We start from the raw sequence: 55,588 nt of genomic DNA on the forward strand, positions 1-55,588 counted from the left end.
AAGCAAGAAAGCCGAAAGAGAAAGACAAAGCGGACCCAGACAAATCTAAATTTGTCTGTCCTTATGACCTCCAAGCTGCCCTTTCGACGTCCAAGGACGATGTATCGGTATTTTATTACCGATCGAAATTATGGACATATAATTTAACTAATTTAACTATCTACGATCTTAAAAGTAATGAATGTATTTGCAACGTGTGGCACGAGTGCGAAGAGAAACGAGGAGCCATCGAGATCGAGACGTTAGTGTGTGAATATATTGAAAAAGAAGCTAACTGGAAAAAAGAACAAGATATGTCTTCTAGACCGACAATTGCGGAAGTCAGTAGAAAAACAAATACATATTAATGGTGTACATGCCTCTGTGTCTTCAACAATATAAAAACGATTGAGCATAAATATTTGATTAAGGGGCATACCCAAAATGAGGGAATAACGCACACTCGGTTATTGAAAAAGAAATTAGAAGAAGTTTAAAATCTGGCAGCATTTATGTCCCTTCTCAGTATTTTTAAATTATGAGAACACCAAAGAAAAGCACTGCATACTTTGAGGTCAACGAAATGAGCGCTCAGGATTTTATTGACTTCAAAGCTCTTGAAAATGAGCTTGGTGACAATTTTAAGAGAAACGAAAAAAATGAGAATTTACTATTTTTTGATATCAAAGTTGTAAAGTTTTCACAAGACAACCCCTTCAAATTTTTGTACAAAACATCCTACCTCGCTGATGACTTTGAAGAACTTCTTCTTCTTAGTCGTTAACCTGATGCAGGTATCGTGATATCATGAAGCTATTAACTAAATTTCCCAATGTTCCTTCACGTTTTTCTATCTTCTGCCATTCTAGCACATTCTGACAATGGAGCGCCAATGGTAGCAACAATATGGTCCGTGTATCGTGTGGGAGATCTACCTCTATTTCTTTTGCCTTCTACTTTTCCCTGGATGGTAAGTTTTTCAAGACCATTTCTTCGAAGGACATGTCCAAAATAGCTTATTATTTGTTCTGATATTTGTGTTCTTAGTCTTTTCTTTATGTTTAGCTGGTCCAGTATGGATTCATTTGGTCTTCGGGCCACCCATGGTATTCTCAGCATTCGTCTCCAGCAGTACATCTCAAATACATCTATGTTCTTTTTGTCTTTCTCAGTAAGGGTCCAGCATTCCGATGCATAAGTAAAAACTGGAAAAACTAGACTTCTTACTAGTCTTATTTTTGTATCGGTAGTTATTTCATGGCTTTTCCAAATTTTTGTTAATTTTGCCATAGCGCTTTTTGCAATTGCTGACCGCCGCTTTATTTCTTCAGTACAGCCACCTTTGTTGGTTATTAATGAGCCCAGGTACACAAATTTATCTACAACAGCGATATTGTTTATCATGACCAGATGATTTTGATTGTTGTTAGCTCTGTCAATTATCATGATTCTCGTTTTATCTCTGTTTATTTTAAGACCCATCGTTAAGCTTACGTCTTCTATCCGTTGTAGCAGGTAAATCAATTCAGCTTCAGAACTAGCGAGGATAGTAGTATCATCTGCATATCTCAAGTTGCAAATCTTCTTCCCGCCAATGGTGATGCCACCGTTCCAGCCCTCAGTAGCTTTCCGCATTATCCATTCACCATAGATGTTAAATAGAATTGGGCTTAGTATGCAGCCTTGTCTCACGCCCTTTGTGACCCTGAAACTATCGGTTAGTTCCCCATTTATTCTAACTCTGGCATAATTGTTATTGTACAGGCTTTTAATTAGCAGTATCAGATGATTGGGGACTCCCATTTCAGACAAAACCTGCCACATTTTACTCCAGTTGACCAAATCGAAAGCTTTACTATAATCTATGAAGCACAAATATGTTGTGATGTTAAATTCTCTGGATTTTTCTACAATCTGCCGTACGTTTAAAATTTGTTCTCTAGTACCACGTCCGGGAACGAAACCTGCTTGTTCCTCCGCAATGTTAGGTAGTAAAAAGGGCTTTATCCTCTCGAGGATTATGTGTAAGAGTATCTTACTGCAATGCGCAATTAGAGCAATTGTTCGATAGTTACTACATAAATCTTTCGCTTCCTTTTTATGTATGGGAATATATAGTGATTGTGTCCAGTCCTCAGGCCATTTACCTGTCTCCCACACTCTTTGACAAATTTGATGTATTATATCCACTCCAACGTCATCTAGGGCCCAAATCATTTCAATAGGTATGTTATCTGGACCGGCAGCTTTCTGACTTTTTTGCCTCATAATTGCTGCTTTAACTTCACTTTTGAGTACCTCAGGTTCCGTCACCAAACTGGCATCTTCTTGTTGTGATGGGGCGTCTGTGCTTTCCTCCATCATCAGTCGTCCACAGTATTCTTTCCATCTGTGTAAAATATCTTTTTTAGAAGTGAGTAGAGTTCCGTTATCATCTTTGATAGCAAGGTAGTTTGGTGTAAAGGAAATTTAAAAACCAACTCCAAAAAAAATACAAGATCATCTGCAATTATTTTGTCTGTACAGGAAAGGAAAGAGAAAATTAAAAATTGGACCGTAATGTAAAGAAAGCGTACAATGCGCCCATTCCCATAGCTCCAAATAAAAAAGAAAGAATGTCCACCAAGTACATCTCATGTACTTGGTGGACAATAACTACGTTAAAAGAACCTACTACGAATTTTATAATAGTCTAAGGGTATAAGACAAAATTTGTGATGATTTTCAAGACTGCATCGCTATTTTTAGAAATGTGTTATTTTTGTACCTTACGTTTTTATTTAAATTACACGTTACAAACGACTAAAGTTACTTGTTAAAAGGTATAAAAAAATTTTGTGTTGCCATTTTTTAGAACATAACTGTCGTTTTTGTTCCTCAATTTATATTCATAATAGTTTTTCTGTCTTGTTTATTTGTTTACTTTTATCAAAAATAAATTCATTTTTTAAAAATATCGTTAATTTGATCTCGCTTTATTACATCATTCAATGACAGAAATGACTACTATTATTTGATCGATGCGCGTGATAACTTAAAAATAAAATAGAATCGTCTTCTTCTTCTGGTTCCTATCCGTTTCGGATGTTGGAAATCATATTGGTAATCATGACCTTGCTCGCTGCGGCTCGAAACAGCTCCGTTGAGGTTTTCTTAAACCATGTTCTTAAATTCCGCAGCCATGATATTCTCCTTCTACCGGGTCTTCGCTTACCTTTGACTTTACCTTGCAATATAGACTGCATCAGGGAGTAACGGTGCTGATTTCTCATGAATCGTCTTAGAAACACGATAATATTCCAAAAACAAAATAAATTCATTCAGAGAATACTGTAACAACTACGAAATTTGAAACAAATCTGTAAAATTTTATCATTTTTGATTAAAAGACAATTAACTAATATTCATTAGCAAACCAAGAGAAGAATAATTGACAGTTTAAAATAAAATTTCGGTTAAAAATCAATAACAGTAACTATTATACACCTTAACTAGAAAAAAAAAACTCTTTAACCTTCAATTGTCTAAAAACTACTTTTTGGAGATTTTACGTTATTCCGCGAAGTGTGCGATATATTGTCATAATAGTCAAAGACTGCGCGACTCGCTTTGGTGCCCTTTGAGGCTCTATTCACTAAACGCGACAGTCGCGTCGTCGGACTTGAACGTGTTAATATTAAATATTATAATCATAAATCAATAATCAATGAATTTTATAATAATCCTTGTGTTGTAGTATTTTTGAATAATGTTAATATTCTTCCCGATCTATACTATTATATTTCTAATAGGCAAAATGAGCATTTATATCCGATATTAATATTTTAGTAGCGATCGCTTTAAAAATCTCGTTGGCCCCACCAAATAGGCCTCAAGGGCCCGTAATTTTTTAGCCGATTCACTGCACGCGAACGATAGTAACATCGTACTAATTAGGAACTAGGTAATAAATAGCATCATAATATAAAACAACCACCCACAAAGCGTTTCGTGAATTGCCTCTTAAGCTGTTAAAGCAAAATAATTCTTTGTCCGCGGCTAGCCGAGGGATAGAGATAGAAGAGTTAATTAAGGGAATTATTCTGACAGGAAGTTTATTAAGGTAGTGTCGAAGACAACTTATTTCTTCCCCCGGAAAAAGTGGGGTAACCATTTCGGTTTGATTTAATACAATAATAAAACCAACTATTTAATAAAATATTTTAGTTTTTACCAAAAATTTTGGCTATTTTAATATAACAAAAACAATAGCATTAGTAAGTATAGTTAATTTCCATCTATCCATTTTTTCATTTTTTTAGATCTTTTCATAGCTCTATTGTTTATTTTTTTGTATTGTAATATTTTTCTTTTACCATACCTTTTAAATCCTATTAACTATTTTGATATCTTTCTTTTGTTCATTCTGTTTAACCGTCCAAAACAAAAACTGGAATAGTGGACACAACTTCTCAAATAAAAAATAAAAAGATTAGTACGAAAAAAATATTGATAATGCTTATTTAACCATTAAGTTATTCTGCATATAATACAACAACCTCTTAGTTGTCGACAACTAAGTCGTTATTTGAAATTTCTAATGAAAGTAATATAAGAAATAAAAATAATATAATAAAAACAAATATAAGGAACTTTGGTTTAATAATTTACAAATTATTTTTGAAATTTTTTATAATTTATTTACAAAAAATATATTTGATTTTCTGTACTATATCTAAAACTGGTCATTATTTCTGCCATACGAGCTAGTGTGTTTGGTTACGGTAGTTTTAATGATACGAGAACTTCCAGTATGCACTGCTTCGCCAGAGTCTTCTTCGTCAAAAACTTGTTGTCCTGTTTGTACTGGTTTTCTTACATATTTTGTGGCTTGAACGATTCTAGATCCTCCTCCGTTCACTTCTTCAGAATCTTCGTAAACTGTTTGACCGGTTTGATGTTGGCCAATAGGGTATACAGTAAGTGATGGTTGTCTGCGTACAGTAACTGTTTCTTGGACGTAACCTGAAACATCCTGGTGGGGTTTTTGAGCTACAACTTGTTGGCCAGATCCATAGCGGCCACTGGTGTGTGTGGTTTGTACTACTTTAACGCGACGCCCACTGCTATGTCCCCCAACAACTTCATCAGAGTCTTCGTAAACTGCTTGACCAGTTTCGTGCTGGCCACTAGTGTACACAGTGCGTGATGGTTGTCTGCGTACAGTTTCTACCGTTTCCTCGACGTAAGTATCCTGGTGAGGTTTTTGGGCGACAACATGTTGACCAGATCCGTAGCGGCCACTGGTGTGTGTGCTTTCGACTACTTCGACATTATGCCCACTGTTGTGGCCAGATCCTACGGTTGAAGCATGTCCATCACCATGTCCGCCATATCCAGTAGTTTCTACTACTTCCCGATGTACACTAACTCTGTCGTGACCATTACTACGTCCACCAAAAACATTTTCAACAGCACCGTGAACATCATCATGATGTCCGTGGCTAGTTTCTACAACTTGGTGAACATTATGAGTATCATGAAGACCACCATAACCGTGACCAGTTTCGACAACATGAGTATCATGAAGCCCACCGTAACCGTGACCGGTTTCTACAACTTGATGAACATCATGAGCACCATGAAGTCCACCATAACCGTGACCAGTTTCGACAACATGAGCATCATGAAGCCCACCATAACCGTGACTAGTTTCGACAACATGAGTATCATGATGTCCACCATAACCATGACCAGTTTCAACAACATGAGTATCATGATGTCCACCATAACCATGACCAGTTTCAACAATCTGATGAACATCGTCGTGGTGCGAACCGTACCCATCGTGGTGTCCACCTCCATATGAAACTACATGTTCAACATCTTTGTGATGGCCTCCGTATCCGCCTCCTCCGTGACTGTAGTCTCCATGACCATAGCCTCCGCTATTAAAACCTCCATGACTATAGCCTCCACCGCCATGTGCATACACAGTGGCGATAATAATTGAGAGACACACCTGAAAAAAAGTTTAACAAATGATTAGATACCATTTTCATACCAATTTAAAGATGTTTTGTTTATTTACTAACGGATTAAGTAAGTAATTACTAGTTTTCCAAAGAAAAATTTGTGTTTGGAAAAAATATATTTTTCTTGTTATTTTAGCCTTGGTTTAGAACCTTTAGCACAAGAATCTAGTTTTTGCATTGTTCTTCATTAATGGTTATTTATTATTAGGGTAAATTAATTTTTGTCTTTTGCGGTTCTTAGAAATGATTTTACAAACTACTACCGAATATCCAACGGTAAGGCAAATTATAAGGAGTTACTTAATTGTGGTTAAATCTTTGTAAATGGGTTTTTTCAAAAAATCCTTAAAAGGGCTACATAAAATAACAAGAATGTTTTCGGAATAATATTTCCATCATCAGGTTAAAAATGCAGGTTAACATGCCTGAGCCACCAAAATATTAGGGTAAAACCCTTTAAAATACATAAAGTTAAAAAAGATTGTACATAATGTTGTTATTAATATTTGATGTTTAATATTTAATTAAATTTTACTTTAGGTAACATACACCCATGCCTTAGGTGAGTTCCAGCGTCCGGAGAGTAAACCTCTTCAAACGGACTTCAGCTGGTAACTAGTTACGGACGCTGGAACTCACTTAAGGCATGGGTGTATGTTACCTAAAGTAAAATTTAATTAAATATTAAACATCAAATATTAATAACAACATTATGTACAATCTTTGTTAACCTTATGTATTTTAAAGGGTTTTTACCCTAATATTTTGGTGGCTCAGGCATGTTAACCTGCATTTTTAACCTGATGATGGAATTATTATTCCAAAAACATTCGTGTTATTTGATGTAGCCCTTTTAAGGGTTTTTTAAATATACCCATTTACAAAGATTTAACCTCTTTTTTGTGATACGTGGTATACAGCCAGCTGCAGGAATTATTTTCCTTGTGGATTTCACTTAATTGTGTTTGGAAGTTGATTTATTGTAGCATTTTAATATCATTTACTATTTCTATTGCCGGCAGAAGACATCTACCACTTACTGATCAACGACTTTTAGACTGATGGGTTCGTAAGTGGAAGGGCACTCTTATGTCCTAGGGTTAAGAAATCGGCCTGAAAGCGAAGGAACCAATCCACTAAAAAACCAGAGGAACTATTGCCTTTAAGGCCCTTAGACAACACCTAGTATGACTATCATACCACTGGACCTTCCAAGTCGTAATCAAGCAAAACCCCAATGCCATAAAAAACGCCAAGGCAATAATAAACAAGAAAAATAATAAACTTGGTACGTAAAAACGTACGTTAAAACGTGAAGATCATGCATGAGGCTGGCTAAATCTACAAGCCTTTAAAGAAATTAACATGCCCAGCATAGACGTCAGGGGTATTTGCAAAATATGCGCTAGATTGTCACCGGTATTCGTCCAGCGCCTGTCGATATCTGTAAGAATACTACTAATAAAAATCGATTAATTGCCAATAAAAATATAAGTGATGTATAGGCACCCATAGCGGATAAACAGACGAAGAAATAGAAGCACTCTATTATTACTTAACTAACATTGTAAAGAAAATAAAAACAAACGAAATACCATTAGTCTTAGGTGATTTAAACACCTATTTCAACACCTACTTCAGACTAACATAGAGAAGACTGTGTACATCGCGATCAGCTCAAGATAAACATATCGTTTAAAATCAGATCGATTACACCTTAATTAACAAAAGGTTCAGAAATTAAGTAACATCAGTAAAAACATACCTTAGGTCGGACATTCAGTCGGATCACAACCCACTTGTCGCCAATATTGATCGTAGACTTAAAAAAAATGCGAATACCAAAATCCATGAAATACAAGTTAAAACAGCCATCGACGAAAAACGAGAAATACAAAAATATCCAAAAGACAATATGCCTGGATTAAAAACATTAAACAACTGTTAGAAAAGAAAGAGTAGAGCAATACCTGAGCCAAAAAGGAACAGAGAAGAAAAAAGTTTTTGGATAAATAATAACTAACTACGACGGATAGGAGAAGGAAAGGGCATTGTAGGATATTAGAATATTATCAAGGAAATAAAAAAGGCAATTAGAGAAATTAAAAATATGTGGATGAAAGAACAATTTAAAGAAATCAAATACTGGACCGCAAACGTGCTGTGTTTAACCTCTACGAAAGTCAAGGAGGCAAAAGGTATATAATCCAAAAAAATTCGCAAATGTAACCAACGTTTAGCAGAGTATAGTAAGTGATGTAAAGCAAACATAAGTAATTGGAAAGTGTTATATAACAGTAACAATTGAAGACAACAGAAATAACACCACCGTGCAGAAAACAAAAGGGCATACTGGACCATCAATCATCGAAATAAAAGTAGAAGACGGAATAAAGAATATCAAGGAGGAAAAGGCTGTGGGACCACATGATTTTTATGCCATGTTCTTGAAGATATAATAGTTTTATTGACACACAATCCAAAATGATTAGCTTCACTGAAATTTGTCAAGATATAATTCTTTTGACTGACGCTTTATTTGAAAAACTACAGTTTTTGCGGCAAATACACAAAAAATACACTCTTCGCCGTGTTTTTTGGAATTGTACTCTTCGTTAGCACTAGCTAAATAGGAAGTTTAGTAAAATGAGGAAGTCAGTTAGCTTAACATCCTGCCTATATTGACATAAGCATCAATGTATTGCTTGAAACACAAATATTTCCTGATACTTGAAGGACATTAAGGTTGGTAATGCTTCTCAAGAGTGAGAAGAAGTATCGTCCCATCTGCTGCGAAGACAAACATTCGGATTCTGGAAACAGAAGAACACAATGTAATCGAGGCATTGCAAAATATGATCTTCTGCTCTTTGATGTTAGAAATGCATTCAACACTCAGCAGTGAAAAGTGATAATGCGGGCATTGGAGGGGAGGTCATCAATTGCGAATATGGAGAAGGTGATCCTTCCCCATTATTGGCAAATATCTTGGAGTAACAGATACTTACTGATATGCAGGTGGTAGCCCGAAAGGCAGCGAATAGTGCAGTTGTGCTGGGGAGGGTGATCCCTAACATTGGGGGATACAAATAAGAAAGAAGGAGGTGTTGTACAGTCAATCATCCTTTACGAGTAGCTGCTCATACTGCTACTGTTGCGAGTAGCATGCGTCTACAGGATTCTATCTGTGCATGTATTAGTAGTAGAAAGGAGATATCTCTATGAGAGAAGAGACCAGTTTGACAGCAGCCCTAAAAAAAGAAGAAAGATAAAGAAAAATAGAAAAATGGCAAGAAGAATGAAACAATACAAAAGATGTTGCCCAGTGGACTAAGATGCTGATCTCGAGATTAAGGGATTGAGTGGACTGTAGTCACAGACGACTGGATTACTTCTTGACAGAAGTGCTCACAGGACATGAGTGTTTTAGGGCATAGGTTTATTAAAACAGATACAGAAAAATGCCTATGCTATGAGTACACCGGCACTGTTACACAATGCTTGAGTGTAGTAGATAGACAATGAAGAAAAACAGAATGTATAGGGAAGAATGTAAGTTGTCGGGAAATAAGTAAGGATGAATGAAATAGTGTTCACAATTACATCCCTGCGGTCGTTAAGAAGAAAAAAGAAGAAGAGAAACATCAGCCGAACCAACGATAGATATAAGATCTAGATAAGCAAAGGGAGTATTCTGAAAGTGTCATCAGTCTTACAGTGGCCATCTAACTTTTGAAGTACGGTACGTGCGATAGTTAACTGCGCACAAGTAGGAGAAGGAGGTTTTAGTTGGTAGGCAGGATAACAGAAAGGCATTGGTTTTTAAAGTACCTGCTTCAAACCGATGCTTTTAAAAATGGGCTAGGATGTACTCCTTTACCCTGAATGCAATACACGCCAGCTTTCTGGGGATAGGTTAACGAGGTACGGTTTTCAGAAATTTCTACCCTCAGAAAAGAAAAAATAGTATAAAAAGAAAGCAAGTTAGCCCAACATAAAAAGTTACCTAACAGCTGTAGAGATAATAGAAGTAAAAGTATGACTAAAATTCAACAATTTAGACAAGCATCCAAGCCGCATTGTGCAAGAAATAGTGCAAAAATATAACTATTATAGATAATACCAAAAAAGATCTAATCACGACAAACTGCTTGGTAATAAAGTTGTTCAACAACATCTCTTCCTTTCCTTTACATTTGCCTTAAATTGGTACAACAAAAATTAGCCCCATAAAAACACAATACCCCAAAACAAAATCATAAAGATAAACCAATATTCACCGCCACATCCGCCACAAAAAAATACAAAATCCTAACGTTCACAATGGGCGAAGATTCGACACTGAAATATAAACATCATAAAGACATACCATTAAAAATATTTCATAACAGTAATCCATCCACGGTAAAAAGTAAAACGATAAAGGGATTGTGGCGTCCAAAAAGCATTATTACTAGGAGCATAGGTAACAACTCTTTTCAAAATAAGTCATTGGCGTCCCCATGTTATTCTCTATATTCTCTATACTCCTTCCAATGATAATAAAAAAAAACAAAAAGTTAACAAAATGGCTATTATTCAGTGGAACATTCAATGCGTATTTACACATGAAGAAATGCTACAGATTTTAATTAAAGAAACACATCCACAAGTTATCTGCTTACAAGAGACAAATTTCACAAAAAATAAAAAATACTCATTAAAACAATATGAGGCCTACCATAAAATTCTTAAACCAACCAATACTATGCCAATACTATGCCAAATCAAAATTGATATATAAGAACTTTACAATAAGAATAAAAGGATAGAATTTGTTTGGATTTTATCTCATGTAGGCAAAATAGGTAATGAAAATGCTGATCGGGAAGCTAAAGAAGCCTGCAATACGAATAGACCAGAGAAAGAGCTCCTAGAAATTCCTCATTCCGACATTCAAAACACCATCAAAGAATTTTCAATGAGAATATGGCTCGAAAGATGGAAAAAACTTAACGACAACAAACAATGGATAACGCCACAAAAACGACGAGATCAAGTTATACAACACCGCTTGAAAATAGGACATACCAGGTTAACCCACCAGTACCTAATGAAGAAAGAACAATAAAAACTGTGCTATGTTTGTGATATTTTTTTGACAATCGAACACACTATTGTTAGTTGCTCACTCTATCACCTGTAAGGACTTCAAAGTGATTTACCAAGTGATCTGAGAAGTGCTCTGAACTATCGTAAATGTGATAAAGTGACTAAGTTTCTAAACTAAATTGTACAATTGTACAATTATAATATAAAAATAGACTTGAGTTCTCAATTGTAATTAGTTGTTACAACCAAACATCTGATTTTATGTACAACTCTTCCCCGCCAATAACCTTTCAATGGTTGACGCGGTTTACAAAAAAAAAGTAATTTTCTAATTTGAAATAAAGTAAGTACCGCTAGACGCACGAGAGACGCTATCAAATAGAAATGTTTTTATCTATTTTAATTAAACATATGTACGTATATAAATATATAATCAGAATAACAAATATGTACTTACTAATAACTTCATGTCTTCACCTTCTCATTCAACCTTTTTCACGAATTGCAGTTCCACTTCGTAAAAATGGGATTTTATATAAGACACTAAGGTTATCAAGGCCAACACGTACTCTTCTTATATGATTGTTTATTCAGGGACTATAGAAAAATACTTTTAATCTTACTTTTACTTTTAAAAACTATTTGGCAATCGACCAGGGGGTCAATGTTAGGTTAAAATTTGGATGATACGAGACTTAAATCTTAAAAAAACGTAATAATTCGTAGATTTCTTATTTAAATCGAGGTTTATGTATTCTTACATATAATACAACTGATAAGGAAATGTTTTTATATTAAAAAATTTCTATTTTTATTAGTAAAAAGTTTTCTATCAAAAGGAATCTTGCTTCATTTATTAGTTGTTAATCAATCTCAAGTTTGCACTCTACTGGCTTCATTTATATTGCTATTGCTGTTTTCTCTTATTTTGTAAATAATTTTATAACGGATCTTTTACGGAAAACTGCTTTACCTGGAAAACATAAGTAGGAACATTTATACAATACATTTAGAGGTGAGCTTTCTTGGACGTTTTTGGTTAAGTTAATGGTGTTAATTTAACCTAGCCTAGAGGAATTTTATAGATTTCTAGACTAAACTTTATCGTTTATTCATTTTCGACAAGTTGATTAAAAGTTTACGATAGCTACTGCCTTGCCTTCCTTATTTCTACGTATTTCTAAAACAAGTGTAAATGGAGGATCAGTTCTTCTCTCCATGGCATCGATGAAATGTTTCATTTTATATAGTAGTTTAAGTTTTCCTTCTATGTTGTCCGTTTCGTTGTGATCAGTTAGACTCTCTCGTATATAATTTTGTATTTTATCTTTCAAATCATCAATATACTGCCCTCTCAAGCACATAAAAACAAATGAATTCTCGAACTGCGAAACATCCTTTTTTGTCTCTAGATTGAAGAACCCACAGGTACTTCAGGTACTTAATATTAATGACCTCAAACAGGTGAACCTACATATTGGCCAATTGGTTAATGTTAGGTTAAATTTGAAAGATACAAGACATTAATTTTTCAAAAATGTAATATTTCGTGGATTTCTTATCTAAATTGAGGTTAATGTATTCTTACATACAATATGACTGATAAACAAATGTTTAAACAAAATTTTTTTAACTTTATCAGTAAAAAGTTTTCTTAAATCAAATGGATTTTTGCTGCATTTATTACTTGTTTGTGATTCTCAGGTTTGCACCTTACCTTCTCCATGTATATTATTGCTATTGCTCTGTTTTCTTCTGTGTAACTAAGTGCATGTCTCTCCTTGTGTACCATCTTTTATTGTTCATGAGTCTCCTGCGTATTTTCAGACTTATTTTTAGTCTTTGTTGTTTCGTTTTTAGCTCGACCATTAGAATATCAACTTTAAGACGAAATCTAACCTTTAAATGGAATTCGACAGTTTTTTGCTCTTTTGTAAATAATTTTATTGCGGATCTTCTTAGGAAAACTGCTTTAACTGGAAACATAAGTAGCAAAATGTATGCAATACTTTTAGATGTGAGCTTTTCTTAGATGTTTTTGGTTATATTATTGTTGATAGTTTAAGCTAACCTTAAGGAATTTTTTAGCCCTAATATCGAGTCATTTTATTCTTTTTCATCGCTTCATTTTCGACATGTTAAATGGAAGTTTACAGTAGCTTTTGCTCCATTTTTTTTCTCGTCATAGGTCTCTATTAACTGTGTCAAAGCAAACAGGGGATCCATTGTCTTCCTTCCTAGCATAACTACAATCTGTTCTTCCTCAATCGATGTCTCCTTTTTTAATCTTTTCTTAACCGTTCTTTCCCACATTTGAATTGTATGTGACATTATTTATATCCCTATATTTCCAATTGTCCCCTTTATCTTAAAACATTGATACCCTGACGCTCTCCCTCCATGCATTGGGCCTGAGCTTTTCCTCGTATATCCTACTCATCATTTGCCGCAACAAATCACCCTTTCCTCTATTGGAGTCTCCAAAAGAAGAAAAGAATTTGTCTTTTATTAGAAAGCAAACTATTTGTGTATATAGTAAATCTTAAACCCGTCTATGGACCTATTAACTGTGGGTATCTCTAAACAAATCCAATATTGAAATCCTGCAGAGGCTCCAACAGAATATCTTTAAGCAGATTGCTACTATATCCTCAACGAAGTGACACATCGCGATTTCTCAGTGATTGTTGGGTCCGAAGAAATAAAAAGTCTAGTGCTAGGCATTTAAAGCGGACAAGGATATAAAAATGAAAACCCTTAGAAGATACAAATCCATGTACTAGCCGAATAGATTGTATCTTGTATTATCAAATTTGATTATTTTTAAAACAGGACAGATTACAAATCGTTACTTGAAAAATTAATAAACAAAAAATAGTTTTACCATTTTCATTCTCCATACATCTCATGTCATTATATCTTAATATTTATTTACCGAACTTTTTTAATTTAAGTTGAATTGTGCCGACGAAAAGAGATTTCTGGTGTGACCTTTTTAGATCCTAGAGATGTTTTCACTGCCAGCATAGAATTTATAAATCTCTTGTTAATCGTAATAAAATTTATTTGATTTACAATAATGTGTTCGCATCTATCTTGTGGCGATTTCCAAGTATCTATTTTTTTAAACGGAAAATCAATATGAACGTTGTTATTTACTTATTTTTAGTTTTAAGTGCCTCATTATGATGATTATGTTAGTCTTGGAAATATTTTTTAAGCTTTGTCTTTATCATTGTAGACCTTTTTTTTATTATAAATTAGAGTTTGATAGGTGTGAGAGCGACACAACAAAATAGATGTCACCGATATTTTTGTTTTTAAACATTTTATTACTATCTTATTTACAACATTATGTAATTAGACAAATATTTATCTTCTTTTCCATTCTAGTTCAACTAAATTCTCAATACATTACTGTTATAAATGAACTTATTTAGCTGGATATCTAGGTGGATATCTAACTGTTTCCAGAAGAGTAGGCTTGATTAACTGAATTGGACCTGGAACTCTAGATGTATCAATAGGAGCAGGCTTAGTCTCTGGTACAACAAGTTCAAGTTTATGAACCACTATGGTACCATCTGGTTTCTTGACCTCGATAAAAGTTCCAGGGCGTCGAATCTCAATAATAGGACCATCAGGGCGACGAAGCTCGACAGTACCGTCAGGACGCTTAATGTAGATAACAGCTCCTGGGCGAAGAATAAGGATTTTTCCGTCTGGTCGGTGTAGTTCGATGGTACCATCGGGACGACGGATTTCTATAATGATGCCAACACGACGGACGGTTGGGTTGGTGGGTACTGGCTTGCCATTGACGTCAACGGTGTCGATGTATTGTCTCACCAACACAGGGTTGGTGCCGACCCATTTGCGTACCAAGACGTATTGACGACCTTTTTCATCGCTAAAAAAATGATTTGCTTATAAATACTTGTAAAATTTGGTATTGCATATACTATTCCATATGTTATTGCATATATATTATATTATTTTCTCCCAACGAACGGGAGGAGCTAAAGAACTTTTGACCACCATTAAAAGAAGAAAGACAGCATATTTAGGAACATACTTAAAAATAATAAGTACGAGTTGTTGTATCTGATTGTGAAGGGTAAAAACAAAGGAAAGAGGCGTCCTGGTAGACGACAAATATCCTGGCTGAAAAAAATTTGTATGACTGGACCGGATGAAACACACAGACGCTTTTGAGAAAAGCAAAACGTAGCCACGAATTTGGAATGGTTATAGCCAGTCTTCATTATTGGAGTCGGCACTAGAAGAAGACAAAAAAACGTCACAAGTTTGTCTCTAAATAAGTAGACCACCTCATTATTACGAACAGCTTTCACACAAGGATACTTTTCTCTTGTCGTTTCTTTATTACCAAAGATCGTAATTTGGTTAAATATTCTTTACAAATTTGCTCCACTGGTCTCTATCTTCAGCTGGTCCAAGAGTTTAGCAGAATTAGTAAACCGTTGAATTCTGAATTTGCTTGTACCATCTGGCTGGAGATCGCGCGGTCTCTAATAAGTACAATATAGATTATGTACATATATGTACATATAAGCACAAATAAGTACCAACTATCCGTATCTCTCGTTTTCCTAGACTACGTAAAGGCATATTATCGAGATGTGGGCCATAGAACGGGCTATGGCCCACTAATTGTGGAATAAATTTGTGATATAGGCAACGAATACATACACAACGCAATTGTTGCATATGGATTAGTTATAATAATACAACTATATGAGTATACAAATACCATCTTAATTAAAAACTACAAATTGGTCAACATATGGCATCAACGTTAATGGGAACAACTTAAACCACCTCAGATTCTCTGACGATGTCGTAATTATGGCGAGCTTATTCGATAAATTACAAATTATGATTTAGGAACTCGCTGACACCTTCCAATACGTCGGCCTAAAAACGAATATAACAAAAACAAAAACAATGACAAACACAGACGATCCCAGACGTAAAACTATAAATTGCAATGAGATAGAACAACTCCAGGATAATATGTACTTAGACCAAATTCTGAAACTTGACAAAGAGAAGCAATAGAAATACATGGAGGAGTACGACAGAAATGCATATTGTCACCGCTGCTATTTAATGTTTATAGTGAAAGCATCTGCCAGGAAACCCTTTTGCAAGCAAACGAAGGAATAATAATCAATCGAGACGTTGTAAATAATATTCGATACGCAGACGACACTGTACTAGTCGCAAGAACAGTAGAAGAATTACAACGATTACTTACAAATATAAATATTGCCTGCAACAATTATGACATCAAGTATCAATATCAAAAAAACCAAGTATATGGTCTTCAGTAAGAACATGGCACAATCAGCACATATAAGTATAAACAGCATTCAAATTGAAAAAGTATCAAGTTACAAATACTTGGGTACTTCAATAAACAAAACTGGAGACCAAAACAATGACGTATCGAAATTGCTAGTAACACTTTCATCAAGATGAGAAAATTCTTCTGCAACAGAGATTTGAGCATTCCTCTCCGACTAAGAATGCTAAGGGGCTACGTATTTAACACGCTATTATATAGAGTAGAGGTCTGGACTCTCAAGCAGAACAATATAAAAAATATTGAAAGTTTCGAGATGTGGTGCTACCGTCAAATGCTGAAGATATGTTGGGTTGAAAGAGTTACAAACTTTGAAGTAATGCGAAGGATAGAAAAAGACCCAGAAATTTTGTCAACGATTAAACGAAGAAAACTCAAATATTTATGTCACCTTATGAAAGGACATAAATACGCATTACTTCAAAATATAATGCAAGGAAAAATAGAAGGAAAACGGAATCCAGGCCGTAGAAGAATGTCATGGTTGCGTAATTTGAGAGAATGGTTTGGCTGTACCATTAATGAACTCTTTAGTTCAGCTGTAAACAAGGTCAGGATAGCCTTGATGATTTTCAATCTCCGATAGGAGTGGTACAAGAAGAAGAAGGGTAGGATAAAAAAAGTCTAGGATATCACAACAAAAATTGCCAATCGCAGATAGAGCTTTGCAGATCACACTGCTACACAAAAAGACCTACGTTGGACTGCCACAATACAACATTGTAGAACTTACAAAGGTAGACGACCAAGACGAAGACCACAGATGAGATGGGTAGGTAATATTAAAAGATGGAAGCAATAGGAAACATTGCTTAGGCTAGAGATTGATGAAAGAAGTTGGGAAAGGCCTATGTCCAAAAGAGGACAATAGAAGACTAAGAAGAAGAAGATGTTGCAGAATAAGTGTGATTTTGTAACAAAAGAAAAAATAAAAAAAAACACTATCGAGAATGAAAGTTTTACATCACTTGCTCTTGTAGGTATACCTTAAATTCATGGCGGATGTAGTATTAGAAAACTTAACCATGATTTGTAGTAAATGTTTGGATGGCCAAGATATTCCATTCGAATGGAAAACTGCTTACATCAGTTCCATACACAAAAAAGGCAATAAACTGTACTTTTTAAACTACAAAGGACTAAGTGGTATAGCTTTCGCTGGTAAAGCATGTTTAAGTTCATGTTTATAGTTTGTTTCATATGAAACACTTAATGGAAAAATCAGTTACGTATGAAAGTCAACTGCATTTAATATTCATAGACTTCAAGAGATCCTAACGACCAGGTTGTGGTAGCAAAAGATATTCAAGACGTCACATATATGGTTCGGAAGCTAGTGGAAGAATATATTAAGCGAAGTGTAATAATAAATACAGACAAAACGAAATACAAAATTCTACTCACGAAAGATTAAAGTTACAAAAAGGATATACTTAACAAAAATAGACAGATGTAGAGTCAGAATAAGTCAATTATGACGTAAAAACATTGCAGAATAAACAAAAAACTATTGTTTACAACACCGGTGGAAAGTACGGTTAAATATAGCTTAGAAGGGTGGACAATAAGTAATCATCATCATTGGCTTTTACAACTCTTCGTGAGTTTTTGCCGCGTTTACTATTGCCTTCCATTGATTCCGATCCTGTGCTATTATTTCCCATGGCCTTACTTCCAACTTCTCCAGGTCTTCCCTGACTGCGTCTTTCCACCTTTTTCTAGGCCTTCCTGTCGATCTTCTACCATCTGGTCTTTCCCAAAACACATTGCTAATCAGTCTGTCGTCATCACTCCGTACCACGTGGCCTGCCCATCTTAATCTATTGGCTTTTATGTATCTTACGATGTTTCCTTTCCCGAAAAGAGTCTCTATTTCATTGTTGTATCTGCTCCTCCATTCATTTGTCACGCTGTCCCTGCAAGGACCATATATAATTCGCAGGATTTTGCGTTCCCATACTAATAGCTTATTGATTTCTTTCTTTCTCAATGTCCATGTTTCACTTCCATATGTCACTGCTGGTCGTATTATGGTTTTGTACATTAGGATTTTGGCACGCCTTGAGAGAAGCTTTGACTTCATTAGATGTTGAATGGCAAAGAATGATTTATTCCCCGCCAGTATTCGTATTTCAACCTCCCGTTCTCCTGTGTTTTCACTGGTAATTGTTGCTCCTAGGTATTTGAATTCTTTGACCACCTCAAAATTATGATCGTTTATGGTAATGTTTTGTCTTATTCGCTGTCGTTCCTTTTTTGATACGACCATGTATTTAGTTTTTTCTTCGTTTATTTTCAGGCCTACGCTTAGTGTTGCTTCTTCAAAGTTCGATACTATATCCTTAACTTCCAGTGTTGTCTGTGCTACTGCATCTACATCATCTGCAAATGCGAGAACAATCTTTGCTCCTCTGGCAGTTATGTCTGGTTTGACTCTGGTATAGATTTTTCGCATTGCATATTCCAATGCTAGGTTAAATAGTAATGGGGACAGCGGGGCTCCCTGTCTGAGTCCGGTGCTTATGCCGAAAGCCTTTGAAGTTTTGCCTCCTATTCTAATTTGTGCAAAGGAATTGTTGACACACATTCGCGCAATCATGGTCAGCTTCTTTGGTACGCCTAACTCCATCATTGCACTCCACAGTTTTAAGCGATCTATGGAATCATATGCTTGTTTGAAATCTATGAAGATCTGGTGTACTTCTTTATTATATTCCCAATACTTTTCTAGCATTTGTCTGATAGTAAATATTTGGTCGATTGTTGATCTTCCAGGCCTAAAGCCGCATTGGTAATCGCCAATAATTTCCTCTGTATATGGCAGTAATCGTTTTAGTACAACTGAAGCTAATATCTTATATGTAGTAACGATTAGTGAGATTCCCCTGTAGTTGCCACATGTATCCTTTCTGCCTTTTTTATGTATTGGCACGATAATACAGCCACTCCATTCTTTTGGCATTATTTCTTGTTCCCAGGCTTCTTTCATTAATTGGTGTATTTTAGTTCTAAGTTCATGCCCTCCTTTTTTAATCAGTTCTGCATCAATATTGTCTAGTCCCGGGGATTTGTCATTTTTTAGGGTTTCTATCGCCGTGATAATTTCTTCCAGGCTTGGCGGGGGTACTTCTATCTCGGCCGTTTGGTACTCACAATTTGCTTTATTTCCATCCGCGTCTACCTGGACATTTAGAAGACTTTCAAAGTATTCAGCCCATCTTTCGATTATTTTATTTTCAGCTGTAATCATTGGCTTATTTTTATCTCTCACAAAGTAAGAGCATGCAAAACCGAATTAATGCAGTAGAAAATAATTTTTGGCGAAGATGATTAAGACTCACACTACGTGACCATGTAAGAACGGAAAGAATTAAAGAATCAATGAACGTAGAAACAACGTACGGCCACTGAAGACAAATGAAGCGTGAGGGGTTGGCAATTAGAGCCTGGAGATGGACTTAACTTAAGTAGAAGAAGTAAAAGAGAAAGACCAAAGAAGTCTTGGGAAATAGAAAGAAAGAAGTAGACAATAATTAGTGATGATACTGAAATCAAGAAGTAACAAATGCAGAAATTCAAAAGAAATAAAAAAGTCACAATCACTTGCAAAATAAGATTAAGGAAAAAAAAACATACAGGGAAACTCAAAACGCATTTACAAGAATATTGGGATAAACATAGCAATCATAGAAAAAGTTTATTCGCCAAATTGGAAATGATTTATGAAATAAAGACGAAATTTAGCTTAAAAAATAATAAAACAAATGAACAGGGTACCAAAAGATACCACTTACTTAAACATCATTAACAAATAATAAATGTGGCAACACTATGAAGCTGAAGAGAAAATACATGACAATATTTATTTGGTGTAGAAAAAAGCAATTTATTTAAAATTATTGCAGTAAACTCCTGCAACATAAAAGAGAAACAAAAGAAAGCCTACAAAACAATAAAAATAAAAGACGAAAAGGGAAAAACAAAAAAATCAAGAGCTAAAAATAAACACATAAAATATTGGCATAGAATAAAGCTTCTCTTGCATAATAATTAGACCAATATTTATTATACGTAGAAAAAAAATGATAATGACTAAAAAAGATATAAAGACTTACGAATAGTGGGAACAAATCATGTAAAACAAACAATGTAAAACTAAATGACTGGGCCATACCTAGCGAGCAGGAGATGAAGCTGTGATATACTTAATGATAGAATGCAATCCAGACGATGGGACAAAAGGGAGAAGACCAAGATCAAACTGGCTGCAAGAAATTGAAGAAGACGTAATAAACGCAGGAGTAAGATAATTGCAGGGGCAGGGTAAAAATAAAGAGATGAATAAATGAAGAGAGATCGTTAAGAAGATGACACAACCAAAGGAACTGATCCTCAAGAAATAGAACCAAAAGGGGGTATGGAAGAAGAATTTATGAGGACTTGTTAGGGAATTTATAAAAATTAGCATACCATCAAAGAATAAAAAAGCAGTGATAATATATCAAATAATTAAGAAACCTCTAAATTACAGAAGTCTACACTTCAGTGCTACACAAAACTAGTAGGAAGGAAGAAGAAGAACAAAAAAGGGAAGAAAAACACAAAAATGATGTTGTGCAGCAGCTAAAAAAGTTTTACAATCAAATAAAAGATTTCAATAAAAAATTCAAGTTAATTAGGCTCACTTACATTGAAACAGTTCTGTATTTATCCATAACCTTATCCCCATCATAAATATCACCATGCACTTTCACCTTCTGCCCCAACACGTCTCCGTCAACATTGGCGTGGTATCCGACCACGTCACCCCCAACACCAGCTGCTGCGTCAATACCAATTTCATTTTTGCCCAATTTGGCTCTAGCATCAGCTTCGATCGTTATTATGTTTCCAATTCCAAGATCCTTTGCTACTTTGTGGACTATGAGCGAGCCTATCAGGGTACCTCCGATGATTTCTGATACTGTGGCGTAGGACAAGGCTACGATAGCTGATAGAACAGACAAAACCTAAAACATTTAAATAGAAAACAGTTTTAAAATGGTAATACTTTTCTGCACCATTCAGTAGTGTTATTCTAAAACTAAATGATCATGGAGATCGAAATCCAAGATCTGACAGAGGAGGACAATCAAATTTAGATGACAGGGTCTCTCAAGTCATACAAACAAATAAGAATAACTCGATAGCTTTGAAAATTGGAACATGGAACTTAGGAAGTTTATACCAATCTGGCAAATTAGATAACGCTATGTCGGAAATGTTCAGAACAAAGATTCCCATACTGGCGCTTAGCGATATTCAAGGGCCTGAATCAGGAAAATGTAAAACCAGAAATGGAGTAATGTATTATTCCGGTATCAACAACTCCAGTCACAAGCAGTAACTTTTGTAACTTTGTTCCTTACTCTGATCGAGTATTGATGCCGTCCCTTAACTCTCATTTAAAACGTAAAATAAATATAATCCAAGTATATGAACCCACTGCAGACAAGGATAAAGACACCAAAGAGAACTTCTGTAAACAAATTGGCAATATCTTAAAGCTGACTAAAAGACATAATATAAATATTATATTGTTAGATTTAAACGCTAAAGTGGGCCAAGGAGAAGTGGAGAATTGTGTAAGGAGATATAGACTCGGAGAGAGGAATGAACGTGGCGATCATCTGGTTGATTTCTGTATTAATGAGAAACTCACAATTGCAAATGCCTTGATCAAACTTTCTAAACGTCTATTATACACGTAGAGGTCACCAGCTGATAATAACAACAAGATAGTCAAAGATCAAATAGATTTTATTACCGTTAACAAAAGATATAGAAATTCTATTACTATTTTATATTACATATTTCTATCACTTTGAGAAAAAACAAAACCTTTTATAACAGTAGAAATTCTTGAATTTATGAAAGAACAAATACAACATAAAGCAGAAGACCTGAATCAATACAAAAAAATTCAGCACATCAGAAAAAAAACTTCGAGAGGCAAAAGAGAGGTGGCTCTTCGACATATGCAAGGAAATAAAATATCTCGATAAAAAGTATGATAGTTTTAATTTACACAAAAAAAAAAATCAAAGAAATGACAGGGTCTAGAAAAATCACAAGGACGAATATCCTTAAAAAAGATAAATGAGATATTATTACTGATATGAAGAAAATATTGTGTCACTGGACCAATTATATTGAAATGCTATTTATTGATGAAAGAGAAGAACTATCATTAGAAACCAGAGGATACGGACCACCAATATTACGGAAAGAAGTCATCTATGCCAACACAATCGCAAAAGAGGGCAAAGCTACCGGACCAGATGATGTGCCCATCGAATTATTAAAACTCATTGATGAAGATATTATTAATGTAATGGTTGAACTCTTGAATCCAATATATTAGACTGCCACAATCCCGAGACAATGACTGCCATCGACCTTTGTGGCAATACCCAAAAACTCAAGTGCAATATCCTGCTCAGATCACAAAACAATAGCTTTAATGAGTCACACAGTTAAAACATTTTTGAAAATAATATACAGCAGAATTGTTTAAACTCTTTAATATGAAATTAGTGACACATAATTTGGCTTTACAAATGGTATGGACACAAGAGATGCTTTGTTCGACTTTAATGTGCTGGCCCAGAGATGCATGGATATGAATCTGGACATACTTATATTTTGTAGATTTTGAAAAGGCATTTGATAAGGTTTAACATAAAAAGCTTGTAGATATATTAAAAAGGAAAATTATATCTAATCTATATTGATATCAAACTGCCAAGGTAAAAGTTGACAACTAGAACACCCAAGCTATCAAAATACAGAGAGGAGTCCGCCGTGGTTGCGTGCTGTCACCACTACTCTTTAATGTCTACAGTAAAGCGGTATTTACAGAAGCTTTCTCAGATTTAATAGAAGATATATTTATAAATGGAGAAGTTTTGAATAACTTGCGTTTTGCAGACGATACAGTAATAATGACGAATAACAACAATGATTTACAGAACGTAATGCAACGACTTAATAAATGCTGACATGAATACGGACTAAGGATGAATTTGAAAAAAACTAAATGCATGATCCAATTAATTGTCGAAGATACTATAATTGAGAGTATGGATACCTACAAATACTTAGGAACATGGATAACATCAAATGTAGACTAAACCAAAGAAATTAAGACACGTATTCAAATAGCACGTGCATAATTCGTTAAACTTACAAAGTTTCTTTGTTGTCGGAATATAAGGTTAGGACTACGTCTAAGAATGCTTCGGTGTTACGTATTTACTACTCTTCTTTGTGGCTTGGAAACATGGATATTAAAACAAATGCATCTAAGTAAGTTGGCCGCCTTTGTATTTTGGTGTTTCAGAAGATTCCTACGAATATCATGGACTCAAATAATGTCAAACACGGAAGTTACTAGAAGAATAGGAAATAAAGCTAAAATAATATTGACTATCAAAAGAAGAGAACTTGAGTACTAAGGCCATGGTATGAGAGGCAAAGATACTCCTTATTTCAGTTTATTATGCAAGGCAAAATTCGAGTAAGAATATTGTGGCTTAAGAACTTGAGGGAATAGTTTGAATGCAGTATCCGCATAGCTATGATGATTTTCATCCTTCGATAAAAGATGGAACTTAAAGAAGAAGACCAATTACCATAAAGACGTTGGACGTAAGTACGACAGCTACTTTTATTGCACAAGAAAAGAGACAAACACAAACTCGAAAATTACAGACCAATAAGCTTGTTCCCACATCCGCACAAACTACTTACCAAAATAAATATTAACAGTCTATCAAATAAGTTCGTTAGTACCCATCTTAGTTAAATGAGCGGGATTTCGCAAATGGTATTGTACTATAGAGCACCTCCGGATAATACGAATACTTATCGAAAAGTGTAACAAATACAATGAATTTCTCCATTTGTAGTTTGGGGATTACAATAAGCCATTCGACTCCATAGAACTCTGGACCGTATTGGAAGGAATGAATATGACAAAGATTGGTTCAAGATATACAATACTTCTAAAATACAGATACGATAAATTGATTCCAGATATACAATATTTCTAAAATAAATTGTACGATATTGCAACTATGCAAATAAACGTAGTAGAAGGTCTTACAATAAGCAAAATAAGAATGGAAAGATGACTTAGACATGGAGACACTATTTTTCAAAAATGACTCTTGCATTAGAAGATGTGTTCAAGAAGTTAAATTAAAATTAAAATCGATGGCAGATTCTTAAGTCATCTCAGATTTGCCGATGATATAGTAGTCATAAGTAACAATACAAAGGAGCTACTATACATGCTTTCTGCTTAATTAACGAAGTTTTGAAGTTGAAACCAGAATCGAAAAAATTTAGTTTAAAAATGAATTTAAATAAAACGAAAGTAATGTTAAATGAACATATCAGAATCCACTTCTACTAGATGGAAGTATGATCTAAAATGTCGAGAAACCTAGATCATACGAACAATCTAGCCAAACAGAATCAAACCGCAGAGATAACTAGAAAAATCCTAATGACTTGAGCAGCAGTAGGAAGACTTGAAGATGTTAAAAAACAAAACAATAATAATATATTGAAAGAAAACAGTTTTATTTTACCAGTTATAATATATAAAATAGAGACGGTGATGCTAACAGAGTTATCAGCCAATAGATTTAGAACAACACAGATGGCTATCGAACTAGCTATGTTAGAAGTTTCTCTGAGAGAACATATACGAAATAAGGACGTGCAAAGCATGATGAAGGTGAAAGATGTAAGTGGAAAAATTGATTGCGCAAATTAAATGGACCTGGGTAGCACACGTGACACGACAAAACAACGAAATATGGACGAAAAACATTATATATAAGAGACCACGCGAGCAGTCATAGTAGAGGAAGACCACAAAAACAACAGCTAGACGACATTAAAGCAAAAGTAGGGAAAAACTGGCGCCAAATAGCACAAAACAGAGAAGAGTAGGAAATTCATTGAGAGGTCTTTGTACAGCGGTGGATGTAAACAGGCTGAAGAAGAAGAAGAAAATAGAAAATTAAACATAAAAACTAATATCATTAAGGTAATTAAAGAACTGGGAGCAAACACTAAAAAATGTACGCATAGTAAATGAAAAGAAGATAAAAAATATATGCAGGTAAAAGACTGCAAACTGCAAAAAAAAAGAAGAAATCTAAGAGCAAAAGAAAACATTTAAGAAGCTTATGTTTAAGAAATCATTGTAAATGGACACAAAGTACTATTAAAACCAGAAATTTGCGTAACATTTAACATCAACCAACAGAGAAATGAAAGATGTACAAAACAAGGCAGGATAGCCATCTCAAATATATTAAAATAAAAAGTGATAAACAAAAGTGAAGAAAAACTTAAGATCACAAAAGAAAATAATGAGAACATCTAAAACCATATGGAGAAAGACAATTAAAAAATAAAAAAAGCTACTATAAAAAACGGTTAGTAACGAAAATATGCCTGAAAGATTAAGATGCATAGGACACATTATCAGTATCGATTCGTTTTATAAATAAGACCGACGAACGAGATGATCAAAACAGTTTCGAGATGAAAACCAATCCAACTAAACACCGAGGAAAACCAAAAACAAATATTATATGGATAAACATAAACCAATTAAATCTACGTAAAATCTATAGAGGTGTAATAGCGAAGATGATTATACCAAAGTTGATCCATCAGAAAAAAAACTAACAAGTAGAATAATAGAATTTAAAATCGATCTGCATATGAAACAACGGTAGCTCATGAGCAACAGATTGACTGGAACGAGAGAGAGAGAGAGAGAGAGGGAGAGAGAGAGTATTTTATTTAAAATAACTGCAAAATATAAAAAAAACTTACCAGTACCAGTCTCATGTTGATATTTGTATATGTTCAATTTTTTGTTACATTTATATCAACATAACCTTTTTTGATTCTAAAAATATCTTAAAAAGTTTTTATGTGTGCTGATAAACTATATCCGGCTTAAGATTATTCGTGTGGGGGCAAAATTTGGAGATATTTTGCGTTTATCTTTTTTTTTTTTTGCAAAATATATGATTTTGTTGTTATAAAGAAGTATATTTACCAAAGACTTTACAACAATTTTCTACTAATTAAGAAAATAAAAAAATAAGCCATATATGGCTTCCTATGCAATAAACCTAAAATGTACAAAAATAGAAAGGTCCAAATATGGCTTTTTATGCACTTAAACTAGTTATTGTTTTTAGAATTAAAATTCTACGAAACAATTTCTATCTTTGTTTAAACATAAAAATACGTTAGATTTAGTACATCTAACAAAAGTTCTAAATTTACAGTCATTAGAGCACAACAATCTTGTATCGTTCCAATGGGGGGGAAAGTGGCCAATGGGTCTATACGAACTTCATTGCTTGGATAATCTTGACCCAAAGTAAGCTTGACGCTTTTTGGACTTGGGAGTTTCTGCTTTAGTTATGAAATTACTTGGTGAATTAACATTTGATAATGGTCGACCCCTTTTCTTTGACAAACTATTTTTGTCCAATAGTGGCATATAATTTACACTCTTTTGTTGCCACAGGATCCGTGCATTCGCAATGCACATGTCCAACAGGTGAAAAATATTTTCTTGTACCATTTTTTTGAACGTAACTGAATCCTATAGAGCTCTAGCATGGAATCCAATAGATCAACTCTTTCCATATGCTTGTTATAACCATATATTGATTTAGGACAAGAAATTTTTCGATGTTCTTTGGCTTGTCAAAAATAACGCTCTCTGGAAGTAATAGCAGAACTATTTAAGTATGTAGAGAGCATGGTAACAACAAACACAAGAGATTTCTACTCCACCTATAACAGCAGTTTTCTCTACCATAGTAGTTCGACCATGTTTTTTAACTCTCTTGTGTAGGCATTTGGTAGTTTGCTACTCTGTTAATTCTAGCTGTCCCTAAGGGCAGCAAACCATTTTGTGAAAGATAAACTTGTAGGTTAGGGCTGTTGAACCAATTATCAAAACATACTTTATGATTTTTGTGCCGTGGGATTGTACTAGTTAGTTTTGTAACTATATTTTCACTTGCTCCAAGATCTGGTGCACCATCAGGTATAACATTACTTTGCTTTCCAGCAAATATATTAAAATCGTAGCTGAATCCTGAAACTCCACTAAGTACCAAATTTTGGAATCCCCTTTCTTGGGTTTCTTAGGATTGTATTGTTTTAGAATGTGTCTTGTTTTAGTAGGTATAATTTGTTTGTCAATGGAGAGATACTCTTCTTTAGGAACTAATAATAATTGTTTATGTATATTCTCTACAAAGGTCTTATTTTAAAAAGTTAATCGTGATCGGGTAAACCAGCTTGTATAAACTTATTGTTGTGTTCGCTGCCGCTGAGCTAACAGTACACAAGCTTAAATGTAAAAAGTTCTATGCATCACTAAAAGTGACCACGCAGTGTGTCAGTAAACCTGAAGAAAATGTTGGCATCTGCATAGATTTTATAGCCAACATATCTCTACCTTGTATTCATGTCCAAGATACCTATTACCTTAGACAGCTTACTATAAATGTCTTTAGTGTGCAAAATCTCGCTACACGGGAATGTACAATTTTTATCTATCATGAAGGTGAAGGGAGTAAAGGCTCAAACGAAGTTTGTACTATGTTAAATTGGTACATAAACAACAAAATTTGCAGTTGTGTAAAAAACCTTTATCTGTTTGTCGACAACTGCGTAGGGCAAAATAAAAATAGTACTGTGATTCGCATGGTGATGTACTTGTGTGAGATAAAAAAGTTTAATGAAGTCAAACTAACCTTTCCTGTTAGGGGCCACTCTTTTATGCCAAATGACAGAGATTTTGGCATCGTCAGAAGAAAATTAAAGCAAGAAGAACGATGTTATACTATTAATGAGGTTGAAGAGCTTAAAATAAAATCATCAAAAATTGTCGGCAAATTTTCTGTTATTAAAATGACTGCTGATGATTTCATTGACTTCAGTTCATGGTGGCCCCAGTTTTATAAGAAAACCTGCCTAAGTGATGATTCGTATGGCAAAAATGTCCCAAGAAACCAAAAAAGGGCTTTTGTCATATTACAATACAGAGAAATCACTTTTTCATCAAAGAATCCTAACACAGTTTAATGTAAGATGAACATCGGCGGCTTTATAATGGATGAATTCAAACTACGGAATGCAGTAGAGCCAATTCAGGCTCCTACTAGAAGAGCATAACAACAAGAAAATGGAAGACATGAAGAAAATATTGGTATACATCCCGGACGAAAAAATAAATTTTTGAAATCCAATTTTGTCATGGCTAATTACACCGGCATTTACAGAAGAAAACTAAAAACTTGAACTGAAATTTACTTCAAAGTTTTAATTTATGATTTAATTGCTTTATTTCATGTATAGCACATTGTTTTATTTCGTTAAGATTAATTCTCATAAAATATTCTGTTTGTATATTGATTGTTTTCCTTAGAACTTTTTAAAGTTTCTTGTTTACGACACAAAGGGAACATGTCCTTAACACAAAAAAATTCTCTACCCTCTCCTCTTGAAATATTTAAATATTTTATAAGTATGTAGTAGTCCAGAATGCCCAATCACATAAACCTTAAATGCAAAAAAATTAATACCAGTAGCGTGTTTGAGTTTACCAAGTTTTTTGTCTCTCCTGAAAAATTGGCAAAACTGGACTTGTTGCCTTTCTGCAGTTAGCGATTCAGGTGTACTGCAAGCTCGTCGTGACACAATCTCTATATGTATTTGTTATTTTACGTCTTATTGCAGTTATTTTCCATATTGTTTCTTTTTTTTTTTTACTGATCCTTTCTACAAAAACGAACTTAATAATACTAGAATATTGTCAGCTCGAGGAATTTTTGTGCAACATTTTATATAGTTAGATAGGAAGGATATTAGCTATTTTTGCTTGGTTATTTTTTATTTTATTTAAAAAAAAAAAGACCAAAAACGCAAATTTTATTTTTTAATATTATTTATTCTAACAAATACTTTTGTTAAAAAAATTCTATTTCTTAACAATTATTGCATTTTATGCATTTAATCTGTTTGAGATCTTTAATAAAGTTAAGTATTCTATACTCTACTTCTTCCAATACCCTCTTCTCAATGACCCCGTCCTCCTCCTCGTCCGCGTCCATGCCCAATGCCATTATTGCCATGACCTTTTGCGAATGATTGTTTACGATTCTCTACACCTTCAATAATACCTTGGCCTTCTTGTTGACCAGAACTGTGACCGGAAAAGGATTTTGTGATTTTGGAATGACTTCCATAACCAATGCCATTATTTTCATGACCTTTTACGAAAGATTGATCATGATTACCCACATTTTGTTCTTTAACACGTCTTGTTACAGTTTTTTGAATTACCTTGGAACCGCTTCCATAACCAATTCCATTATTTCCATGACCATTTAATATAGACTGTTCAAGATCACCAACCTTACTTGAACCGGCGCTGCTTATTTTAGTTATTGTTTGAGTCTTTGTCGAACTGCTTCCATATCCAAGTCCATTATTCTCTTGACCTCTTAGGACTGATTGTTCTAGTTCACCAACATTTTGTCCACCGTGACCTCCAAGGTGTTTGGTTACAGTTTTTTGAATTACCTTAGAACCACTTCCATAACCAATTCCATTATTTCCATGACCATTAATTATAGACTGTTCAAGATCACCAACCTGACTTGAACTGGTGCTGCTTGTTTTAAATACTGTTTGAGTCTTTGTCGAACTGCTTCCATAACCAAGTCCATTATTCTCATGACCTCTTAGGACTGATTGTTCTAGTTCACCAACATTTTGTCCACCGTGACCTCCAAGGTGTTTGGTTACAGTTTTTTGAATTACCTTAGAACCACTTCCATAACCAATTCCATTATTTCCATGACCATTAATTATAGACTGTTCAAGATCACCAACCTGACTTGAACTGGTGCTGCTTGTTTTAGTTACTGTTTGAGTCTTTGTCGAACTGCTTCCATAACCAAGTCCATTATTCTCATGACCTCTTAGGACTGATTGTTCTAGTTCACCAACATTTTGTCCACCGTGACCTCCAAGGTGTTTGGTTACAGTTTTTTGAATTACCTTGGAACCGCTTCCATAACCAATTCCATTATTTCCATGACCATTTAATATAGACTGTTCAAGATCACCAACCTTACTTGAACCGGCGCTGCTTATTTTAGTTATTGTTTGAGTCTTTGTCGAACTGCTTCCATATCCAAATCCATTATTCTCATGACCTCTTAGAATTGATTGTTCTAGTTCACCAACATTTTGTCCACCGTGACCTCCAAGGTGTTTGGTTACAGTTTTTTGAATAACCTTGGAACCGCTTCCATAACCAATTCCATTATTTCCATGACCATTTAATATAGACTGTTCAAGATCACCAACCTGGCTTGAACTGGTGCTGCTTGTTTTAGTTATTGTTTGAGTCTTTGTCGAACTGCTTCCAAAACCAAGTCCATTATTCTTATGATCTTTTAGGACTGATTGTTCTAGTTCACCAACATTTTGTCCACCATGACCTCCAAGGTGTTTGGTTACAGTTCTTTCAATTACCTTGGAACCGCTTCCATAACCAATTCCATTATTTCCATGACCATTTACTATAGACTGTTCAAGATCACCAACCTGGCTTGAACTGGTGCTACTTGTTTTAGTTATTGTTTGAGTCTTTGTCGAACTGCTTCCATAACCAAGTCCATTATTCTCATGACCTCTTAGGACTGATTGTTATAGGTTACCAACATTTTGTCCACCGTGACCTCCAAGGTGTTTGGTTACAGTTTTTTGAATTACCTTGGAACCGCTTCCATAACCAATTCCATTATTTCCATGACCATTTACTATAGACTGGTCAAGATCACCAACCTTACTTGAACCGGCGCTGCTTATTTTAGTTATTGTTTGAGTCTTTGTCGAACTGCTTCCATAACCAAGTCCATTATTCTCATGACCTCTTAGGACTGATTGTTCTAGTTCACCAACATTTTGTCCATTGCGACCTCCAAGGTGTTTGGTTACAGTTTTTTGAACTACCTTGGTACCGCTTCCATAACCAATTCCATTATTTCCATGACCATTTAAGATAGACTGTTCAAGATCAGCAACCTGGCCTGAACTAGAGGTAATTGATTTAGTTATTGTTTGGGTCTTTGTGGATTTGCTTCCATAACCAAGTCCATTATTCTCTTTACCACTTAAGAGTAATTGCTCAACATTACCAACATTTTTTCCACCGTGACCTCCAAGGTGTTTAGTTACAGTGGTTTGAATTACCTTGGAACCACTTCCATAACCAATTCCATTATTTCCATTACCATTTAAGATAGATCGTTCAAGATCACCAGGCTGGTTTGAAGTGGTGCTGCTTGTTTTAGTTACTGTTTGAGTCTTTGTCGAACTGCTTCCATAACCAAGTCCATTATTTTCATGACCACTTAAGACTGATTGATCTAGTCCACCAACATTTTGTCCACCGTGACCTCCAAGGTGTTTGGTTACAGTGGTTTGAATTAGCTTGGAACCGCTTCCATAACCAATTCCATTATTTCCATGACCATTTAAGATAGACTGTTCAAGATCAGCAACTTGGCCTGAACTAGAGGTAATTGTTTTAGTTATTGTTTGGGTGTTTGTGGAACTGCTTCCATAACCAAGTCCATTATTCTTATGATCTTTTAGGACTGATTGTTCTAGTTCTCCAACATTTTGTCCACCATGACCTCCAAGGTGTTTGGTTACAGTTCTTTCAATTACCTTGGAACCGCTTCCATAACCAATTCCATTATTTCCATGACCATTTAAGATAGACTGTTCAAGATCAGCAACCTGGCCTGAACTAGAGGTAATTGATTTAGTTATTGTTTGGGTCTTTGTGGATTTGCTTCCATAACCAAGTCCATTATTCTCTTTACCACTTAATAGTAATTGCTCCTCATTACCAACATTTTTTCCACCGTGACCTCCAAGGTGTTTGGTTACAGTGGTTTGAATTACCTTGGAACCACTTCCATAACCAATTCCATTATTTTCATTACCATTTAAGATAGACTGTTCAAGATCACCAGCCTGGTTTGAAGTGGTGCTGCTTGTTTTAGTTATTTTTTGAGTCTTTGTCGAACTGCTTCCATAACCAAGTCCATTATTTTCATGACCACTTAAGACTGATTGTTCTAGTCCACCAACATTTTGTCCACCGTGACCTCCAAGGTGTTTGGTTACAGTTTTTTGAACTACCTTGGAACCGCTTCCATAACCAATTCCATTATTTCCATGACCATTTAAGATAGACTGTTCAAGATCAGCAACCTGGCCTGAACTAGAGGTAATTGATTTAGTTATTGTTTGGGTCTTTGTGGATTTGCTTCCATAACCAAGTCCATTATTCTCTTTACCACTTAATAGTAATTGCTCAACATTACCAACATTTTTTCCACCGTGACCTCCAAGGTGTTTGGTTACAGTGGTTTGAATTACCTTGGAACCACTTCCATAACCAATTCCATTATTTCCATTACCATTTAAGATAGATCGTTCAAGATCACCAGGCTGGTTTGAAGTGGTGCTGCTTGTTTTAGTTACTGTTTGAGTCTTTGTCGAACTGCTTCCATAACCAAGTCCATTATTTTCATGACCACTTAAGACTGATTGTTCTAGTCCACCAACATTTTGTCCACCGTGACCTCCAAGGTGTTTGGTTACAGTGGTTTGAATTAGCTTGGAACCGCTTCCATAACCAATTCCATTATTTCCATGACCATTTAAGATAGACTGTTCAAGATCAGCAACTTGGCCTGAACTAGAGGTAATTGTTTTAGTTATTGTTTGGGTCTTTGTGGAACTGCTTCCATGGCCAAGTCCATTATTGTCTTTACTTAAGATTAATTGTTCAACATTAGCAACATTTTTTCCACCATGACCTTCAAGGTGTTTTGTTACAGTTCTTTGAATTACTTTGGAGTCGCTACCATAATCAATTCCATTAATTTCATGACTATTTATTACAGACTGTCCAAGATCCCCAACATGGTCTAAACCGGTATTGCTTGTTTTAGTTACAGTTGTTTGTATCACTCTTGAACCTTTATCTAATCCAAATATATCCAAATTATCTGTTCCATGAATTAATGTGCTTGGAACATCGGAGCTGGAAGAACTGGTTTTGATAATTGTAGTTTTTGTGGAACTGCTACCATAACCATGTCCATTATTTTCATGACCACTTAAGACTAACTGCTTAATATCACCATTATTTTTTCCTCCAAGATGAGTGGTAATAGTTCTGTGAATTACTTTTGACCCATCTCCAATGCCACTGTCGTTGTCAACTATATTCTCTTTAGCTTCTTGACCTGAACTAGAACTACTGGTCTTAGTTATGGTTGTCTTGATAACTTCTGAAGCGCTACCTAAACCCAATATATCAACACGATCTGTCCCATAAACTAGTTTCCTCGGAACATCGGCATTAGAAGAACTAGTCTCGGTAGTTATAGTTTTTGTGGAGCTACCACCGTAACCAGGTACCTTATTTCCATGACCACTTAGGAAAGATTGTTCAAGATCGCCAACATGACCTGACCCAGAGTTGCTCGTTTTTGTTATGGTTGTTTTAACAATCTTTGAGCCACCTAGTGTACTTAATACATCAACATCATCTTTTCCGTTAATAATCTTGTTTCCCACACCAAAACCTTTATCTGTCAGCAATGACTGACCATTAGAGCTAGAAGAACTGGTTTTGGTGATCACAGTTTTTGTGGAGCTACCACCGTAACCAAGTACATTATCTCCATGACCACTGAGGACAGATTGTTCAAGGTCCCCAACATGACCTAAACCAGAGTTACTTGTTTTAGTTATGGTTGTTTTGATAACCTTTGAGCCACCTAGTGTATTTAATATATCAACATCATCTTTTCCGTTAATAAGTTTGTTGCCCACACCAAACCCTTTATCTGTCAGCAATGAATGACCATTAGAGCTAGAAGAACTAGTTTTGGTGATCACAGTTTTTGTGGAGCTACCACCGTAACCAGGTACCTTATCTCCATGACCACTTAAGACAGATTGTTCAAGATCGCCAACATGACCAGAACCAGAGTTGCTTGTTTTAATTATGGTTGTTTTGATAACCTTTGAGCCACCTAGTGTACTTAATACATCAACATTATCTTCTCCTTTAATAAGTTTGCTGCCCAAACCAAAATCTTTATTCGTCAGCAATGACTGACCATTAGAGCTCGAAGAACTGGTTTTGGTGATCACAGTTTTTGTGGAGCTACCACCGTAACCAAGTACATTATCTCCATGACCACTGAGGACAGATTGTTCAAGATCGTTAACATGACCTGAACCAGAGTTGCTTGATTTAGTTATGGTTGTCTTAATAACCTTTGAGCCACCTAGTGTACTTAATACATCAATATCATCTTTTCCTTTAATAAGTTTGTTGCCCAAACCAAAATTTTCATCCGTCAGCAATGATTGACCATTAGAGCTAGAAGAACTGGTTTTGGTGATCACAGTTTTTGTGGAGCTACCACCGTAACCAAGTACATTATCTCCATGACCACTTAAGACAGATTGTTCAAGATCGCCAACATGACCAGAACCAGAGTTGCTTGTTTTAATTATGGTTGTTTTGATAACCTTTGAGCCACCTAGTGTACTTAATACATCAACATTATCTTCTCCTTTAATAAGTTTGCTGCCCAAACCAAAATCTTTATTCGTCAGCAATGACTGACCATTAGAGCTCGAAGAACTGGTTTTGGTGATCACAGTTTTTGTGGAGCTACCACCGTAACCAAGTACATTATCTCCATGACCACTGAGGACAGATTGTTCAAGATCGTTAACATGACCTGAACCAGAGTTGCTTGATTTAGTTATGGTTGTCTTAATAACCTTTGAGCCACCTAGTGTACTTAATACATCAATATCATCTTTTCCTTTAATAAGTTTGTTGCCCAAACCAAAATTTTCATCCGTCAGCAATGATTGACCATTAGAGCTAGAAGAACTGGTTTTGGTGATCACAGTTTTTGTGGAGCTACCAGCGTAACCAGGTGCATTATCTCCATGACCACTTAGCGCAGATTGTTCAAGATCGCCGACATGACCTGAACCAGCGTTGCTTGTTTTAGTTATGGTTGTTTTGATAATCTTTGAGCCACTTAGTTTACTTAATACATCAACATCGTCTTTTCCTTTAATGAATTTGCTGCCCAAACCAAAATCTTCATCCGTAAGCGATGATTGGCCATTAGAGCTAGAGGAGCTAGTCTTAGTGATTACAGTTTTTGTGGAACTGCCACCGTAACCAAGTACATTATCTTCGTGACCACTTATGACAGATTGTTCAAGATCGTCAACATGACCAGAACCAGAGTTGCTTGTTTTAGTTATGGTTGTTTTGATAACCTTTGAGCCACCTAGTGTACTTAATACATCAACATCATCTTTTCCTTTAACAAGTTTGCTGCCCAAACCAAAATCTTCATCCGTCAGCAATGACTGACCATTAGAGCTAGAACTTGTTTTGGTGATCACAGTTTTTGTGGAGCTACCGCCGTAACCAAGTACATTATCTTCATGACCACTGAGGACAGATTGTTCAAGATCACCAATATGACCTGAACCAGAGTTGCTTGTTTTAGTTATGGTTGTTTTGATAATATGTGAGCCACCTAGTGTACTTAATACATCAACATCATCTTTTCCGGTAATAATTTTGCTGCCCAAACCAAAATCTTTATTGGTAAGCAATGACTGACTATTAGAGCTAGAACTTGTTTTGGTGATCACAGTTTTTGTGGAGCTACCAGCGTAACCAGGTGTATTATCTCCATGACCACTTAGCACATATTGTTCAAGATCGCCAACATGACCAGAACCAGAGTTGCTTGTTTTAGTTATGGTTGTTTTAATAACCTTTGAGCCACCTAGTGTACTTAATACATCAACATCATCTTTTCCTTTAACAAGTTTGCTGCCCAAACCAAAATCTTCATCCGTCAGCAATGACTGACCATTAGAGCTAGAACTTGTTTTGGTGATCACAGTTTTTGTGGAGCTACCGCCGTAACCAAGTACATTATCTCCATGACCACTGAGGACAGATTGTTCAAGATCACCAACATGACCTGAACCAGAGTTGCTTGTTTTAGTTATAGTTGTTTTGATAATATGTGAGCCACGTAGTGTACTTAATACATCAACATCATCTTTTCCGGTAATAATTTTGCTGCCCAAACCAAAATCTTTATCGGTGAGCAATGACTGACCATTAGAGCTAGAACTTGTTTTGGTGATCACAGTTTTTGTGGAGCTACCAGCGTAACCAGGTGTATTATCTCCATGACCACTTAGCACAGATTGTTCAAGATCGCCAACATGACCAGAACCAGAGTTGCTTGTTTTAGTTATGGTTGTTTTGATAACCTTTGAGCCACCTAGTGTACTTAATACATCAACATCATCTTTTCCTTTAACAAGTTTGCTGCCCAAACCAAAATCTTCATCCGTCAGCAATGACTGACCATTAGAGCTAGAACTTGTTTTGGTGATTACAGTTTTTGTGGAGCTACCGCCGTAACCAGGTACATTATCTCCATGACCACTGAGGACAGATTGTTCAAGATCACCAATATGACCTGAACCAGAGTTGCTTGTTTTAGTTATGGTTGTTTTGATAATATGTGAGCCACCTAGTGTACTTAATACATCAACATCATCTTTTCCGGTAATAATTTTGCTGCCCAGACCAAAATCTTTATCGGTAAGCAATGACTGACCATTAGAGCTAGAAGAACTGGTCTTGGTGATTATAGTTTTTGTGGAACTGCCACCAGTACCAATAATATTATTTTTTTGACCATTTAAAACAGATTGTTCAAGATCACCAATTTGGTCTGAAGATTTAGTGATTGTAGTCGTAGTAACTGTAGCGCTACCGTTTTCTTGATCTTTAGTGACAGGTTGTCCAGAACTGGTGACTTTGATAATTTCTACTGGCTTATCAAAATGTTCCGTTTTAACTATTTTGGAAATACCTTCAACATCTGGTTCTAAAAGATTTTTGTCCTCACCGTAGGAATGAGAAGAACTTGTTTTGGTAACCACTGTTTTAATGACTGTAGACCCGCTACTTTCTAGTGGTTTGTCGGAAGTCACTGTTTTAACTATTTTTGAAACATCCCCAAAATCTGGTTCAACAAGGTTGTTACCTTCATCAAAAGAATTAGAAGAAGTTGTTTTAGTAACTGTTGTTGTAATGACTTTCAATCCACTGTTAGAACTTACTGCGGGTACATCAAAATTCTCAGTTTTGACAACCTTGGTTACACCTCCATAACCTCCCAAGTCCAAATTTTCATCGGTAGTTTTTGTGACTGTTGTTGTAATGACTTTCGATCCACTGTTAGAACTTACTGCGGGTACATCAAAATTCTCAGTTTTGACAACCTTGGTTACACCTCCATAACCTCCCAAGTCCAAATTTTCATCGGTAGTTTTTGTGATTGTAGTTGTAACTGTTTTTGTTCCACCTGATTGACTTGTTTTTGTGACTTTTGTGACTTTAGAATCACTATTTTCATTCGAGTTCATATCGTCTTCTTCGTGAACATCTATTTTTTTATTTAATTCCACAGGTTCCTTTGATTGATCAGTTGAGTGAGAAGTTTTAGTTATTGTGGTTTTTACGATATTAGATTCTGTACTTTTGCCTACTGTGTCTAGGTCTTTGTCTTTGGAAATTGTTTTTACAATATCAAGACCACCTTTATGAAGTAGATCAGAATCTTGATCTGAGGAGCTACCGCTGGAATGGGTAACCACTGTTTTAGTGACTGTAGACCCGGTACTTTCCAGTGGTTTGTCGGAAGTCACTGTTTTAACTATTTTTGAAATATCTCCAAAATCTGGTTCAACAAGGTTGTTACCTTCATGAAAAGAATTAGAAGAAAATGTTTTAGTAACTGTTGTTGTAATGACTTTCGATCCACTGTTAGAACTTACTGCGGGTACATCAAAATTCTCAGTTTTGACAACCTTGGTTACACCTCCATAACCTCCCAAGTCCAAATTTTCATCGGTGGTTTTTGTAACTGTTGTTGTAATGACTTTCGATCCACTGGTAGAACTTACTGCGGGTACATCAAAATTCTCAGTTTTGACAACCTTGGTTACACCTCCATAACCTCCCAAGTCCAAATTTTCATCGGTAGTTTTTGTGATTTTAGTTGTAACTGTTTTTGTTCCACCTGATTGACTTGTTTTTGTGACTTTTGTGACTTTAGAACCACTATTTTCATTCGAGTTCATATCGTCTTCTTCGTGAACATCTGTTTTTTTATTTAATTCCAAAGGTTCCTTTAATTGATTAGTTGAGTGAGAAGTTTTATTTATTGTGGTTTTTACGACATTAGATCCTGTACTTTTGACCACTGTGTCTAGGTCTTTGTCTTTGGAAACCGTTTTTACAATATCAAGACCACCTTTATGAAGTAGATCAGAATCTTGATCTAAAGAGCTACCGCTGGAATGGGTAACCACTGTTTTAGTGACTGTAGACCCGCTACTTTTCATTGGTTTGTCGGAAGTCACTGTTTTAACTATTTTTGAAATATCTCCAAAATCTGGTTTAACAAAGTTGTTACTTTCATCAAAAGAATTAGAAGAAGTTGTTTTAGTAACTGTTGTTGTAATGACTTTCGATCCACTGTTAGAGCTTACTGCGGGTACATCAAAATTCTCAGTTTTGACAACCTTGGTTACACCTTCGTAACCTCCCAAGTCCAAATTTTCATCGGTAGTTTTTGTGATTGTAGTTGTAACTGTTTTTGTTCCACCTGATTGACTTGTTTTTGTGACTTTTGTGACTTTAGAACCACTATTTTCATTCGAGTTCATATCGTCTTCTTCGTGAACATCTATTTTTTTATTTAATTCCAAAGGTTCCTTTAATTGATCAGTTGAGTGAGAAGTTTTAGTTATTGTGGTTTTAACGACATTAGATCCTATACTTTTGCCTACTGTGTCAAGGTCTTTGTCTTTTAAAACAGTTTTTACAATATCAAGACCACCTTTATGAAGTAGATTAGAATCTTGATCTAAAGAGCTACCGCTGGAATGAGAACTTGTTTTAGTGATGGTTGTTTTAATAATTTTAGATCCACTTATTGACTTAAAGTCTTTGTCTTCGTGGAAAAGGTTATCTGTGTTGCCACTGTCTACATGTTTATTAATTTGTTGTGTGGTTATTACTTTTAAAGCACCTTCATCTTCGTGTTTATCTGCAGGCTGTCCGCTAGTATGTACAGTTTTTGTTGTTGTTTTACTTTTATTAAGATTAAGATTAGAAGACTGTTCTTTATTTACAGAAGAGCCACCTGTTTGACTGGAACTTGTTTTTGTGCTTGTCGTTTTAGTAATTGTATAACCATTGCTTTTATTCAACAAATTCAAGTTACTATTCAAGTCATGGATCTTTTGGTCTACTGTTTCACTAGATCCATTTTTTCTTAGGTCAGAGTTTTCATCTGAATTGCTGTTTGTTTGTGAAATGGTTTTTCTGATTGTAGTTTTAATAGTTTTTGATCCACCTGATACACTGACATCACTGTTTTCATTGTTAGACTCTTCAGTTATATACTCGTTTGAACCGTTTTCTTCATCTACACCTGAATTGTGACCACTCCTATGCTTGGTAGTCTTTTTAATAACTGTGGTTTTAATAATTTTAGAGCCACCTTCAGAAAATGACTCATTATCTGCATCGGTGCGATCAAGTCCGTTTTCAACATCAAGAGTTTCTGAACTCGAAGCTGATTCACCTTCACCATAATTAGTAACTGTTGTTTTTACTTTTCGATATCCTGATTGGGAATGTTTTAAGTTAGAGTCAGAATGACCCAGCCCCCGTCCATGACCATTATTATAACCACGGGCGTTGCCATTACCATAGCTGGACACTACGGTTTCAACTCTCCTTACACCAGAATTTGAATGGTGGTTGCTATCGATACTTTCCAAATCTATTTCTGAATTATCATGACCGTTTCTATGACCATGGCCATAGCTGGATATTACTGTTTCAACGTTTCTGAACCCAGAATCTAAATGATCATGATGATGAGTGTTTGCCAAATCTAAATCTACATGGCCATGTCCGTGAACAATACCATGACCATGATCATGGTTGGATACTACTGTTTCCACTTCTCTAAATCCAGAGTGTAAGTGATCACTGTGATGACCATGCACTAAATCTATTTGAGAATGGCCGTGCACATGGTCATAATCATGACCATGTACATGGTCATAATCATGACCGTGACTGGAAATCACTGATTCTACCTCCCTAAATCCAGAATCTAAGTGACCACTATGATGACCATGTTCTAGATTGACTTCTGAATGACCGTGATCATTACCATGACCATGCCCATAGCTGGTAACGACCGTTTCAACCTTCCTATATCCAGAATTTAAGTGACCACTTAAACCAATTTCTTCTAGTTCTTCTCCTGAACGATCAACAGCACTACCATGACCATGAATGTTGCTGGAAACTATTGTTTCAACCTTCTTAAAACCAGAATTTGAGTGGCCCCTGTTACCAATACGTTCCAAATCTAATTCTGAATTATCGTGATTATTACCACGATCATGAGAGTTACTGTGACCATGGCTAGAGGTAGATACTACTGTTTTAACTTTTCTATATCCTGAATTTGAGTGACTACTTAAACCAATTCCTTCTAGTTCTTCTCCTGAATGATCAACAGCCCTACCATGACTATGACCGTTGCTAGAAACTACTGTTTCAACCTTTTGATATCCAGAATTTGAGTGGCCTCTGTTACCATTACGTTCCAAATCTAATTCTGAAAGTTCTTGATCATTATCACGACTATGAGAGTTACCGTGACTGTGGCTAGAAGTAGATACTACTGTTTTAACTTTCTTATATCCAGAATTTGAGTGATCACTTGAACCAGTTTCTTCTATCACTTCTCCGGAACGATCATCAGCAGTACCGTGACCATGAGCGTAGCTGGAAACTACTGTTTTAACCTTCCTATATCCAGAATTTGAGTGGCCTCTGTTACCATTACGTTCCAAATCTAATTCTGAATGTTCTTGATCATTATCACGACTATTAGAGTTACCGTGACTATGGCTAGAAGTAGACACTACTGTTTTAACTTTCTTATATCCAGAATTTGAGTGACCACTTGAACCAATTTCTTCTAGTTCTTCTCCTGAATGATCAACAGCATTACCATGACCATGACCGTTGCTGGAAACTACTGTTTTAACCTTCTGATATCCAGAATTTGAGTGGCCTCTGTTACCATTACGTTCCAAATCTAATTCTGAAAGTTCTTGATCATTATCACGACTATGAGAGCTACCGTGACTGTGGCTAGAAGTAGAGACTACTGTTTTAACTTTCTTATATCCAGAATTAAAGTGATTACTTGAACCAGTTTCTTCTATCACTTCTCCGGAACGATCATCAGAATTACCATGACCATGACCGTAGCTGGAAACTACTGTTTTAACCTTCCTATGTCCAGAATTTGAGTGGATACCATTACCAGTGCGTTCCAAGTCTAATTCTGAATTATCGTGATCATTATCGCGACCCTGAGCATTACCATGACCATGACTAGAGCTGGAAATCACTGTTTTGACCTTGCTATATCCAGAATTTAAACCAGTTTCTTCTGAATCTTCTCCCAAATTATCATCACCTTGACTAAAGGAGGTGACAGTTTTTTTCACAGTTGAATAAACAGACGCTTCATGTCCACGACGATGGCCTTCAAATTCATTGACTTCAGACTCTAGACCAGACTTAGATTGACCATGACCATAGGCACCATTCTTGACGTGACCTTTGCCATAGTTGGGATCTTCAACGACAGTTTTTAAAACGTATTTAGAAGGACCTCCTTGACCTTGATGATCTTCTTCGCCGAACTGTTCTCCTGAGTGACCACCAGATACAGTTTTTTCTTGGAATCTAGTGGTTTTGGTGTAGCTGCTATGCTGTCTACTGCCTCCATAGCTGCCTCCGTGGGGGTGGCTACTAGCAACGCCTATCAGTATTAGGCAAATCTACAATAAAAAGTTTTTATTAGTTTTAAGTACGTGTAATAAAAAAGAACAAGCAACAAATAATAAAGAATAATGCAAGGAAGGTATAAATAATTTAATCTTTAAAATAGATACACCAACTCTTGAAAAATATAATTTAGTCCTAATCTACAAGCTACAATTTTCATTTTAATCCACAACCTTTAAAAGGAGACTACAAAATAAGAAGAAGTAAGCATCTTAGTATCTTTTGCAAAAATGTAGACTCAAAGCAGTTAGAATAATTCTAATTATAGCTTTTTGTCAAAGGTCATTTTAGTAAAAAAGATTGCTTACAGCAGTAATTTTAACTAATTGTTTATAAATTATATTTTTTGTACAAATGTGTAATGAGTGAGAGAAAGCTCGATTTATTAGATCTATTAATCAATTTATATTTCTATTAATTCTTTTAGCTTTTATAGTACCAGTATTAATTCTGTTAGAAATATGTCTTAGATATAAGTCTTCTGTTAGATTTTCTTTGTTCTTTCTTTTTTGAGCAGCTTGCAACTTAGGAATTATTTATATTGGCGTTAAAGACCTTTCACAGCATATCAAATCGTTTTAAGAACCTAGGATGGATCTTCTCCTTCTTAAGGTTCCGGACATTTCTGCGTAACACATTTAATCAAAGCGAACATAAACGAACGAACGAATTCGTTCGGTAAAATTATTGTATTTAAACAGCGAATCAAACACGATCGAACAAAGTCGTTCGAGTTCGGACATATTTCTAACCGATGTCGGTAAATCAGCGAATCATCAAAAGAAATCGGTGTTCAGTGTGAACAATGGATAGAACGTAGCGAACGAATTCGTTGGAAGGTACTATTTTTATTACTAATTTATTTACAAAATAGTTTGAGAGGTATGTTTGTTGTATAGTACTAAGAACTTGTATGCTTAAATAATTTTGCAATATGGAATGGACTAATGAAAAGACGTTACAGTTAATAGATCTATATAGAAACAAAGAATGTCTATGGAATCCGATGTCGAAATTATAAACATAATATTAATAAACAAAAAAACTGACGCCTGGAACAAAATTTCTACTAATATGAAACACAGGAAGCGCTTCAAAGACTCTTCAAAAAAGTCAGGTAGTGGGACTGACACAATTTATAATTCTATATGGTGTGATTTTAAATTTCATTTCCGAACCATCCATAGACATTCTACAGAAATTTGTAACTTGGTCTAAGGTGTCAAGTTGAAGAATTAATTAACAAGGCATTATCTCCACTTTTTTTCTCTTTTGTAACAAATTTAAGCACCAAAATCTCTTCTTTCTGGCAGCGCTAATAATTACATTTTTATCTGTATCCGAAAATGTGTCAGGATCATCAACGATTGCGACCGTTCGCTACAATGTAAATTGTAGCAGATAGTCAAGAATAAATTTTATTTTTAGCAGCACTGCGAGGCATTTTATAACTGTGAATTGAATAGTTGAATAGTTGCTGAAAAGTGTATCATTCTCTTCATGGTATGTGCTCCATATTGCAGTCTTCTTACGTTTTACAACAACAAAAAGTTCCCTATCCTGAAGGCTCTTCTTAATACTTTCTCATTTCTAACGTTGTCAGTTTCATCTATAATCTTTAAGTTTTTTAGTTCAATGTTCAGTCTCAGAGTCCCTGCAAAACTATCGTTTAGCAGACATCCCAACCTTAACTTGCTCAATTTTTTTTTCCAGATACATATACTTTTGAATTTGAGTAAATATTTCTACCCATTTAGCAGTTTAGACATTTAAAAGACGTTTAAGATCTACGGTTGTTATCTACCACTATCGTTGTGTCATCGGCATACCTAATGTTATCGATAAATATGCCGTTTACTTTGTCACTGCTTCTGCAAAAACAACCTTGCCTTATTTTCTTTTTATTGAGAAATCTTCCGTTTTGTTGAAATTTTGAAGACGTACGGTTGCTTCGTGTTTCCAATACAAATTGGCAATAACTGTTAAATCCCTGGAAGGCTATTCGAATTTTTTTATATATTTCACCATTATTTCGTGTTTCACTTAATCGAATATTTTCTCATAATCTTTGATATAAACAATTCTCTGACCAACTAGTCCAACCTGCTGTATTTTTAATCATTCTCTCAATCACTTTTTCCATTGTTACAAAATTCACACCTGTCTCACCTTCCATTCTGTTCCTTTCCACTGTACATCTGTTGCACTATAACATCGTTTATGTCACAGTGTCCGAGGTCCACAGTATAGGCATTTACCTGTGCCAGCCTCTTCGAACTTATAAAGGTAGGTCCTAAAACACCCGTGTCCTGTGAGCACCTGCTTTAGGAAATAATCCAGTCAGCTGCGACCACAGTCCACCCAATCTCTTATGTTCAAGATCAGCATCTTAGTCCACTGTGCCACATCCTCCGTGTTGCTTCATTCTTCTTGCCATCTTTCAACTAAATGTTGGCATACTAAAGATCGTCTATCTTGTGGCAAGTCTATTTTTGAAACTAAAATGACTTTAGCCACTGACCTCTTTACATTTCTTAAATATTCTTGTATGTAGTATTCTTAACAAAAATTTTAAAACGTAGTTCCTTTACCTTTTTAGTCAGTGGTTCTTGCAGAATTTTGCACGCGAATTTGGATAGGGCAATAAATGTAGAGAAAAGCCAATCTTTTCAAATCTAGTCCGTACCGTAGATATCAGTAAAGAGCTTTACAATAATGTCTAGATTTTCTTCATTAAGTAACTGGATTATTTCAGCAGACATCCGGTCCTGTCATTATGTATATCAGTCACTTATTTTTCTTGAAGATCCAAGCAATTTTACCTTAATTTTCTTATGGCGATTAAAGCCTAGTTGTGCAAAATATAGTCATCCAGATTTTCTTTGCCACTATAATTTCTTTACGAATTTGGCCGTGCATATTTCTGTACTTTATTTTGTCCTGACTGCGTTGTGTCATCATCCCCAATATTTCTTCGGTCATCCGCTCATTCTTGTTAGATATTTTATTTTGGAGTAAAAAGTATTGTTTACGGCTTCAAATGATTAACATAACCAACTTAAAGATGTCTTTACCGTTTTTAATAATTATAAAACAAGCTAACATATTAAGCAATAAAGAAATTAACAGCTGCAACGTCAGGATCAATAAAAATTATATTGGCGTCAAACAGCGACCATTTGTATTAACGAGAAATCGACAGAAGAGTGCCAGATTCCAGAGGGAGTCAGGCAAGGTTGTGTACTTCTTTTTCTTCAGGTACCATCTCCGCTACGGAGGTTGGCAATCATCATAGCTATTTTAATTTTTGAGGCAGTAGCTCTAAAAAGTTGTTTTGAGCTGCATCCAAACCATTCTCTCAGGTTCTTGAGCCATGAAATTCGTCTTCTTCCGATGCTTCTTCTGCCATCTATCTTTCCTTGCATTATGAGTCGCAAGATGCCATACTTCTCGCCCCGCATCACATGTCTGAGATACTGTAGCTTTCCTTCTTTAATTGTTAGTTCAACTTTCTTCTCTTTACCTATTCTTCTCAGTACTTCATTGTTCGTAACTCTATCTACCCAGGAAACCCTCATAATTCTTCTATAGGTCCACATTTCAAAGGCGTTAAGTCGTCTTATTGTGTCTAGATTTAACGTCCATGATTCCACTCCATATTATAGTACACTGTATACGTAATATTTTGTTAGGCGTACTTTAAGAGCTAATGTTAAATCTTTGCCACATAGGACCTTTTTCATTTTCATAAAATTAGAACGTGCTTTTTCGATTCTGCCTTTGATTTCTGCAGTGTAGTCATTATTTTCTGTTATAAGTGTTCCTAGGTAAGTGTACTTTTTTACTCTTTCAATCTGCTGGCCTTCTACTGTCAAGATTTCGTTAGTATTATGGTTAGTTGTGTGCTGTTATTGTTTAATTCATATTTAGATAGAATCTTTAAACTTGCTTTGCACTACTTGTAATATGGTGTAAAAATTAATACCATCAGATACGCAGGTAACAGGTAACACAGTTGAGCGATGACTTAGATGGACTACAATAGGATTAAAAATTAGTTGTTACAAAATAAAATACATGGTATTTTGATTATATTTTGTAAAACAAAATCCATAAGCATGGAAAATTAGCAGGATCCAATGAAACCAACCAAATTGACAAGGTTCCAATCTTAAAAAGATGGCCAGATATAACCAATATATAACCAACAGATATAACCAACATCACAACGTATTGCGAATCACTATATTAGGGGGACAAAACTGCGACAGGAAATTACGTCAAAGGCAAAAGAAACAGAAAAATAGAACTAGGTATAGCAAAAAATAAGAATACAAGAATTTTCAAAAGGAAAAACTCAACAGACAAAGAGTGAAACAGAGTGCAGAGAAGAAATAGAAGCAAATGAAAATGTTAATAAGGGAAGCTTTAAAAGAAACTGTCAAAAAATGTGGAAGGGAAATAAATAGACAATAATATGATGGGGAATTAAGAAAACGCTTAAAGTATAAAATCAAACTAGATTTATTCAAGCATAAAGAAATACAAGAAATAATACGAAAATTTACGATCAGAAGAGAATAAAATCGAATACGATATACAGAAAAAATAAAAGGGAAGCCGTGAAAGTCGGCCTGGAACATAACAGAAACGAAAAAAGAAAATTTAACAAAATAATAAAATAAATCATATAGTATTCAGACCAAGGCTGACGGTATGTATCTAAGACAAGGAGAGAAGCCAAAAATTATAAGTTAATATAAAAACTTACTTTATTGTAAAGTTAAAAAACATAACGAAGCTTAGGTCTAAACAGAATTACAGTTAAATTATTAAGAAATAAGAGAATTAAATTGTGGGGTAGAATTCACTATATATTAACCCTAATATCGACAGAAGAGCCAATGCTGAAGGAGTGGGAAGCTGGTATTTTACAGTCAATAATCAAGAAAGAAGATAAAAAGAAGACACAGAACTATAGGTTAATTTAATTATTAAATTCTGAGTATTGTCCTCTGAAGCTATTTTCTTGTAGCATTTAAAAGTTTTTACTATTTATATGTTATTATACTTCAATTGTGGCTTATTCCCATTAAAATAGTAATTTAATTCTGAGAATATAATCGGCGATTATCAAAACGGGATAATTTAAGAAAGATAAGAAAAAGGATGAGCGAGAAAAACAAAAGAGCGATTTCAACGGAAGAAAACAGTCAGATAAAGACCCACTTAACTGTAGTGCCAACAAGAAGAGAAAAAGAAGTATATACAATCTTTTTATTAGCTTTGTGGTATAAATTTTGTAATATTAAAAAATACTAACTCTGCCTGGATTGGTGTCGGGTGAATTGAGTAGCTCTATAACCGATGCAGCCGGTCCCAAGCCCGGATAAAAGAGGAGGGATAGAGGAGTAACACCTCTAAAAAAAAACTAGGGTTCAGCTGACCCGGCTGATAGCACCCTGTGAGGGTCCCTGCCTGGGGTACAGGTGAAAACCGGTCAACGGTCTCGAGAGCAGAGGATGGCTGGAAAAGTCACAATGGTCAAGAGGGCGGAAGAACCAACAGCGTCTGATCCAGAATGGGCGGCTGAAGAAAAGGTCCTCCAAACGGGGGTTGTGGCGTTAGGAATTAGCAACCTAACACACAGAAAAACATAAGGGTAAGAAGAACGAAAATCGCAAGATGAAAAAGCAACCAAAAATCGAAACGAAGAAAAGATAGAACATTCAGATGTGCAACATGGAATATACAAGGATGGAACAAAAAGGCGACGGAAGTGATCAAAGAGTTTAAAGAAAGCAACATCGACATACTAGTAACAACAGAAACCAAAAATGAAGGAAGAAGAAAAGGAAATGGAACAGAAACAATAGAAGACCATATCCACTGCTGGAGAGGAGTTAATAAAAGTTAATAAAGAATGTAGAGCAACGGCAGGAGTGGGAATACTAACAAAAATAAGTGGAATACTCGGAAGAGACAGTGATACTCGGAGTATATGCACCAACAGACGATTCTCCGAGAGTAGAAAAAGAACATTTCACGGAACAACTTCAAAATCAAATAGAGCTAATTAAAAATAACGTGGGGATAATTATAACAGGAGACCTTAACGGCAAAACTGGAAGGAAAGAAAACGATAAAGTAGTGGGGAGATTTGGAGAGGATGAACAAAACGATAACGGAGAACGTCTGATTGAACTATGCGAACTTAACAACCTAAAAATCACCAACGGATTCTTCAGACTTAAAAATATTCATAAATATACATGGACGCAAGAAACACGAAAGCTAAAATCGATAATAGACTACATAAATATCAAACAAGATACCACAATAAAGATCAAAGATGTGCGAGTCAAAAGAGGAGCAGAATGTGGAACGGACCATAGACTACTGACAGCAAAAATGGGCATTAATTGGAAACATAACAAGACCCCCTCCACAGAAGAACCATTGAACACTATAAGAGAAAAACAATACAATATAGAACTACTCCAAGAACAATCAATAAGAGAACTATACCAACAACGTCTAGACCAAAAATTAATAGAATTTAGATACGGCAACATCGAAGAAATATACGAGCATATTAACGCGAGTATAAAGCAAGCAGCATTCGAAGCCCTTGGGGAAAAAGAACATATAACAAATAAACAGCACTATTATGAAATAAATGATCCATCAAAAAGAATAATTGAAGAAAAAAAGCAACTATACAAAAAATGGCTGACTACAAACAACGACGAAGTTTATAAAGAATATAGAGAAAAAGATAGAGAAGTGAAAAAACAAATAACACAGCAAAAGAATGAAGAATGGGAAAGAATCTGCTTAAATATTGAAACATATATAGGAGGTACAAGAACTTCGGAGTAATGGAAAGTACTGAGAGAATTGAAACAAAACTCAAAAGAAAAAATTAAATTGGAAAATATACAGGACAAAGAATGGAAGGACTACTACAAGGAACTATTAACAGAACAAAGACCACAATTCATTGGAAAAGAAAACAGGCGAAGACGAAGCAGATTTCCACAACACGAAATAGAAATAACAGATAGGGAAATGAGAACGGCCATAAAAGCAATCAAAAATAAGAAAGCACCGGGACCTGGAGGCATCTCACCTGAGCTTATAAAATACGGATCAAAAAAATTACACCGGATGATACAATGGATATTTCAGAATGCCATAAATGGAGAACAGCTCCCAAAGGAATGGACGGAGGCATATATGACATCTATATTTAAGAAAGGAGATAGAAAACGATGCGAAAACTACAGAGGAATAAGCGTAATATCATCAATAGGAAGATTATATGGGAAGATACTGCGAGAAAAGATAGAGCAAGCGATAAAAGGCAAAATCGGGGAGAATCAGGCAGGCTTTACGGCAGGAAGATCATGGATAGACCACATATACTCACTGGAACAACTGTTGGAAAAGAAAAAAGCAAAAAATAGAGATATACACTTGGCATTTGTGGACCTGAGAAAGGCGTAAGACTCTGTACCAAGGTCAGAACTATGGGAGGCAATGTACAAATTAGAAATACAGACGGAGCTCATAGAAGCTACAAAAGCTCTGTATAAAGAAAATAAAGTGTCCATTAAAATGGGAACAAGAATCATAGGAGACTTCACCACAACAAAAGGGCTCCTGCAGGGTTGTTCCACATCTCCAAACCTATTCAAAATATACTTAGAAAAAGCCTTGACTACATGGAAAAGAAAATGCGAAGACATGGGAGTACCGGTACGGAACGAATACCTATATACGTTAAGCTTTGCAAACGATCAGGTAGTGATTGCACAAGACCAAGACGACCTCAGCTACATGATAAAGAAACTACAAGAAAAATATACCAAGGCTGGCCTAGATATTAACCTCGCGAAAACAGAGTACCTATCTACAAGTGAAGAAGACATAGAAGATCTACAGATTGATGACAACGTAACAATCAAAGGAAAGTATAAATTAAAATACCTGGGGTTTATAATCACGAAAAAGGCAACAACAGAGGAAGAAATTACACAAAGATTAGGACAAACAAGAACAGCAATCCGACAACTTAACTCAGTATGGTGGGATAGACACCTAAATATGAAGACAAAAACGCAGATTTATAAAACATTAGTGCGAAGTATTATGACATATAGGGCTGAAAATTGGATCATAAACAAGAAAAGCAGCAGTAAGATAGTAGCAACAGAGATGAAATGCCTGCGAAGATGCTGGAGAGTAACAAGAATGGATAGGAGAAGTAATGACGAAATAAAGCAAAGAACATCAATAGAAACAGACATACTAACATATATAGAACAAAAAAGATTAAAGTGGTATGGACATGTAAGAAGAACTAGCGACAGCAGATGGATAAAGAGAATAACCGAATAGAGCCCCATACGAAGGAGGAAAAGAGGACGACCCCGAAAATCCTGGAGGAACGACGTAGACGACGCCATGAGTAAGGCCTAAACGATGGAGAATGGAATAACAGAGAGAGATGGAAACGGTTGAGCGAGGGAAAGCAGTGAATACTGTAGAATCCCTAAATATATATAAAAAATACTTACCAACACTTTCATTGCACTCCACTATTTCACCAAAATCAAAAGTGTATACTCTCGTAATAATTGTCATATATATAACATAACGAGGTTATCTTAGGCCACATGATAGGAAGTCTTAACTTTTTATAAACTCATTAAATTAAAGTACAGTTTTTATTTTTTTGAATCGGTAAATGTTGCAAATATTGAAAAAAAGGTCAAAGATAATTTTTATTTATTGATTAGATGTGACCAAATCTTTGTGGTCATCATTTCTGCGTATAGTTTTACGTTTTTTGATGGAATTTTTTACGATTTTCTTCTCGATGCTTCGTTTATGATTATTAAGAAATGCGTAGGGATCATGACCCATGGAAACCTGGTCCACATTGGGTTAACTAAATTGAAAAAATTGTTAAAAAGCGATAGGAAAAGTACTTTGATAGTTTATTAAATGCAGAATTTGAACACAAAATCAATTGAATTAACGAAGATAGTTACAGCAGTGGTCACTTAAAATAAGAAATGAGGAGATTTAACAAGCACTTCAAAAAATAATGAAAGGTAAAGCAGATGGACTTAAAAAGTTTAAGTTAGCTATGTTAACTTATTAGAAATTATGGAAGTTTGACAAATGCCAACTTTATTTACTATTTATTACTCGTAGTACCTGTTTACAAAAGATATACAATATTGCGAAAAATAAATGTAAATATTCGTATGAATTTTACATATTGCGGTATTAAATAATATTAGTAATAATAACAATAAAGAAAGCAATAACAAAAGCATATAATGACCGAGTAGAAGACTAAAATTCACCTTCAAATACCAGGTGAAAACAACATCGAAACTGAAGATATCCCAATTAACCAGGGCCTTTTCCAGGGGGACTCGTTGAGTCCTCTTTGGTTCTGTTTAGCGATGAACCCACTATCTCAGCTACTGAATTCCACTGACTCAGGATTTAGCATCAAAAATAACAACACTGTTGTGGCGAAGCTTAATCATCTGTTGTATATGGATGATTTGAAATTAATGGCTTCCACTCGAAACCACTTAGATCAGATGCTAAAAACTGTAGAAACTATCTCAAATGATATCAGTATGCATTTTGGACTAAACAAGTGCCGTATACTAAATATAGTCAGATGAAAGGTCCAGCCCGGAGTTTTCAATACGCAAAAAGGCCACAACATCGAGGCAATGGGTGAAAATAATATGTACTAATATCTCGGAGTAAAACAAGCGCGTAAAATTGACCATATTCTTCTTCTTTAAGTGCCATCTCCGCGACGAAGGTTGGCAATCATCATGGCTATTCTGAAATTAGAGGCAGCTGCTTTAAACAATTGCCTTAAGCTGCAACCAAACCACTCTCTCAGGTTCTTCAACCAGGAAACGCGTCTTCTTTCTACGCTTCTCCTACCCTCTACTTTTGCTTGAATTATGAGTCTCAAGATGTTGTAGCTTTCGCCTCTCATCATATGTCCGAGATATTGCAATTTCCTTTTTTTATTGTATTTTCCATTTCCCTCTCTCTGCCTATTCTCCTTAACACTTCTGTATTCGTGACTCTATCTGCCCATGGAATCCTTAACAATCTTCTAAATGTCCACATTTCAAACGCGTTAAGTCGATTTATTGTATTCCGGTTTAATGTCCATTCAGCTCCATAGTAGAGTACACTGTTGACATAGTATTTAATTAGCCTTATTCTGAGGGTCAATGTCAGATCTTTGCTGCATAAAATTTTTTTCATTTTCACGAAGTTGGCACGTGCTTTTTTAATTCTGACTCTTATTTCTGCAGTATAATCGGTATTTTCTGTGATTATCGTTCCCAAGTAAGTATATCTTTACTCTCTCAATCTGCTGACCGCCTACAGTTAATATTTCATTTGTATTGTTGTTCTTGCTAATTTTCATGAATTTGGTTTTTTTGATGTTAAGAGAGAGTCCGTATTCTCAACTATATCTTAATATTTTGTTCATTATTGTTTCTAAGTCTTGAACGTTGTCGGCTATTATGACTGTATCGTCGGCATACCTAACGTTGTTAATTAAACTTCCGTTCACTTTTATGCCGACTGTCTCGTTTACCAAAGCTTCTTGTATGATTTCTTCAGAATAAGACCCCTCTTCTTATCTCCACTTCTTCTGACACTTCTCTTCCAATTTTCACATTTGATCGTTGGTTGTAGTATAAATTTGATCTCAATGTTACATCCCTCACATCCAGATTCTTGTTTTTGAGTACTTCTATAAGTCGGTCATGTTTTACCTTATCGAATGCCTTGTTGTAGTCTATAAAGCATACATAAAGATCTCGATTAATATCCGAACATCTTTGGGTCAGCACGTTAAAAGAAAATAGTGCCTCTCTTGTGCCCACCTCATTCCGAAATCCAAATTTTGAATCACTAATATCCATCTCCAGCTTAGCGTGTATTCTATTATGGATGATTTTTAGCAGGGTTTTTAAGGTAAGTGACATTAGACTGATCGTTCGATAATCACTACATTCTTTATCATTTACTTTCTTTGGTAGACAAATAAATGTTGATGTCAGCATTTCACGTGGAATCATTCCTGTGGAATAGATTGTGTTCAGTAGTTGGACTAAAATATCTATGTTTTTTTCATTGACCAGTTTTAGCAATTCACTTGGTATTTCATCTGGACCAGCAGCTTTATTATTTTTCATGGACTTTACTGCATGGCGTCATCTAATCTCCTTTCTTGCATCTGGTTGTGGTGAGTTATCTGCGACTTGTTTCAATAATTGCATTTTTAAGGAATTGCCACTGTTGTTCTGCATCACCATCAATTGATTCCGGTATGGATTCTAGGTTTGCATTAATCTCTTGTTTCAGTTTTTCTTTGACGTCTTCTGATTCTAATTTTTGTATGTTAAGTTTATCACGTTTGTAGCTTTTTTGTGTCTTTTTTAAGTGAAGTTAGAATTTTGCTACAAGAGGACTGTGGTCCGACGCCACGTCTGCATTTGGGTACGCTTTCACCGATTGTATTGTATTTCGGTATCTGTGGTTGGTTTATCAAAATATAGTCAATTCGGTTTTTAACGATTTTATCGACCTTGTCAGCTGGCGATTTCCAAGTGTAAAGGCGTCGTTTAGGCAGTTTAAAGAAAGATTCATCACCGCAAGATTATGTTCTAGTCAGAATTCTATAAGGCGTTCTCCTCTCTCATTTCGAACACCGAGTACATATGGTTCTACATTAGACTCACATCTTCCTTCTCCAACTTTGGCGTTAAAATCACCCATGACTACTGTTATATCTCTAGATGTTTTATTTTGTAGTGTGTTCTGTAGGTCATCGTGAAATTTTTCAATTTCTTCCTCTGTTTTAAAACAGAGGAAGAAAGCACAAAAACTTGACCATAAACAAATGAAAACCGAAGTAACTTCGGAGTTCGTACGAAGGGTAAGATAACTTAATCAGTCATATCTTAATAGTAAGAATTTGTTTAAGGCATTAAATACGTACGCTTGTTCCGCGCTGAGCTATTCATTTGGTATTATTAAGTGGTCAAAAAGGGATATAGAGGGTCATCAGCGAAAAGTAAAAACACTTCTCACAAAGGCGCAAAAACACCTTCCACGCAGTGCAGTAGAGAGAAAAACATTACCGCGGTATCAAGGGGAAAGAGGACTTATGGACATAGCTGAGCAACTGGATAAAGAGGTTACTAATTTAAGAACCTATTTTCAGGTACAGGCTGAGACATCTACTTTACTTAGGGGGCAAGAAATACGCATAAACCATCTGACTAAGCAAGAAAAAATGCGCACCTGGATGGGTAAACCTCTGCATGAGCGACATCCCAATGAGATCAGCCAAGAATATGTCGACAATACAGCGTCGAACTATTGGTTGACATTAGGAAAAATGTTTCCCGAGACTGAGGGTTTCCTACTCGCCATTCAGGATCAGGATATTCGAACTAAAAATTACCTGAAATATATTGTCAAAGATTCTTAAGTCCAAAATGACAAATGCCGATATGGATGCCAAGCCCAAGAAACCATCCAAATCTTACCGGTGGCTGCCAGGCGTTTGCCGGTACTAATTATAAAGATTTTCATGACTCAGTAGGAAAGATTATCCACCAAGAACTAGCTCACAAATTAAGACTTCTCCAAACCGACCATCTTCCTTATTAATAATACGTCCCTGACAGAATGCTTGAAAATGACAACTACAAGCTATACTGGGACCGCACTGTGCTTACAGACCAACCAGTGGAACATAATAGACTGAATCTCATACTAGTTAATAAAATTACTAGGTAAATAACACTTATT

General features: G+C 35.3%; 3 protein-coding genes across 3 annotated transcripts; all 3 read right to left on the reverse strand.

Annotated features, from left to right (window-relative positions):
* Positions 1–4,601: 4,601 nt before the first annotated feature.
* On the reverse strand, positions 4,602–11,699 carry LOC140445987 (uncharacterized). The gene is made up of 2 exons (XM_072538464.1): positions 11,542–11,699; positions 4,602–5,980 (listed from the first exon to the last, which is right to left on the reverse strand). Exons 1-2 carry the CDS (start codon positions 11,551–11,553, stop codon positions 4,694–4,696), a joined length of 1,299 nt encoding a protein of 432 aa, XP_072394565.1. The 5' UTR covers positions 11,554–11,699; the 3' UTR covers positions 4,602–4,693.
* Positions 11,700–14,380: 2,681 nt separating this feature from the next.
* LOC140445988 (uncharacterized) lies at positions 14,381–26,514 on the reverse strand. Its single transcript, XM_072538465.1, has 3 exons — positions 26,374–26,514; positions 21,163–21,482; positions 14,381–14,994 (listed from the first exon to the last, which is right to left on the reverse strand). The coding sequence occupies exons 1-3, from the start codon at positions 26,386–26,388 to the stop codon at positions 14,517–14,519; spliced, it is 813 nt and encodes a 270-aa protein (XP_072394566.1). The 5' UTR covers positions 26,389–26,514; the 3' UTR covers positions 14,381–14,516.
* Positions 26,515–31,289: 4,775 nt separating this feature from the next.
* On the reverse strand, positions 31,290–51,415 carry LOC140445989 (uncharacterized). The gene is made up of 2 exons (XM_072538466.1): positions 51,283–51,415; positions 31,290–42,693 (listed from the first exon to the last, which is right to left on the reverse strand). The coding sequence occupies exons 1-2, from the start codon at positions 51,292–51,294 to the stop codon at positions 31,291–31,293; spliced, it is 11,415 nt and encodes a 3,804-aa protein (XP_072394567.1). The 5' UTR covers positions 51,295–51,415; the 3' UTR covers position 31,290.
* Positions 51,416–55,588: the final 4,173 nt, after the last annotated feature.

Source organism: Diabrotica undecimpunctata, chromosome 7 (assembly GCF_040954645.1).
Source record: "Diabrotica undecimpunctata isolate CICGRU chromosome 7, icDiaUnde3, whole genome shotgun sequence".
Classification (NCBI taxonomy): Eukaryota; Metazoa; Arthropoda; class Insecta; order Coleoptera; family Chrysomelidae; genus Diabrotica; species Diabrotica undecimpunctata.

Coding starts and splice junctions, on each gene's coding strand:
- LOC140445988 (XM_072538465.1), bottom strand. Junction 14,995..21,162: donor AAATACAGAACTGTTTCAAT/GTAAGTGAGCCT, acceptor TCATTTTTTTAG/CGATGAAAAAGGTCGTCAAT.